Below are 72,089 nucleotides of genomic sequence, written 5' to 3' on the forward strand. Positions count from 1 at the left end.
TTGATTTTGCTTTAAGTTTAATATTATAATTATTTTGCTTTTTCTTTAGGTTTTGTTTGAAGTTATGTTAGAATTCTAGGTATTTTTCATAATAATTAGCCTTAAATTTTTCATAATATTGTGGAATTATAGCATAACTGTGTACTTATTTTAATTTTGATAGCTTGTCCACATTGAAGGAAGACGAGATAAATGGCACCGAAAAAGCAAAAGAAATCAGCAAAGGCAGGCTCAGAAAATAAAACAGAAAATGCATCAGAACCCGAGGTTAGAGCATCTGGTACTTGTGATAATCATGAACCCGAGGCATCAGAACCTCAACTGGAGGATTTCGAGCAACCCGCAATTACCTCAACTGGTGTTGTGGCAAAAAGTTCTGGAGGTACTCAAGGGGTATGCGCAATGCACAAAGTAATTGTGAAGAAAGTGCGTAGGAAAAAATTTAAAGTCATATGTGATCAGTGGGAAATTCCTAATGGGGAAACCAGGGCCCGACTGTAGTCCTATATCGGTATGTTGGTCAGGACTACAATTCCAATTGATATTGCTAATTGAACAAGTGTAGATCCTGAATTAAAATCAAAGATTTGGATAGATATTCAGGTACTCCACAACCCCTTCAATTTTTTTGCACTTGTTCTGTTAATTTCTTAATTTAAAATTGTTATTATTCCTTGTGTTTTTTGCCAGTCAACATTCTAAGTTGGTCCACACTGTGAGGATATTGTCCTAAAGTCTGCGGGCTCTAAATGGAGCCAATTTAAAACCGATTTGACGAGGAAGTTTGTGCTTCCGTTTGTTGGAGACAAGAAGAAACTGAATAAGCCACCTAAGAGATATGCTTTTTTCAGTAAGTCAACATGGAAGAATTTTGTGAAGCAAAGGACTGATCCTAGCTGGACGGTATATTTTATTTTATTGGACTTTTGTAATTCTCCAACTATTTTTCCCTTTCATGTTAATTTTGCACTTCAGTTTATGTAATTCTATAAATTTATTTGTAGGGAATTCATGAAGCGCAGAGTGACAGGGTTTCGCAGAGAAAGTATCACCATCGCTTGTCTAGAAAGGGCTATATTGGTCTAAAGGAAGACGAAGTAAGAACAAAGTCATTATTGTCTTATTAAAAAAATTGCATTTTTAATATTTTGCTGCACATTTTGAACAAATCAAAAAAAGAAAGTTGCAGCCGGAAGAAGAACCCGATAGAGCAATTTTTTGGCAAAAAACTCGGAAGCAGAAAAATGGCGAAGAGGTCGATGAAGACCTGGTTGATGTATGCGAAAAAATTGTAAGTGTTCATGTATGATTATGTTAATCCTGTTTGGTTTTTTTAATTATTTTTCATACTTAGTATTGTTTTTTAATTATCGGCATGGCTGTTTTATGATTATGTTAATCCTGTTGGATTTTTTTAATTATTTTCATACTTAGTATTGTTTTTTAATTATCGACATGGTTGTTTTTGCAATATCAATAGAATGTTATGTTGGGAAAAAAAAGAGAAGGGTGAAATAGAATTTTCTGGAGGTGAAGACGTTCTGACTACAGCTTTGGACAGTCGTGAACATTTAGGAAGGGTTCGGGCTGTTGGAGGGTACGTAACTCCAAAACAATACTTTAAGCTGCCTAGAGAGAAAAAGATTCGAATCACGAAGAAAGAGTTGATGGCTCATGATCGAAAGAGTTGCTGGCTCGTGATCGAGAAAGAGATGAAAAGGTAGATAAAAAGACGCAGGCTCTTGAGGCAGAGATTGCTGAGTTGAAGGCAATGATGGCTTCAGGGATCGCTCTTCACTCCCCAATCATGTCGGAAAAGGCAAGTCATCAGCCAGAAAAGACATTTGTAGTGGCCTGCAATGATGATGATGACGATGTTGATGAATGTGTTCCAACACCTGCACCTCCTGGAGTTTTGGTAATTTATCAATAACTTAGTATTTTTTTATTACTATTATGCAGTAGTGATTTCTTTTCAACTTGGTACTTTATATTTCGTATTTATGTTTGTTTTTTTTTTGTATGTATTAGGGGCAGAGATCGTGTGAGCTATCCATTAACATGATAGACAACAAGGTTGCTTTTGGTATGGTGTACCCTGGCAAGGATAAATAAAAAGTACATGGAATCGATATACCACTTGGCCATAAGTGTGTATCTGTCGATAGGCTACTCAAACCAGATGTGTTGCTTCTGGTGTCGGTACGTGGCGAAATGGTGATAGTCCGCGATGCACTTGGCTCCTTTTTAGCATGGCCTGAAGGACTAATCAGCTACACAACTCCAGCGGTATGAGGATATTTAAATTGTTATCTAGATTTTAAAATTAAAAAATGCTTTTTTCTGGATTTCAAATTTTGGTAGTTTAATTGTCTACAGATTAAGAAAAAAGAAAGGAAGCGGCCAGGTACAAAGCCAGGTCTAGATTTGAATAATTTGAAGTCGGATTTTTTGGAAGCAAAGCCAAGTGCAAAAGTGCCAAAAGGCTTTAACTTACTCTATAAGCATGCTGTTATATGGATGAAGACTACTGGGGTTTCGATACAAATTAAATGCGAAAAAGAAGTGTTTGGACATGAGAAAGTAATTTACTTTTTACATGAGAATGTTCAGGCGGTGTCGGAGTTTGAAATGCTATGGCAAGCTGTACTTGCATCTTACATGGCGTAAGTTTCTTTTTTTTCCTTTTTTCAATTTCAGTAATTTTGCGGTTCAGGTTTGTTTAATTATGTCTTTTGGTAGGTACTTGCATTTTGAGATAAGTGAACGACCAGAATTGGCGGAGACGTTTGCTTTCATTGATCCAGGATCCACTTATTACTTGAATACAGAATTTGAAACTTACATCGTAAACCGGTTGAAAGAGGGTAACCCGGATCGACTATTCTTCTTACCGCACAATCAGAAGTAAGTTCTTACTTTGTGATATTAAAAAGCTGAATAGTACGTAAACTAGTATATAATGTGTAAAATTTGACTTTGACATATTTTTATAAAAACAGTATGCATTGGATTATTGCCATTATTTGGGAAGGTGAAATATATTTTCTTAATCCTCTCCCTCACCCAGTACAGTTTCCAGATCTAGAAAAGGCATTATCGAGGTAATATTGTTTTTCCTGCAATATTTGATGAGAACTTTTGATAATCTGTGGTCTTATATCAGTTTATTTAAATGATGCATGGCATTGAAAAGTTTTAATTCTGAAACTGGTAGGGGCAATCACAAGCCATCCAAAGCAAAATTTCTAAGTGTAAGCGCTTTTTTGTGCTTTCGTAATTATGGTTAATAAGTAGTTTAGTTCAGTTGTATTTTTTGCTTTGGAACAGGGGTCTCCTAAGCAACCTGGTGGCACGGAATGCGCTTATGTAGTCATGCGCTACATGAAAGAAATCATCAACGACACTAGATTGACTTTTACTACAAAGGTGTGCATCCTTATTTTGGCATTGGGATTATACAAAGGTCCACTTTTCATTTTATAAAAATAAAGTTTGTTTGAATTTTTCAGTGGCTACAGAAGACTCGCATGTGTTACACCGAGGAGCGGCTTAATGAAGTACGTGTTGAAGCTCTCGGATATATCCAAGAGCACATCTGAACAGTTTCTAGTGCTACTTTGGTTTTGGACAGGTTATGTAGATCTGAACATTTGATATTATGGTTGTGGACTAGCTAGTGCATGTAGATATTTAGGAGTTGGTTTTGCGGATTGGTAGATATTTATTTTACGGATTGGTAGATGTTGGTTATCCGGATTGAGCGGATTGATATTTATTGGATGTATATTGTTAATGGTATTTATGGTCGGATTGCGGATATTGCAAATACGCGTGCAATTTTAAAATTTTGTGTTTGCGTATATAGACATTAGTTTTATTTATGATGCCTTGAAAATTAATGTCTATTAGTAACATCCACATCATATTTTTTGTAAAACTGATGTCTAAAACTTTTATTAACATCAATTTTTTCATTACAAAAGCGATGTCTACAAATATAATATACATCACTTCTATAAATAAAAATATGATGTTGAAAACAGGTATAGACATCAGGCAAAAATGATGTCTAAACAATACATATAAATCAGTTTTAAAATAATAAAATTGATGTCTTTATACACATAGACATCGTCCAAAACCGATGTCTAGCATTTTAATCAATATCACTTTTTTTATAAATAAAACCGATGTCTATATAGAAAAAGACATCGCCTAAAAGTGATGTCTACGATGCAATAACACATCGGTTTTGTTTTTAAAAAAACGATGTCTTTAAGTCAATAGACATCGCCCAAAACCGATGTCTAATATATCTTTGGACATCAGTTTTTTTTTTTTAAAAAACCAATGTCTAACAGCTTAAAGACATCGTTTTTAGGCCATGTTTAAGGTATTCTTAGACATCAAAACTAATGTCTAAACCTTTTTTTGTTGTGTTAGCAATTGTTCAATGGCTTATACTTGATGTAATTATCACATAAAAATAATATAATTTAACACATTTTGTAAAAAATAGGATCTCAGACATCAGAAAATTGCTAAAAACTGATGTTTATGTTAGTACTGACATCAGTTGCTGGCCGATGTCTAGAATAGACATCGGCGACTAAGACATCGGTCAAAAAACACAAAGACATCGGCCAAAAACCGATGTCTATTAGCTTTTTTCTTGTAGTGGGTGAAGCTCCAGTTTGGAAACATCTTCAATAGATGGCTCGAGACGCTCCTGAGAAATTTTCAGCTCTGCTAATCCAAGTCGAATGGCATATCCAACTTCCTCTTTCACGGAGGTGCATTCAAAACCTGCAGTTGCTCTGCTCCTTCCTTGTCATCAATAATTGATTTCCCCATTAAGGATCTCTCTAAGGTCTCTGACTTTGGCAATTGCTCAAGTTCCGAATTCACGACAGAGTCTACCCACTCTACTTTAAAGCACTCATCTTTAGTTGTGGGTAACTTTATTGCCTTGAACACATTAAAAGTGACCTTTTAATCATGAACCTTCATCGTAAGCTCTCTTTTTTGCACATTGATCATAGTTCGGCCAGTAGCTAAGAATGGTCTCCCCAAGATAATGGGAATCTTCTTATCCTCCTCAAAGTCAAGAATTATAAAGTCAGCAGGAAAGATAAGTTTGTCCACCTTGACCAAAACATCCTCCACTATACCTCTTGGATAAGCGATGGAACGATCAGCTAGTTACAATAACATGTATGTTGGTTTCAGATCAGGTAGACCAAGCTTCTTGAAGATAGATAAGGGCATCAGATTGATGCTAGCTCCCAAATCACATAAACACTTGTCGAAAGACAAGTTTCCAATAGTGCAAGGAATAGTGAAGCTTCCAGGATCTTTAAGTTTCGGAGGTAACTTCTGTTGCAGGATAGCACTGCATTCCTCCATAAGAGCAACGGTCTCTAAGTCATCAAGCTTCACTTTCCGAGAGAGAATACCTTTCATAAACCTTGCATAGCTAGGCATCTGTTCAAGAGCTTCAGCGAAAGGTATGTTGATATGAAGTTTCTTAAACACCTCCAGAAACTTAGCAAATTGCTTATCCAACTTCTGCAGCCTTTTAGGAAAATGGGGTGGAGGATGGATCTGTTTCTCCCCTGTATTACCCTCAGGAGGAGTGTGTTCCACAGTAGTCTTCCTTGGTTCCACCTCTTCTTCCTTCTGCACTTTTTCTTCAGCCATAATCTCATTTTGGCAAGGGTGCAGATGCACCTACATTCTGGACAGAATTTTCAGACTCTTCATCTTGCTGAATTTGGGGACTTGCGACCCTTCCAGACCTCAAGGTGATGGCGTTCACCTGTTCTTTAACTTCCCTATCGCCTGGATTGGCTTCTGTATCACTAGGAAGCGTTCCTGGTGGTCGATTCAATAAGGCGTTAGCAATTTTCCCTATTTGGTTCTCCAGATTCTGGATAGAAACAGTCTGGCTTTGGCATATAAGAGCCTGGTTTTTGCACATAAGTCGCAACTCCTCGAATTTAGATATTTAAGTCAAAGATAGACCTGCACATCCATGAGTTTGTTGTTTAAGTTGGAGTTGTTGTCTTGGTGCGAATTGTTGCTGAAAACCATGAAGATTGAATTGCTCATTTCCAAACTGCCGGAACGGCAGTTGCATCGCATTCTGATTGTTGCTCCATCTGAAGTTAGGATGATTCCAGTTGTCAGGATGATAAGTGTCTGGAACTGGTTGCTGCGATCTCTGAAAGTTGCTCACAAACTGAGCTGATTCACTAGATATAGCACATTGCTCTGTCGCATGTGAACGTGCACATAGCTCACAAACACTGGTTATCTGATTAACACCATAGTTAGCCAGAGAATCGATCTTGATAGACAACTCCTTTAGTTGAGCAGTGATAGTCGTAGTTGTATCCACTTGAAGAACTCCTGCTACCTTGCCCTGTGGCAATCTCTGAGTTGGATATTGATATTCATTAACAGCCATCAGTTCAATTAGATCATAGGCTTCCTTATAGCTCTTTGCCCATAATGCTCCACCTGATGCTGCATTGAGCATAGGTCTTGACTGTGCTCCCAACCCGTTATAAAAATAATTGATGATCATCCAATTAGGAATTCCATGATAAGGACACTTCTTAAGCATCTCCTTGTAGCGCTCCCAAACTTCATATAAAGATTCTTCCGATTGCTGCGCAAATTGAGTAATAGCGTTTCTGATTGCAGCTGTCCTTGCCATAGGGAAGAATTTAGTGAGAAAATTTTGAGCAAGATCTTCCCAAATAGTAATCGAACCAGCCGGTAGAGAGTGTAACCATCTTTTAGCCTTATCCCTCGGAGTGGGAACAGTCTCAGCTTCACAGCATCTTCAGAAACACCGTTGAACTTGAAGGTGTCGCAAATCTCAATGAAATCCCTAATATGCATATTGGGATCTTCCGTTGGAGAACCCCCAAACTGGATTGAATTATGCACCCATTGAATTATGCCAGGCTTGATCTCAAAGGTATTAGCTGTGATAGTTGTCCTGACAATGCAAGATTGAATGTCATTAATCTTGGGTTGAGAAAAATCCATCAAGGCTTTCATTCGTGCTGCTGGATCTCCCATTATAACGAGTACCTGAAACACAACAAGTAAACCGTGAAAGTAAAAGAGTCTGAGTCATTGAACTTTAACGACCACTGATGACAAGCAATAAACTAAATAATTAACAACACCGAGTCCCCGACAGGGGTGCCAAAAACTTGTTAGGACGAAAACACGCGCTAAAATTTATGCAAGTAAACGCGTTCACAAGTAGTATAAGATATAAATCAGATTCGTTCTCACAGAAACTGGTTTAGGTTAAGTTCAATTCATGCACCTATGCAACAATTTATGGTTATCGTTCAATGCTAATACAAGTAACAAATTGGGTTTTGATTAAACTAAGAGATTATACTAAATAACATTAACTAAGAGAATTGAGGTTGAATTACTTATATGAGACAAACATGAGATCCTAAATTCATTAAATACTTCATTCAATATCTTTTTTATTCTCAACCTTAGCATGCAATGGTGATGACACTAATCAGATAACACGAAACTAGTAAACGCCAACTTTCGTTATACGAATACCCTACTACCAAGCATCCACAAAAGAGATAGAAGTTGAATAGACACCAATTATGCTTAGTCCTTATATGTCTGTATGAATTGAAACATAACGGTTTAATGCATAAGTTATCTATCGTGATTATATAGGGCAAGTAAGATGGTTAAAATTACCTACGAATCATGCATAACAAATACATGAACCTATGCTAGCATGGCAAGTTCTAAATCTCTATATTCACTGTCGCTTCAATAGAGATTAACACGCTATCTTATATGTTAGCTACGCACATAAGACGAATAAGCACAACTAATACTAAAATATCAATCAATCACCACACACCAAGATATTAAAATAAATCAACTATAGAAATCCATAAGTAAATCCGTTAGAACCCCACGATAACGATTAGTTCATAATCGAACTCATCATCACCATGGGTTCTAATGAAAGCATGATAATAAACAATATAAGAGTACTAGGGTTCAAGAACAAATCAAAAACAAGCATCCAAGTATCAACTATATTGAAGAAAATAAGAGTCTTCTTCTTTGTAGCCTTCTCGTGCTCTCTAGGTCTTCTTATTGCTCTCCCAGGCCTCCTTGTTGTTAAAAACGTCTTTTTATGGGTATATATAGGCTCCAGGATGACTAGGACTCTCAAAATCTTCAATTTCGACTAAAATCAGGATTCTGGGGCAGAAATCGGGCGCGGCCGCGCTGACATTCTGGATTTTTTCTGGCAAATCTTTTTTTGGCCATATCTTGAGTTCTGCTCGTCAGAATTAGGCGATTCAACTGCCCCCGCGAAGCTAACGAGATTCTCTACAACTTGAGAATATCCTAGGCTTCCAATTATGATTTTTTTCAGGATAATTCTTTGAAAAGCTTATTTCTTCTTTTAATTGATGCCTGAAATGCAATAACATAAAAACACATCAAAAATGCCAACAACTTGAGTCCAAAACACCAACTTTACCCTGAAATGAAGCGTTCCAAGTAGATATAAAATCCACTTATCAGATTCTCGCAGTATTTTGTTGTGTCTGGATCTCCAAGAGCTGTCCAAATTTGATTGGGTGTTTGGTCGAATGGCTTGTTACGTATTTCTCATAAAATACTTTCCCGATGCATAATCAAGTTAATCCACTCTAGTTCAGGTCTTCTCGTTGGTCTCAGTGGAGGAGGAAGCGGTATTCTTGATTATCGAAGGCAGCCTTTTGCCTTAGGATAACAAGTCATGAGTGTTTTGCAGTTGTTGCTCAAAGTTAGTCTTCTATTATGGTGGAAAGTAAAACATTTCTTTGGAAATAAGGCTTTTGATGAGGAGGGTTCCTTGTTCGCTTCATTACCCACATTGCCTCTGTCTCCGTGATGAAATGTGAGGCTAATTCAAAATCCTTTACCAAAATGGTTGGCTTGTGTTCCATTAGTTTACATATGTTCCTTTCGCAATCATAGTGATCAAGGCCCCTTCTTAAATGCACTGGGACTTCTGTCTCAAGAACCGATCTTACCTTGGTTACTGATTCCTTAAAACTCGTCAAATAATTCTCAAGTGTTTCTCCACTTCTTTGAGTAATGGTTTCAAGAAAAACAGTGCGTACCTCATGTGTTTGGTTTACTTTGAATTTGCTTAGAAAATCTTTCTTGAAATTATTCCACGTGTCAATGGATCTAGGAGGAAGTCTACAAAACCACTTATATGCACCTCCTCTTAGGGTGGAGGCAAAGAATCTACAATATGTTAGGTCCCGATACCCATAAAAGAGCGAAAATTGGTCAAAGTAGCTTAGGCGTTCCTCCGAGTCTTCGCTGCCATTATATGAGTACAAGTTATGGTGTTTCAAATATGTTTGTCTTCTCTCGTCTTCAAGCTTCTTGCTAAAGGGCAATACACCCGGACTTGCAAAAAAAATTCCTTCAACCTTGCGTTTTAACTCCATCAAAGTTTGGAGTAACTCTTGTTGGGAAGTACCTCCACCGCCTACGATAGTTGGCTCGAGAGATCTTTCTATTTCCTTCCCTTTATAGTATTCGTCTCCCAGTCTTTTTTTTCGTATTTGACTTTCTTAGCGTCAAGTTCACACCTAAAATCCCGTTTCCTCCTATTTTCCTTCCACGTCTCAGGGCGATGATGAGGCTTTTCATAATGCTCATGTTGAGTTTCTTGTGATGAACCGAGGCGGGAGAAGACAGATTCGCGATCCTGGGTCTCTTGGTGCCATTGACAACACTATGTGCCATTAGCAGCAATATGATCCTCGATCATTTTGTTGATTTTGGATATTAGCAACGACGTTAAGGAGAAAGTTCACTTAATTAGGAGCGAAACTAGTTAGGTCCAGGTTGAGAGGAGGGTTCCGCCCTATCAATTTTTGAAGAGCAAGCACAGTATGAAGAGAGGTGCCAAGTATAACCTCGTGAAGGGTTTCATGAAATTGTTCTTCGTTTTGGTTCAGGTTATTTGTGTTTTGGTTGTTCCTTACTTGTAACCGTGTTAATTTTTATGGTCCCATTTGAGGTATCTTGTGACTGAAAATATCTTGATTGCTTGGACGTTGGTCAATTCGATGAAATCAACTTAATACCCAAACTCCAAAATTTACTTGTATTCTGGAAATGATGGATGATCTTTAAAATAAGTTTTTCCCTCCTTATAGCGGCAAATGATAATAATTCTTGTTCCACTATACCAAAATTACTCTCTTCCGTCGATGTTTTTGACGAAAATGTGGTGTGGTTGTTGTTGGGGAATCTACAAAATAATGCCCGATTCGGGTGGTGACCGTTCAACACCTCCAGCGTGAGAGTAAATAACTGGTGGTGGTGAATAAAAAGAAACAACAATTGAAAAATAAATGTTTGATGCCCGAGAGTTATTATGTCTGAGTGAAATGAATGATACAGTGATGAGAGTAAATGTGAGAATCATAATATGTGCATGTGCGTGAGTTATCTTGGTATTTATAATGCTTGGTGTTACCTCCTATTATCTCCTAATCCATATGTTTACTCCTTTCTTGATTACAGACATGACATGATGACATTTCTCTTTCTACCACTACTTACGTAGAAGCTTCCTCTTGTCCGGCAGTTAAAGGATATAATGATCTTAGTGCAAGAAATAAGAGCTTGCTGGAAAAAAAGTAATATTCTTGATCCGGAAGATGATATGCCTGATGAAAATGATATCATTGATCTGGAAGGTAAGACATTACCTCTTACATTTATTAGTCAATTTATAGATAAATAGATTGACCACGTGATACGTGGGGCCTATTTCGACATGAAGGGTAAAGAAACGAGCTTATCAACATATAACTTAATTTTTCATGCACGAGCAAATTTTCAATAACGAATAACTTTTTAAAATTATATTCTAATAAATCTTTACAAAAGAAAAATAATATATTTATTTGACGAACAAATAATTTCGATAAATAAAACAAATAAATAATAGAGGCCGCATGTGAGGCTCTTGAATCTTGAAGGTATGTTTTATGTAACTGATGACACAAGCTCTTTTGGACGGGATTAAAAAAATATCTGGAAAAAGATCACAACTTTTTTTTTAATTAGTCTAATCCTCATACTCGTAAGTCATATCCAAGAAAGACCCAGCTAATTTTCTCATTTTTAGGCAAAAGTCAAGAAGATGGATGGCCATCATCATGGTGGTGGCTATGGAAGTAGCAGAGTTCCTCTTTTGAACGGAGGAGTATGTCCTTTTTTATTCATTATTTTGTATTTCAAGTACTTTTGTTTATTTTTTAATCAAGAATGTGTGTCTGTGTGTATTCTGATTCTTGTGTAGACTATATAATAGTTTAGTATGTTAAGACTTTAGTTGATGGGTAATGATATGTTTTTGTTTCTTGAGTTTACCATTTAGTTAAAATTTAGTTTACCATTTAATCAAGAATGAGATGTTTAATTTAACTTGAAGAACAATAATATAGATTGTATGTTTTCTATTGTTATTACAAACTATATGCAAATGTTTATAACAAGACTGGAAGATGCAGAGTACCTTTGTTGATTAGAGTGATACTGATAAGTCTCTGATTCGTAATTATGAGGAGAATTATTGCAATTTTGAATTTTTTGGGTCAGTTTTTAGGATTTAGGATTATGTGTAATATTATAATAATAAAGCATAGAGAAATGTTACTTACAAATATGCAGAGTTTATTTTGTTGAACATAGTTGTAAGTCTCCATGCATGATTATGATTAAAAATTTAGCAAGTTTTCTTATTCTTTTGTTAGTAATTAGTACTTTGGATTGTGGGTACCGTGTTGCTACGGATTTGCTCGTGTTAATATTGTAGTTTTAGTTTTATTGTTTTGACTTTTCATTGTTGGCTCATCTTTAGTTTTTGAAATTGTTCTACATCAAGAAGGTTTAAGAGTTGCTTCAGCTTCTATTCAACATCATATACTTGTTGAATATTGTACCTAAGTTGGTTATTTCTACTGTATTTTGTAATTATGTACTGTATTTTGTATTTCTTAATTTCTACAGTTATGTAGTCATGTCTTGTGATTAACTAGATTTTTGATTATTCTTAGAGGGGAGGTAAGAGAAGCTATGCAGTTGAAAATGGGCAAGCGACAGACCTTGAATATGGAGATGCCGTTCCGGTGATTGTGGAATTTCGTAATTTTTAGGTTATGTCTTGGGAATTATATAATAGGTGCTGACTTCATTACTAAATATTGCAGGCTGCCAATGTCAGCTTCTTGAGAATACTGTCACTGGTTAGTTAAAATGTAGAAGTATGTTTTTTTTTCCATATCCATATTGTCAAGTTGTGAACACCAAATTCCTTTGCAGGCAAAGCCAGAGGCGAAAAACTTGGTTATCGGTACTGTTGCACTGCTGATTGCATCTACAACTGGCTTATTAATAGTTTGTTTTCTCACCCGCACTTGTTCATCTATTTAAATGCACCTGCTCTTTTGGTTGGCCAAAAATTGTAAGTTGGAAATATGGGTCATAGCAGAGTTTAAAGGACTTTATATTGTTCTCAATGCAGCCAAAGTTTGGTGGGAAGATAATTGATATTGTGTCCGGTGATATTCAAACACCTGAGCAGCAAAGTGAAGCGTGGAACGAAGTCAAGAACACTATATTTGAAATATTTCTGGTTGTCATTGTTGGGTATGATTATTACTAAATTCATTGATGGTACATTATAGGAATTTAAATACTTAGATACCCTTGGTTCTCTAAGGTTCGAAGCCTTGATCCTTTTGTTGCCTAGAGAAGAGAGGTATCTACTAGGCTACAATTCTCAGGATCACCGAGTTCATTGAGTTACCAATGAGAAACCAATACACTAAAAATGTGGCTTGCTTTAGCTGTTGCCTGTTAGTACCTTTTATTTAAAATTATATTTTTAACATCCTGTCCATCAATTTTGTGTTGAATCCATTTAAAGCTTGAAAAATATTTTTTGGTATGTATCTATGTCATATTAGTATATTACTGTGATTAAGTGTTTGGATAAACTAAAAATGTGGCTTGCTTTAGCTTTTAGTACCTTTTATTTAAAATTATAATTTCAACATCCTGTTTCTTTATCAAGGTTGTGTTGAATCCATTTTAAGTCTGTAAACTATTTTTGTTATGTGTCTACGTGATATTACTGTGATCCAGTATTTGGATACTAATAATTGCACATGCAAACTTTATGTGGATATCTATTGTCTTGAGAGCTCCAACATTTGGTCCTTGTAGTTCTGTTTGCGCGGCACTTCGAGCATGGCTGTTTTCTTCTTCCAGCGAAAGGGTTGTTGCCCGGTTGCGAAAGAATCTGTTCGGTCATCTTGTTAGCCAGGTAATTGTTGGCTGTCTTTGCTCGTATGAAATCTCTTTTATGAATTTCGTTCGTAGTGAAGGCATACATGTCTTATTAGCAAATAAAAGTTCTTTTGCATATTAAAATTTGAAAACCCAGTCCACAATTTATAATGTTGCAGGAGATAGCATTTTATGATGTCACAAGAACAGGCGAACTCCTAAGTAGGCTATCTGAAGATACCCAGATCATAAAAAATGCTGCAACGACCAATCTTTCTGAGGCCCTAAGAAACCTCTCTACTGCAGCAATTGGTCTCGCCTTTATGTTTTCAACATCTTGGAAGTTAACATGTAATCTTCTTCTTTTTTTTATCTGTGCAGCTTTTGAACAAATAGTTTTATCCACAAATTTGCAGCATAATCCAAACTTCTTTACCATTCTTCTGCTCAGTGCTGGCTCTAGTTGTTGTTCCGGTCATCTCTGTTGCGGTGCGTCAATTTGGCCGATATCTTCGCGAGCTCTCCCACAAGACTCAAGCTGCAGCTGCAGTAGCTGCTTCAATCGCTGAGGTTTGCCAGTGCCTGACTCTCATTTGGCCCAAATTCTTTAAATTAAAACAGTTCTCAAGTGTTAAAATGTTGTGTTATTGCATGACAGATTCCTAAAAAGTTAGATTAAAGAAACAACAAAAGTACCCTATCACAATATATACAAGGTGTGTGTACATGCATGTTTTATTTTTGCTATATGGGGTGAGATCGTGCTTCCTTCAGTATTTTAGATTGGAGATTAAATAGCCAAAATGATATTAGTTTATTAGCAAAAATATTTAACACTCAAATTTGTATAAATATTTTTACGGGAGATATATAAATGACTGTAATTGATTGAAATTTTAGTTAACTAAAGAACTTAATATTGAATAATGACTTTAGGTCTAAGGCGTACTTGACAGATGTTTTGGAGATGCTAGGTCAACTGTTATAGGGACGAAACTACTAAATTCGTTTATATTATACGACACTTCACAGAGTTTAGTCATTGATATTAATTTACTTTGAAGGCCTTGTTAGTGAATAATTAATTCTCACTATTGCTGATATTTATCCAAAAATGTTGCATTTGTTGATAAGGAAACATTCGGTGCCATACGCACAGTGAGATCTTTTGCCCAAGAAGGTTACGAGACATCGCGCTACGCAGAGAAAGTCAACGAGACCTTGAAGCTTGGACTTCAACAAGCTGTAAGTTCCCTGATCTTTCCTGCAGCATAAGCACAGTAGAAGCACACAACTGCAATAAAGGATCAATTGTGTTATTTCTTCTGTTTCAGAAAGTAGTTGGTTGTTTTTCTGGCGGTATGAATGCAGCGTCGACATTGTCAGTTATTGTAGTAGTGATATATGGAGCTAAATTGACAATATCTGGTTCTATGACCTCGGGTGCTCTTACATCCTTCATTCTCTACAGCCTCACTGGTACTTACACACTCATTTTGTTTTTTTTAAATGTTTTTTAAACTAAATTGTTGTGGTGAATAACATAATATTCCTATTAAAATCTGAATATTTGGCTTAAATGCTCGAGTCACCTTGATCAGTTACCATTTAGTTTGTCTTCTTACAAGTTACCAGGGGCGTAAATTTTATGTACAGAGTTTAAGGAAATAATAAAAATGCTGGGACTAATTTATTTAAAAAATAAACAAGTTGGTCTTAACTGGGTTCAACACTGAGAATAGCTTCATACAAATGTCGTGCTGGTTGAATCTTGTGTGTAATTATAAAATTAGGAAAAGAAACTGAAAATATCTGGTGACAGTACCAGTCCAATTCGGTTGGAGCCTCAATCTTGATGCAGGAAAAAGCACAATAATATTTATAATGCATAGCATATAAGTTCATTTCTAGTGCGATTTACTTGTGCTAAGAACATGTGAAACATGTGAAACATGTGATAAGCTTCTGATATGTCGAGTTTATACTATACTATTATATGCGGGGTAGGGTGTTTTTGGTTTGCTGATATATCTATCAATTCTTCGATATAAAGCCCCACGGCGTTATTTACCAGCCCAAAAATGATTATATGCACATAGCAATTAGAAATTGTAATACCAGTACTCTCTAGTTTCCTCCCAGTCACTACCATGAATGCATTATCTCTCCATCAAAATAGGGACCAGCTCTGTGGGATCTCATATGCAGGCCTCTAATTACAAGAAGAATCCAACCAAAACCTCACCCTAAGCCCATTTTTTTTGAATCCTAATAACCGAGCATAAGGTCTGATTCCACTTCATTAAGAGAATTAGAAATCAACCAAACTAAGCACTGTGAGGTCGATAAATATCAAATCATGCAACCTTTGGATAATATATTTTTTTCTTATTGCATTAGTTCTTGCCAGAAAGGTTAGTCTGTAACACAAACTTACCTTTTTGAATCATTCATTTGCAGTCGGGTCATCCGTATCAGGCCTGTCAGGATTATACACCGTCGTGATGAAAGCTGCTGGAGCAAGTAAGAGGGTGTTTCAGCTTCTGGATCGTGTTTCATCCATGCCAAAATCGGGAAATAAGTGTCCACTTGGGTTAGTTTTGCAAAGTGTTAGCTCTTGTTTGGTTTGAACAATCTTTGAATACAGCTGAAGAAAGCTAAAATAAATTAGATAGTGACTGCTCTTTTATGGACTTAAATATTTAAGGGATTATTTTAAAAAATTGAAAATGGCATCGATCGTGATTTAGCTTCCCTCTTTTGTCTGAAAGATTTGTATACACTATACACAGACTCTTTTTTTGGCACAAAGTTTGAGTACCATGTATTTCGTATTTCCGTAAGTTTACCCTTAAATTCCTAAATCTTGCATGATAGCCTCCTACGTTTTTGGTAAGGTCTCCATCACTAAATTCCACTGACAAATTGAAATTTATTCTGTCTGGTGCAAAACTAAGTGTTTCTACGTGTAGTTCATTTTCCAAAGTACCCCAAGGCTGTTTATTAGCTGCTGTGTAAAATATATACGTTCTATTGTCGCGGACTCTCTTACAGTTAAAACCTTTAGTATTATTTATCTTACAAAGCGAGATAGACTATTCATAAATTTAAAACGAGATTCTTAAGGTGTTCATGTAATAATTATATTACAGTGACGAAGATGCGGAAGTGGATCTGGATGATGTCTGGTTCGCATATCCTTCCCGTCCTAAGGACATGGTGCTCAAGGTAAACATGTTTCGTTCATTAGTTCTTTTTGTAGTTACCTTTGATTAGTGCGGGTTTCAGTGGAAATTGTACAACCCCTTTGATTAGATAGACTGATAACTATGTGAAAATATTGTTGTACATTTCAGGGCATAACACTTACACTGCAACCTGGGTCAAAGGTTGCGCTGGTTGGCCCAAGTGGTGGTGGAAAGGTAATAAATCCTTGACCCCCAACATTCACCTGCAAGTTAAACTTGTCCTTGTGCCTTGTATGACATGCTAGATTAATGAATGTTTGAGTACACCAAACTCTCTGCCAAAACACATTCTCCCTTTTGTGGCAGACAACAATAGCAAATTTGATCGAAAGGTTCTATGACCCTATCAAAGGAAATATTTTTCTTAATGGAGTTCCGCTTGTAGAAATATCACACGAGCATCTACACAGAAAGGTACCTTGGTTTCATTTCATCTCACTCTCAGCAGAGCTTTAATTATCTTGAAATTTAGCAGCCTTCTTTGGGACTTGGAATCGCCATAACTGACCATACATTATTCGAAATTTAGATTAGTATAGTGAGCCAAGAGCCGGTGCTTTTCAACTGCTCCATTCATGATAATATCGCCTATGGGTTTGATGGCAAAGCAAGCAGTGTTGATGTGGAAAATGCAGCTGTAAGCTTTTAAATAATCAGAGTCTTCACATAGCACTGTGCCAAAGAAGTAACTGGTTGTTGTTTTGTATGAATTGCAGAAAATGGCAAATGCTCATGAGTTCGTATCTAAATTCCCTGAAGGATACCAGACTTTTGTTGGAGAACGTGGTGTAAGGCTTTCAGGAGGTCAGAAACAAAGAGTAGCAATCGCAAGAGCTCTATTAATGAACCCCAGAATTCTTCTGTTGGACGAGGCTACTAGTGCTCTTGATGCTGAAAGTGAATACCTAGTTCAGGTATCAACACATTATCTCAAACACTACATGTCCTCCCTTTCAAATTTCTGAGGTATCTTCATATGATTTTGCGTTGTAGGATGCCATGGACTCTTTGATGAATGGAAGGACAGTTCTAGTTATTGCTCACAGGCTTTCAACAGTCAAAACTGCAAACACTGTGGCAGTTATTTCTGATGGTCAGATAGTTGAGAGTGGAACACATGACGAGCTCCTTGACAAGAATGGTATCTACACTTCACTAGTCAAGAGACAACTACAAGGGCCAAAAGCAGAAAATTAGTCGTAGATTTAGTGCTGGTGACACGCAGACTGAGATACTTAAGTCTTATCAAGGGAAAAGGAAACCTTTTTTTAACTTTCTGAATGGTCCTTAAACTTCTATGTTGTGTAGTTCTTGGGTAAAATACTTCTGTTGGATTCAAGGTCTCTGCACATAGCCACATACCATATGCTTAATAAATAGTTCTGAGTATATAACAGTTTGATTAAAGATTCACTGTTAAATTTACAAACTGAGATGCAACTCAGGTTATTATAGGCACAGCATTTGGTCTTGTGCTCATGAAACTTGTAACTGAATACCAAGTTCAACCTTTTCTTTTTTGGCGTATATTGATGTAATTTGTCAACTTGGGTAGAACAAATTATTGAACACATGCAGAGGCAGGCTATCCTCACATTTGAGTTGCAGCCTTGCAGGTATTGATTTGATGCTTATGAAACTGTAATACTGTATGAGAAATGAGTATCATTAGAAGTAAAATGTACATATATATTTTAGCCTTATTTTTTATTGTGAAATGCTAGTATTTTATGCACTTCTTAAAATTAATTAAGGGCCTGTTTGGGAATAAGCAGCTTATTGACTTATATACTTATCGACAACTGTTTGTCGATCTAACTTGTAAGTTGTAAATTTAACTTATAAATTTTAAAATATATGTTTTGAAATGTTTATCTAATTTAAAATTCACGAATTAAGATAAAAAAAATAAAAAAGATTTATTTTTGTTTATTTAAGTAAAAATTATTCTGACTTATAAGTAAAATTATTCAAATATTTATACAACTTATAAGTATTTATCAATTTACTACTTATAAGTCAATTATTCATTTTAAATCATAAATTTCTTATTTTAAGATTTTCCAAACGTGCATTAAATACGCATCATAAGGTGCAAACCAATTAGACTTCAGCCAAAAGAACAAGAAAACTAAAATAAAATTGACCCTCGGAAGTAGGGATGGGTGTCAGGTCACTTTTGGGCCGGGTAGTGCTATCCCCGCTCCCAGTCCCCTATTTTTACAGCCCGTATCCGTAAAAATTCCTGAATCTCCGTCCTGTTCAATGCAGGGATTCAAGTCGAGCGGGCCGTAATTAATGCCCATCCCTACTCAAAAGGCACAACCTGTTAATCAATATTTTGAAATTTTTCATGAGGAATAGTATGGGAAACAAAGAGCTAAAGCGTTTTGGCTGACAGAAGGAGATACAAATTCTAAATTTTTTCATGCAACATCGTTGAGAATGAAGAAGCTTAATCATATATCGCATCTCATTAGTAATGATAATGAGGTTATCAGTAGTCATGAGGCGATGTGTAGAGAGGCAGTGGAGTATTTCAAGGGTGCGTTTACAGGAGATAATATCAGTACTAGTAATGTTGTGAAAGAAGTTGACCGAATTATTAATGATGCTCAGAATGTAAAGCTTACGGCTGATATCAACTTCGCAGAATTCATATTACCTGTTAAGCAAATGCACCCAGAAAAAAGTGCTGGACCAAATGGGCTTAACCCAGCTTTTTTTCAGAATTTCTGGGAATTACTCGGTGAGGAGGTCTTTCAATGCTGTAAATTGTGGCTGGCTGAATGTTCTTTTCCGACAAGTTTGAACGACACGACCCTGATTCTGATACCAAAGAAAGATAATGCTGATCGAATGACAGACCTGCGACCAATAGCTCTGTGCAATGTTCTCTACAAGATCCTAGCAAAGGTTCTAGCCAATAGACTTAAAGCCATTCTTCCTGGTGTGATTTCTGAAAATCAGTCTGCATTTGTGCCAGGAAGAAACATTTCGGACAATGTGCTTGTGGCATTTGAAATTTTGTATTTTATGAAAAAGAAAAATAGAGGGAAAGAGGGTGATGTGGCATAGAAGTTACATATATCGAAAACGTATGATCGTGTTGATTCGTCTTATTTAAAACGGAGAATGCAAATGATGGGATTCAGTAATGTGTGGATTAAGTGGATTATGCTTTGTATTACGACAGTAAATTATTTTATAGCTTTCAATGGAAGTACAGTGGGATCTATTACTCCTAGTCATGGTTTGAGACAGGGCGACCCGTTGTCCCCTTATCTGTTTTTATTTTGTGTTGATGGTCTTTCTCAGTTACTCCCAAATGCAGCGAATGAAGGGACAATTAGTGGTTGTAAAATATGTCTGAACGCCCCTCAAGTTACTCATCTGCTTTTTGCAGATGATAGCTTCCTCTTCTTTAAAGCCACAGGAGATGAATCAAGGGCCATTAAAACTCTTCTGGAAGAATATGGAAGTGAAGTGAGTCAGGGCAAGTTGTTAATTATCAAAAAATGGTGTTTGGATTTGTTAAAGACAGAGTCTGGAGGAAAGTGCAGGACTGGAGTAACAAGATGCTATCTAAAGCTGAAAAAACAATAATGGTTAAAAATGTGGCTCAAACGATTCCTTCATATAGCATGTCATGTTTTTTATTGCCGAAATCGATTTGCTCTGAGATTGAAAGGTTAATGAATGGTTATTGGTGAAAGTCGAGTGGGAACAACAGTCGAGGATTAAGGTGGTTGGCTTAGAACAAGTTGGCGATTGCAAAAAGTAAAGGGGGTTTAGGTTTTCGGGACTTACATAGCTTCAACTTGGCTCTTCTTGGCAAGCATATATGGAATTTTACTCAAAAACCAAACTCGTTGGTAGCATGTATCTTCAAGTCTCATTACTTTCCAGAAAATCACAAATTGCAAGCAATTAAAGGGAATGATGGAAGTTTTATTTGGGCTGGAATTTGGGAGGAAAATTAGAGGTTAAAAGGGGGATTTCGATGGGGGGTTGGGAGATGGTAAGGAAATTAGAGCTTTTAAAGATCCGTGGTTGCAGGGGAAAATGGATTTTTATGTTGAGGATAGTCATACGTACATTGTCAGAGATGAAAAGGTTTGTTGCTACTTCCATCCAAATAGCAAAGTCTGGGATGTGCATAAAGTAGAGCAAAATTTTCATGTTGATGATAGCAGACTCATTCTTCAGTTAAAAATTTCACAGAATGAAGTCAAGGATAGACTAGCTTGGACTGGCTCGAGTAAAGGTATTTATACTGTTAAATCAGGGTATAGGTTTTGGGCAGAACGGAATATAAGTAGTGAAATTATGATTGATTCTCAAGAATGAGTTAGATTGTGGAATATGGAGCTGCCTCATGAGGTAAGATTATTTCTCTGGCATTTTTGCAGGAATAACATTCCTGTTAGAAATTTGTTAAGGTGTAGCGACTACGATAATATGCCCTACATGTGGAAATGATATAGAGCATTTAAGGCACCTATTTTGTGAATGCTCATATGCTTTGGAATGCTGGCAGAAATCAGGTCTAATGATTGATATGTAGGAAGTGGAATCAACTTCAACCTGGTTATTGGAGATGATCAATAAAGAAAGTCTAGATACAATTCAGAAAATGGCCATCGTTTTGTCTGATATCTGGTATGCAAGGAATAAAAAGGTTTGGGAGGAAGTGGTAGTACCGTCGACAGTCACTATGGAGCTCAGCAAAAAGATTGTTCAGGAATGGCAAGAAGCAAATAAAATTAAGGTTCCACATCATAACAAGCAGTTTGAGCAAGTGGTAAGAGAAGAGGTGAAGTGACAATTTTCTAAAGTAGGATTCAGTAAACTAAATGTGGATGCATCATTGGTTAGTGGTGATAATATGTTTTTCTTGGGATTGGTTTTACGAAATAATGTAGGTCAGTTTGTACAGGGGAAGACAATGAAGATTGCAGATTCAGTCTCATTCATGGAAGCCGAAACATGGGGTGTGTATGAAGCAATCAGGTGGATAGAGCAGAATGAGTTCCGGAATGTTGTCATTGAATGTGATTCGCAAGTAGTGGTGCAGACAATGAAGTCGATGGAGCAGTACCGGCTAGAAATTGGTCATATCCTTGATGAATGCAGTATGAAGTTGAAGAATAGAGGCAATCTATCTATTCGTCATTTTAAAAAACAAGCAAACAGGGCTGCGCATTTTATGGCTCGAGTTTCATATTTGTTAAATAGTTCTATTTGTTTTACATCTCCTCCAGACTTTGGCGGAAATGTTTCCTTCTGAATTTTCGGGTTAATGAAGTTTCATTTTCAAAAAAAAAATTGAAACTTTTCCCAATGTTACACTAGAAAGCGTATATTACATAAAAAGTCCATTATTTTTTTATTAATAAGTTTTTTTATATAAGTGCAAAAATAAATTAAACTTTTGTCAAAAGTACAAGAAACTGAAAAGCCGAAATAGATTTGAATCTCTTTAAAATAATATGGTTGAGTCCAAGAAAAAAAATATTATTTTAGCGAATTTATTACTTTATCGGGAGTAAATATACATATAATGTCCATTATATTGGTACTGGAAAAAAATATTTTTTTACCGAATCTATTACTTTAATCAATACTAAACTATAATAACCGAATAGGGGTATAATTTGTAGTTTGGTTAACCCTATTTTTTGTTATCCTTTCGATCACAACCGTCAGATCTCTTAACCAAATGATCATAACCGTTAGATCCGAATACTAAAAAAAAAAATACACCAACCAAGATTACAGGTTCCAATTCCGCCAACGACAAACATTTATATTATTATTTATAAAATTACAAATAAATTTCTAGATTCGAATCCTACTAATAACAAACATTTATATTAATATTTATAAAAAAAATACATTAACCAAAGTTCACATGTTCGAACCCCGCCAACATCAAACATTTAATTATTATTTATAAATAAGGTTAATGGTCATATACTATTTATACTATACTATTTGATTTAACTTAAAGTTATATACAATCAAATTATAATTATATTGTTATTAATTTACATATTTAACTATTTATATTAAAATTTTAATAAAATCATATAAAATAAAAATAAAAAATCTAAATATTAACTGAACCTGTACATTAAAAGGGTTTTAGCCTAGTATTATTAGTTCACGTAGATCCAACTGGACCACCTAAAAACTAAAAAACATAAATAAACCCTCAGATCAAATGACAACATAAAAATTAAAAACCCCTCTTTTGAAGATTCTTCACCATTTTTTTTCTTGATTCTTGATTATACATACAAGCAGTCGAGCATCACTTTTTCTTTCTATATATACACACCATTCCAAAACACCATTTTTTTATTAAAAAATTCAATCGATATGCAGAGATTATTGTCTCTGAGATTGCTTACAAAGAAGCAGCCCATCACTAATATGACATCAAAAACAAACCCAATTCATCCCCAACATGCTTATGGCAGTTTAGTCTCCCATTACTCTACTACTGCACTTTCAAATTCAGGGCTAAAACCCCAGAATATTTATGGGTTTTTCTCAAATTCAGTTCTTTTGAATCAGTTTTTGCAGAATTCAAGTACCCTTTTGAAGGGTCCAAGTAAAGGGCTTGTTGATTTCAAGTGGGTGTTTTCAAGAAGTTACTTTTTGCAAAAAAAATCTAGCTATAATGTGTCATCATTCAAGTCCTTTTCTCAGGGAAAGTAATGATCTCTCTCTCTCACCCTCTCTGTGTGTGTGTGTGTATTTTATATATTGTTTGTGATGACTAATTTTGAAATTTTATATTTTGTCACTAATTTTTTTTTGACGTTTGTAATTTTTAGAAGCCCAGGCTAGAGGGTTTTTTTGGTTGATTTTTTTATTTTGTCCAAAATCAAGATTGATGAGTTGTTTTTGTAGAAGATACAGTATAGCAATGTGAATAATTGTTTTAATGTACTTGGTATTTTTGTTATTTAAATGGAAAAATACAGCCTCTGTTATGGTTCTTATGGACCTTGGACCTCACGAGTTGTTGCAACACATTCCCTTCTTTTCTTGTGCTGAATGTAACAGCAATCTCAAACCGATAAGACTCTCTTTTTTGTTCATGTAATTGGTTTTAGATTCTGTTTGGTTGGATTTCTGATTAGAAGACTGTTGAATATATGGTTTTCTTGATCAAATATTACACAAGGTTTAGCTGTATTCAGTTTGAGATATCACATGAGTAGTTAACAAATGGTGACCAAAAGTTTCATTTTTGTAAATCGTAGGAAGTTCGTATTTGACAAACTTGGTTCTTTGCTCTGTTAACTTTTTTATGAATATTCACTGCGTGCTATATACTTGGTTATTATTATATCCAGTGAATTTTTACAACTTAATTTTCCGACTGAATGTGAATAAAATTCTCTTCTTAGAAATTGTTAGCCATGTTTTGACAGATAGAAAGAAAAATAGAATATGATGGAGATGTTTCTTACATAGAGTCGGGTGAAAAAAGATTTTATCGAAGAAAAATCCTAAGATATAATTATTGAGAACTTGCTTTTTGTATTTTAAATTCGGAATATAGTGAGTATGCTGAGATCTTTAAGCACTTTGCTTCAAACTATGAATGTAATGATTTATAAATCAATTCCTTGCTTTTGTTCGACAGATTGTCGAACAAGAGAGCTTTTACTTGATTCACATATCCATTTATTTGTGGTAACTGTACTCTGAAATTGAGTTCTTTGTATAATGTGCTAGTTGGTAGCATTGCTGCTTATTGACTATTCAAAAATGCACAGTATTGTGAGAAATAATATACACATGGATGTTCTCCTCCTCAATAATTTCAACTTATACTTCCACAAATGCTTACAAATGTCTAATACCAGACAAGCCATGTTTGCATTTTCAGGAGATGGATTCAAAGGCTTGATTCTGACAATGTGGTTCTGGGTTTGATTGTAGCCAATGTAGCTGTGTTTCTTCTGTGGCGGACAGCTGACTATCAATTCATGGCGAATAATTTCATGGTGAGTTCTAGATGCAGTGCTGTATTTTTTTATATATCCTATTTGTAAGAGAGTTTACCTAGATCTTAACTTCTTCCCTTTTTTGTACGCCTTGGATATTCGCTAAGCAGATTTCTTTGGACAATTTTAAGAGTGGACGTGTACACACAATGATAACTTCTGCATTCAGTCATATTGATGCTGGACATATAATTTCAAACATGATTGGTTTGTACTTCTTCGGAAATAGTGTAAGCTCACGTCCCAAAATTAAATTCTATTTCAAGGCTCTATTATATTCTGTGGTTAGATTCGAAGTGCAATTTTTTACTTATTACTATGTGCTACAGGAGCTACTCTCTGAGCAGGGAAAGTATTGGGCTTAGTCATCTACAGGCCTCTGTAGAAGGGCTATCCCTAAATGTATAAACGTATACTGGGAGGAATGCCAGGCTGTATCTTTCTTAGTTACATGTTAACAACTTTTCCAGTGACACGTCCCCTTAATTTAAAAAGACAAGTTTTGGCAATTAGAATACAGTTTCAATCATTTTTTCTTCTAGGAGTTTATGGCCTATGAGAATCAAGCAAATCTCTATTGCATTAAAGAAAAAATATATAAAGGTCATCAATGTGATGTAATTCTATAGGTAAAAAACTAGATTCAGTATATATAAGTGTTTAGAGCATCACAAGTGTGTAACAAGGTTGAGCAAAAATTCTTAGAGGCTGATATTATTACCTTATATTTAGAAACAGATGATTTTAAAAGATATGTGCATTTAATGAGTATTGAACGGGTAAGAATGTTACTTTAATTGGTCTAATGTGAATACAAATTTTAACTGGCTAGATTGGAAGCGCTTTTGGACCAGAATATCTTCTGAAGTTATATCTAGCCGGGGCTCTTGCTGGCTCAGTTTTTTGCTTGGTTTATGATGCCTTTTTAATCCCATCGAAGGTACTGTGTTTTTAATTATATGTTATCTTGCATTGCTATAAAAATGGGAGCTTTAAATTTTGTATGTGAGTGTATCACACTAAATTAACAGGGAAGATGGCTGAGCTTCTTTTTGGTTGAGTTTTTACCAATTCACGAATATTTAATTAATAATTAAACGATGGAAAGTTATCATTAATCATTTTTTATGAAGGTTGACTTTTTACTAATTCACGAATATTTAATTAATAATTAAAAATTGGAAAGTCATCATCAATTATTTATATATGAAGAGCAGCATTGCATTTTCTAAATATATGACATCAAGGTAGAGTTTGTAATAGTGATTTGGTTAATAGTTGTAATTATCTATATCGTATACTAAAGTGACATTCTTACCTCCATTTTTCCTCACAAAATTCCCTCTTCTCTCTCCTCCTTTCTTAATTTTTACTAACAATTTATATTCCCTCTCTTCTATATTCGTGGTTTTCTCCCACATATCTCTCTTATTTTCCCTCCTTTTCATTTCTCTCTCTTCCTTGTATCCTATTTTTTATATTCTAGATTATTCTTGTAATTTTTTCAGTTTTTATCGATCAACCTATTAGATATTGCTAACTTTCTATTAATGTTATCTCTTATTTCTGTCTTTTTTAACTATATTTATTGAAGGCTAGAAGTTTTTAAGTCTAGAATTTGAATATGCGTCCTATTAAGATGCGACAAGGGTAATTATATTACACATTTATTTTGTCGCGAAGGTTCAATGGGTTTCATGTTTAATATTTATTTATCTAGACAAGTTTTGAGCTAATTGAAAAAATTATATTATCTTCTTTAGAGTCACAAAGTGAGCTAGCCACACTCAAAATTTTAAAATCTAATAATTTATCAATATACAACATAATAAATAATATAAAAATGCAATATTTTGTGAATGTGCTATGTCCTAGCGAACTAATACGAACTACTCCCATTTATAATTATCTTCCATTGTTCTAGTTCAAATGGACATATAGGCGACAAATTATCTAAAAAATGTTCTTTTGGCACAAAGTTAACAAAATAATTTTCATAAAAGTTTGTTCATAAATTAATTCCTTCCGCATACATTATAATTTTTGTACCCAATATTTTTCATATTTTAAGCTATATTTATTATTTTAAACTAAATTTAATTAAAATTTGTAATTGTTCCAGTTATTATCGTGTGTCTTTATATATTAGCATATGCTCAGTTAAATTATTTCATTTTACCATGTTGAAAAATATTCACAAAAATGGAGCTAATCAACAATCATAACTTCTGAAATTATCTTGCTAGTAGGACTTATTTTTTGAATTTTATCAAAATATGTGAAATCAATTATTTATCAAAAGAATAAGAACTGAAATATAATATCTTTTTTGTTTCATTCACCTTGAATGACATTTTCTGCAACCAGTTTTCTTTAAAAAATTTAACTATTAAATTTTTATAAATACACATTTAGATAAACTGCGCATTTGCATGGTATTATCTAGTAGTCTTTCTATATCCATACTTATAATAATTATGTATCTTATATCTGGTTGAGTTCGTAATGACGATTTGATGCAAGCAATGAGATAATCAAGTTCAGTGCATATAACTTATCCAATTAAAGGTTGCCATATATAGTTTTATATAAAAGCAAAAGCTTGAGCCACCTTCTCGAAGTTGGGCTGAGTCAGCCACCTTCTCGAAGTTAGGCTGAGTCTGCCACCTTCTCGAAGTTGTGCTTTATATTTCTAAATTGATATCCCTTGTTTTTTCCACTATTACAGAGCAATCAGATGTGGGGCGGGAGTCCAAGTACTGCGGCATTGGTAAGTACACATTCATGTTTCCTTGACTTAATCGATCATTGATTGACAATAAATGAAAGAGTATTGTTTTTCTATCCTTTGTCCTTTTTCGAAGCATTGCTTGAATTTTACGACATTTTTGACATATGATTCCAATTGCATCATGTAGGGGGCAAGTGGAGCTGTGAATGCTATCATGCTACTTGATATATTCTTGAATCCCAAAAAGACTATACTATTTCAAATGTTCATACCAGTGCCTGCAATCTTAGTAGTAAGCTTGCTTTCGTATTGCCATCTGTGAAAATTCTAAAGGTCTTACAGGCTAGTTATGGATCATCTAACATGGTGTTTGTTAATGATTCAGGGAATATTTATAATAGGAAAAGATATGTTGAGGATCTTAGAGGTATGGGCTCCTTCGAATCTATTGTCATATTCACTAAATTATTATAATAAGTACTTGTATAACACTGAATAACCAATTACGTGTTGATTGAATTGTACATATGTGTGCTTTTTAACATATCCGGCTTTTCATGTTCTCCTTAAAAAACACCCGCCAAGTGTTCTATGTGATGAAGACTTGATGCTAGCGTCTGACATGGATATGTGTCAAATCTGGAGGTAGAAAATATTTAAAGATGTTGCATGTTTTTAGCCCAAAATGAATGTCTAGTGTCAATAGCCTAAAATGTTTAGGTTTGTTAGATTATATTTTGTTGTGCCCACCGTTTTCCTCTTTAACATCCTTGTCAAGCGGAGGCTTTCATATTCTTGAACCGGAGGCTTTTTTGTTCTTTTCCAATTTTCACCAATACTAGAACTGGTCCTTGTCAGCTGTACCCACAAAATGCCTATACTACGTAACAATACCATGCGTGTTCGCCTAGGTGATTTTTTTTGTGTGTAAATATTCTACAAAAAACCATCTCATATGGCCCAGCTTAATCATCTGAAGCTGTGTCTAATTTCTTTTTGATCGTGAAATTGGACTCAAGTTGAGGTGGCGCCCATGTTGCGAGTGTATTCATCAAATGGGAATCAGACTGACTACATTTCAAGTGGTGTTTCTTTGATGACAATATGTATCATGACATGATGTATGATTAGAACATTTTTATTTTGCAGGGTGATTCACAAGTATCTGGATCAGCTCATTTAGGAGGTGCTGCAGTTGCTGCCTTGGCATGGGCGCGCTTTAGGAAAGGTCGTTTTTACTGAGTTTCATGAAGTTCTAGCTTTAAGTCTTATGACGAATAGTATAAATCTGTGACTAAGCATTGCTTCTCTCATTCCATCAACGGCTACTATCTTCAAACTTAGCTTTCTATGATACTATTTGGCAATGTTGAAGAATATTAGGTAATGGATCAATGTAGGATGCTGACGAGTTGGTACCTGGGATGATTCGGAAATGGATTATGTAACTATATGTCCATTGACAACCAGTTTCTTAGAACAGGCATTATGTGCAGTCAAAAATTTAGCTAAAAGTACTCGTGCTATAAATATAATTATAGAGATTGTGCAAAAAAGAATTGTGCACTCGCATGCCTCTTAAATAAAAATTTAGCCGATCTTAGTCATATTTTACGAAAGACCTATAGCAAAATGTCATATCATTTTTTACGATAATAAAATAAAATATTTTATTTATAACAAGTTGAAATAATATTGGATGAAAAACACAAATAACCACTTTTAAATAACAATTGCCAGAAATAGCGCAAGAATTTTAAACTGCCTAAAATTAGGGCTGTCAAACGGATAATTCGGATACAGATATTTGTATCCGCAATCATCGGATTTTGCGGATTTGAATACGGATAATTTCCCCTTTATTTCGGATACAGATAATATCCGTTTTTACGGATACGAATGCGGATATTTCGGATGAATATCGGACTTTTTGATTTTTTTTGTTGCCCCTACTGTTTTGACGATGATTATAGAACATTTTTTACGGTTAAATACACATAATATATTTATATATGTATAAATTATGTGTACAATTATATAAAATTTGTATAAACGTATTATTTAATACATTTACACACACTATAAAGTAAAAAAATAAATTTTAAATTATATACAATTATATATTTATATAACTTAAATATCATATATGTATTTAGTTTCGGATTCCTATATCTCGAATTTGGATAATATCCGCTTTTTCTCGGATACGGATGCAGATTTTTCGGACGAATATCGGATTTTTCGAATTTTTTTAACAGACCTACCTAAAATACCCAACAAATACTCCATTTTCAGTAAAGTATCATGTTTGATACTCTTTGTGAGTGGAGTATCGACCTATATACTCTTTTCTTTTTTTCAGTGGAATAACATGTGAGGAACTCTTTTGTCAGTGGAGGATCATTTAAAATTTTAAAATTATTAAATTTTACTTTTATTCATTTTTTAAATATTTATAAACCCCAGAAGAAAAATTGTTAAACCATAAATTTTTAAAATATGGTACATGGTTAAATAATAAAAAATTGAATAAATATTTAAATTTTAAAAAAAATATAATGCTCCAATGACGAAGTATCAGGACTGATACTCCACTGACAAAGGATTATCAACCATAATACTGTACTGAGAGTATCATCATGATACTCCGCTGAAAGTGGCGTATCATCTTGATACTCCATTACTAGTGGAGTATATGGTGGGTAACTGGAGTATCTCGTGGTTATTTAGTGCACCTTATTTCAGAATGAGTATTTTGGGTAAAAGAACATATAAAAAGAGGTATTTTGGTCATTTTTTCAATAATATTAACATATTATTTTTAAAACAAAATTAATCATAATATCCAGCTCACGATTTTTTTAACAAATTTAGTAAATTTTATATGATAAATATTTTATATTAATTTAGTCAAAGCTCTAATGACTCTATAGGTATGGGAGAATGGGTATTTTGAGCAAAAGGAAATCCAAAAAGAGGTATTTTAATATTTTTTCAATAATATTAACATATTATTTTTAAAATAAAATCAATTATAATATCTAGCTCACAATTTTTTTTACAAATTTAGTAAATTTTATATAATCAATATTTTATATTTATTTAATAACATGGTTTTAACTGAAGATGCTCTAATGACTCTCTAGTTATTGGCCGAAACATTTGCAATCTTCTATTAGGATAATCATGAAGTTATAGCTAGATAATGACATTGATATGGATAGAAAATACATCCTAAAAACACATTAAATGTCACATTAATTACTCTTGGGTTTCTTGTCTGAAGTCCAGTACAGACATGTCTTGTCCGAACTCGTCGCAGACTCAATATGACCCAAGTAGACAAGGCCCACCAGCAGAGGTCGTCGAGGTCCACGAACACAGGTTGTTCACGGACTAGGCCCAATACACAGAAGGTTGTGGAGTTCCTTTCCTTAACAGGCTCCTAATCGCTATCTAAGTTGGAGACTTGTCCACAAAGTCTCCCAACACAAGTATAACCCTAGACTCACCTCTATAAAGAGAGCTCTACGGCTCAACTCAGAACTACGTTTTTGGCTTGATTCTCTACCATACAGAGATACGTAGGCATCTTGCAAGGACCGATAGTCCCGAACGCGAGAGCAGCCATTAAAGCTCGAAGCTCACAAAACCTAGCATTAATTATTAACGCACTCTAGTTTTTTCCACAATATTTGGCGCTGTCTGTAGGAAGACTATAACAACCATGATGAACAAACGGAGCAGAAACAATAGTGAAGCAAACACTCCTGCTTCGTAGCGAACAATCGCATCAGCGGTGGAAGTACCACCGCACCGCACTCAACCTATGCCTTCACCCAAGGAGGAACCTCGGTAGGGGCAACTAAGGCTCATCCACAAGGGACGAATCCCCCGGCTCCTCAGGGGACGAATCCCCAATCTCAGCAGCTACATGCACCTGTGAACCCTCAACCCGTCGGGTATGAGTACTCGACGATCGTGACCACTAACCCCAGTGTGCCACTATACCCCGAGACTGGAGGAAGTTGACACTCTAATCGGAGTGAAGCACAAGGGAGGACGCCCCAATACATACGTGGCTTGGCTCCTATTCCGGAGGATCAAGAATTGTATGGACCCTATTCTGATAGAGACTCCGAATTATCGGATGACGAGGTTGCTCCAAGAAGGAGGCATGCTGGTAAAGAGCTGATGCCTAGTACCAACCAGCGGCCGATGAGCACTCAAGGGACGAATTCCCAAGATGTCCAGGAGAGGATCAAGGCTGATGAAGCTGAGATCCAAAGGCTGAAGCGCGACCTGGAGACGCACCTGACCCCAAGACCCCTACTTGCTCCGAGGAGGAGAGATCTTCCTCCAATCATAGACCTGGATGGTCCACTACCAAGAAGGGTTGTTGCCCCAAGGGCCGATCCAAGTGATCTTATGCCCCTAGGAGATCCTGATGATCCAAACCCACCATTCACTGACGAGATAATGAACGCCCGCATCTCAAGGAAGTTCAAGATGCCCACCATCAAAGCATACAATGATACTAGCGAGCTGCTAATCATGTCAAGACGTTCTCTAACGCCCTGTTGCTACAGCACGTGAACGACGCTATTAAGTGTCGGGGCTTTCCTCAAACCCTATCGGGTATGGCTTAAAGGTGGTACAGCCGTCTGCCCCCAAACTTTATTGGATCATTTAAGGACTTAGCCAAACTTTTATCAAGCAATTTACTAGGGGCAGAGTACACGAGAAGAGTTCGGCTTCCCTCATGGGCATAGTCTAAGGAACAAAGGAGTCCCTGAGAGACTACTCGAACCGATTCACGAAGAAGGCTTTGAAGGTCCTTGATCTTGACAATAAGGTAGCTATGATAGCCCTACAACAAGGAACTAGAGACGAGTTCTTTAAGATGTCCCTGACTAAACGCCCTCCTGAAAGCATGCTGCAGCTCCAGGATACGGCCGGAAAGTATATCAAGGTGGAGGAAAGTATGAAGAAGACGGTTGTGAGTAATGAACCTACTGGAAACAAGAAACGGAAGACGGATCAATAGTATGATACCAAGGACAATTATCCATGAATTGGAAAAAGCTCTGACTCCTCCACTTCTAAGAAGAATCAGCAACTAAGGTTCACTGAGTATGCGAGGTTGAACGCTCCAAGGGGACAAACCATTATAGATATTGATAAGGAAATGAGTTTAAATGGCCGGAGCCACTAAGGGGAGACCCCGAGAAAAGAGACAAGAGCTGATACTGCAAGTTCCACAAAGATGTTGGTCATGATACTGATGATTGTAGATAACTCAAGGATGAGATTGAGTATTTGATCCGAAGGGGAAAATTTGAACGTTTCACCAAGGGTGAAGAGGCTGGAGGCCAAAAAAGAGACAATGACCGAAGAGATGACGATCGAAGGGGTAACGGCAGAGATTGCAACCCAAATCCCCGATGGACAATAATCAATATGATCTCAGGAGGTCCTACAGCAGCTGGTAATACAAGGAACTCTCAAAAGCTTATGCGAGAGAGGTAATGAGCATAGTTGGAGAACCATCTAAGCATTCTAAGTCAGAGATGACACTTGAATTTGGTGACCCAGACCTTGAAGGTTTGAAATTTCCTCAGGATGCTCCTCTGGTTATCACTCCGGTAATTGGAAATTGTCCTGTTATGAGGGTCCTAGTGGATAATGGAGCTTTCGTGGATATTCTTTTCCATGACACATTTATAAGGATGAACTACAATGATTCTCAACTAACTCCATCTAACGCACCCATCTATCGGTTTAACCATGTGGAATGCAAAGTCGAAGGAGCAATACAACTTCCCGTAACTATCGGGGAAGAGCTCAGGGAAGCCACACAGATGTTAAACTTTCAGGTTGTTAAGGCAGCCTCTACTTACAATGCCATCATGGGTAGAACATAGATTCATGCGTTTAAGGCCGTGCCCTCAAACTACCATATGGTACTGAAGTTCCCGACTAGGAACGGTGTTGGAGAGGCAAAATGAGATCTGAAAATGGCTCGCAATTGCTATGTTGCAACACTTAGGCCCAATGGAACAGAAGGGCATGTCCTCCCCATAGAAGGCATGGATGTCCGTGAGAATGACGAATTACGAGGGAAGCCAGCCGAGGACTTGGTCCCAATTCCCCTAGATCCCTTAGACCTGGAAAAGGTCACGTATATTGGGGCATCTCTGGACAAGCCCTTGAAGGGCCAATCAACAATTTTCCTACAAGAGAACAGTGATGTGTTTGCTTGGACAGCAGCTGATATGTCCGAGATTGACCCGAACCTTATAACTCATTGGTTGAATGTTGACCCAACTCGAAAGGTTGTGAAGCAGAAGAAGAGAACTTATGCCCCTGATAGGCTGGAAGCCATTAAACAGGAGGTCGAGAAGCTTTTAGAAGCTGGATTCATTGAGGAAGTATAGTTCCTTGAGTGGTTGGCCAACCCCGTAACGGTTAAGAAAGCCAATGGGAAGTGGTGGATGTGCATCGACTTCACTGACTTGAATGATGCTTGTCCCAAGGACTGCTACCCCCTACTAAGGATTGATACCCTGATCGATGCCACCGCTGGACACGAGATACTAAATTTCATGGATGGCTTCACCGGTTACAATCAGATTAAAATGCACAAGGATGATACCTCCAAGGCATCTTTCATAACTAACGTTGGTGTCTTTTGTTATCTTGTTATGGCTTTTGGACTTAAGAATGTAGGAGCTACTTACCAAAGGTTGGTAAATAATATATTTTCCCATCTAATTGGGAAGACCATAAAAGTCTATATTGATGACATGTTAGTCAAAATCCTAAGCAAGGCCGACCATATTAGTCACCTCGGAGAGGCATTTGAAGTGTCGAGGCACCACAAGATGATGTCAAACCCCACCAGGTGTGCTTTTGGTGTTGAGTCTGGAAAATTTTTGGGTCACATGGTCTCTAAGAGGGGAATAAAGGCCAACCCCGACAAGATCAAAGCCATCTTGGACATGGAACCACCACGCTCCATCAAGGACGTTCAGAAGCTGACAAGAAGAATTGCATTTCTAGGGAGGTTCATCTCCAAGTCTGGAGACAAATGCCTGCCCTTTTTCAGAATCCGCAAGAAGGTTAAGAATTTTGAATGGACGATTGAGAGCCAAGAGGCCTTTGAACAGCTAAAGAAGTACATGACTGAAGCCCCGTTGCTGGCTAAACCAAGTTCCGAGGATACTCTTTATTTGTACCTAGCGGTATCTGAACAAGCCGTGAGTGCAATCCTCGTGAAGATAACACAGAAATTCCAGAATCCTGTATACTATGTAAACAAGGTGCTCCATGGAGAAGAGTTGAATTACTCCACCATAGAGAAGTTCGCGCTTGCTCTCATTGTTAGTGTTTGTGCCCTAGAGACAACACTATGATGTTTTAGTTTAAGACATTAGGATTATTAATGTTTATTTTCTATCGATTATTCCCTTTATAATTTATTAATTCTTAATTTACTGCGATATAAATGTTAGATTAATAAATGTCCTTGGAATATGATATGCAATTCTATATCTCTAAGTACATGACTTAGAAATGAGATTATGAGAATGGTATCAATACTCCTAAAGGTCCCTAGTCGAGTATTATTATTAAGGGACAATAATAATACATTAAGACTGGTGTATCTGTTGTCTGATGATCACATCTCATTGATCATAGGTATAGTGATACTAAATTCAAAAACACAGGCAGATATATATGTACATGGTGCTAGACAGACCCGATATAAGATTCTACATGTCTGTTGTGTTTTAAGTAATTCTCACAGTGATAATGATATAATGGTCCTTAGACCTGAAGTCATTATATTTCTATAGGAGAATTAATATACATTGATTCCATTAAAAGTTATCCTTTACCATGTAATGATAAAAGTGGACATTGGGTATATTATGAATCGTATGAAAAATATGAATGATCTAGATAAGATTTAACCCTTCTATTATAGGAGTGATATTATTGGCCTCTTGTGTGAGCTAGACTATGAAATGTATGGCCATGCTCAAATGTTGATTTGATATAATAGTCTACTCATTGATTAAGGAAACCTGGATTAAATATTGATGAGGATGACACATTACATGCCTCTAGTTTAATTTATAATATGTGGTTAAAGGGATTATATTACATTGTACATTATTCACGAAAGGTTTAATCGATCACCGATTCAATTATTATTACTTGGGTAGCAATGATGTATTACTAGATGCCGCTCATCGTTTATAATTTTAAATTAGATTTAAAATTCATTGCCAATGTAATAATAACCTATAGGGTCACACACAAAGAATGTTTGAAGGATTATTTAATTTAAATGGGATTTAAATTATATTAAAGTAATTTGAATTATTTATAATATCAATTAAGTATGAATTAATTAATTAGATAAATAATTGTATTCGAATTTACTAATATTAATTATGAAATTCAGTTGTTAAATAATTAAGTGTGACGTAATTATTATACAAATAGGAATTTCAAATTAATAATAACTCCTAATTAGTTAAGAGTTATAATTCTTTATCTACTCTCTATATAATATCTCTTGTATGGCTGATTTGAAGAGCAATACTTTTACTAAAACCCTAGCCACCAAGAGAGAAGATGGAGAGATCAAAAAGAAAGTTTGTGCTAGTACACATCTAATCCTTGAGTTCAAGCATTCGTGAGGATACCGATAGAGCGTAGATCATGAGAGCGGGATGCGTGGTGATTGAAAAAGATTTGAATCTCCATTAGTCAACCAATTTGTAAAGATTCTTAAGGTAACCAATTTGATTTACGAATTAAATATCTATTTTTCACATGGATCCTGCGGTGGGTTTGAAAAATTCTGATTTTTCACATTTTTAATTACTGTTTCCGTTACATTTATGTGCTCGAAACCCTTCAATGACATCAGAGCTACTTGCAAAAAGTGTTTAATTCGTTTATGTGTTTACTGGTTTTATGATGATAACATGTATACAATATTCCATGACTGTTATGTATGCGCTTTTGTATGTTTTACATGTTGTTATATTTATATATGCGTATGTATATATATGTTTTGAATATATGATATTCATGAGAGTTGTATAATCATATGATGATTGTATAATCTGTATATATACCGATATATATATGTTTTGTATTTGTTCTTGTTATAAGAATCGTATTTGATACGATTCTGAATCGGATGCAGCGGATTTGATGAAATCTGTGTCGGATGTCCGATTTTGGCGAACGAATACGCTATTTTATATGGACTCGAGCGTCTGAACGTAACTGATAGATATATCTATCAACGACTGATCTGTAAGGCGTTTGACGTGGTTTAGGCCCTGCGATTTAATGTTATGAGATTTAATTTTGAATTTTCTGATTTTTTCAATATCTGATTTTTATGATTAGATCATGATGGGTATGATATGTTAAGATTATATATTGTGTTTTAACATGTTCTTATGTGTTAATTGAGCATGGTGGATGGTTATGGCTTATGACCTTAAGTTATGGTTTTGGTTTTTTTAAATACGGCTTGCATGTTGTTTAATCTTGTAATTTTTAAATCTCGAATGTAACCCGAGTTCTTCTTGTAAGTTCATTAGATTAGTTTTTGTATTTCATTCTTGTAATGTACATGAAGACATGAAGATTTGAAGATAAAGGGTAATCTCACATGGAGGCCATCCAAGGAAGTAATACAAGAAAGAAGACATTTAATAGTTAGCTTGTATTTATTTTTCACCTTAGATTGACCTAGATCTTTGTCATTAGATTGATGAAGATCACATAGGATGAAGCCATAACCAATCAAGTTTATTTATTGTACTTTACATATATATGCGCATATGATGAATGTTTGTGTAGAGTAGTTTATAAAGATGCATGCTTAATTAGATTAAGGATGTATGTATTAGATACGACACCCATGCCATGCTTGCTAAATAAGATAAAATCTGTAATGACTCAAGATTTTAAAAAGAACAAACGATTATGAGTTTCTCATGTTTATGAAACATGGAATAAAATACAAATTTTCTTTATTCCTGACATGGGGAGCTTTTGTCAAAAGCGAGTTCATTGAACTTATAAGGTTGTGGGTTTTAAGCGAGACCGTTGTGACTCCCTCACTACCTGGAAATCAAACCATGGACGAATATTGATTTGAAGTATTTTATTCAAGGAAAAATTGTGAATCTCTTTATGATGGGATCATGATCGTCTTAAAATTAACAAAACCCTAAAGTTAATATTAAGTTGATCAGATGCCTTTCAATGAGTCCAATACGTTAACCCCTAGATCGATAAGGAGTGAGTTCGCCAAAGAGAAGTACTCCCATCTATCGTGGGAGATGTGTTGGAGTATATTGATACTTTTTGACTATTGGGTTTGACTTAACTAAGTTACCACAATAGGATTGCGAACTTAGAGGCATAGAGTTTGGCGAGATTTATTAGATAAATATGAACAAATGTTGTTCCACCAAGCTATCCAAGAGTTATATAGTTGATATAATTGACAAATGTTGTCTACCTAAATAATCATGTTTTAGGAGAAAAGCCAAAGCTGACCTAACGCATGGTAAATTATGGATCTTGGCTCACTAGAAAGGATATAGAAGATATTCTTTCCCAATTAATAGTTAGGGCTATTGATTTGATAAAAATAGTGGGAGATATATATTGTGTGTATATATATATATGAATAATCACTTGAACATAATTTAATGATCATTCAGTAGACTAAGTCATTTTATGCACTTTAATATTGTAGATATCAAATGACGAATAACACAAATAACTTCTCTATGTAATAGTCCTTGAGAAGGACAAGCTGACATGAAATAATTTCCTCAATTGACATGGGAACTTGAAGATTGTCCTCGGGTTCAAGGATGTCACTCAAACCCCTCCCTCATTTCTTCTAGATGAGAATGAAACATATGCTGAACAAAATGCTTACAAGAAGCAAATTGATTATGCAATTGATGTTTCATGTCTCATGCTTGTAATTATGAGTGCTGAGCTTTAGAAGCAACAAGAGCATAATAATGCCTATGATATGATTGAGCACCTTCAAAGGATGTTTGAAGGATAGTCTCGTCAGAAATATTTGACAATAAAAAAGCACCATACTTTTGCATTAATGGGAGAATGATATCCGGTTGGACCACATGTTATAAAGATGATAGGTATATATACCTTGATATTTTGGGTTTCAAGAATAGTCTAGAGACTCAGCTTGATCTGATCAAATAATCTTTGAACAACTTCTATACTTAGTTTGTTAAAAAACAAAACGAATAAGATAGAAAGAACATTCACTGAGTTGTTAAGCATGTTTAGAATTGCTGAAAATAACACGGTAAAGGAATGAATTACATCCATATTGATGATGTACACATGGAATGCAAATGGGAAAGGAAAGTGGACAGACAAGGTGAAGATTTGATCTTATTCGTGCCAAACCAAAGTCTAATCCCAAAAGGCTTTTGAAGCCTGATAGTGGTGTTGCTAAATGAGATGATTGTCATTTCTGTGGAGATAACCGGATGATTGGAAGTTAAATTGTTGAGCTTATTTGGAAGATCTAAAGAAGAAGACTAGCAATAGTCAAGCTTCAGGTATCGGGTTAGAATTGGAGCAAAAGTTGTTGCTCTAGTTGAAGGAACTCGATACCTAATTTTTCCCATATAGGCGAGATTGAGAATTTGATAAATTGTTATTACGTGCCTGCCTTTAGGGGATACATTAAATCAATTTTTTGTCAGGACAAGAAAGGTTTTCATTTTAATTAAATAAATAATTGTTGTTTAATCTATTTTAATGATAAGGTTTATAATATTGCACAATTAGTTGATAATTTATATGTTCTAAGATGACTCAAATCAAACATTACCTCTAGCATTGTCGTGAAGCCATATTAATGAGAAACGCATTTTTGAGTTACATATAGATGGATACTTGGATAAGTTTGACTTTGAATCATACGGAAGATGCGAACTTTGTCTCATTGGAAAAATGACTAAAGCTTCTTTTACCTGATCAGGTAAAAGGGCCATCGAACGATTATAACTTATACATAATGATGTATGTGGTCGAATGCATATGATGGCAAGGGGTGGCTTATACTACTTTATAACATTTACTGATGATTTCAGTAGATATGGATATGTGGTTCTTATGAAGAACAAATCCGATTCTTTTGAAATTTTCAAAGAATATAAGGCTGAAGTAGAAAAGCAAACAAGGGAAAAGTATAAAAGTTTTACAATCAGATCGTGGAGGAGAATACTTAAACTTCAATTTCAAGAGTTTCTTGAAGGAGTGTGATAGTGTATCATAACTTACTCCTTCTGGAACACCTCAATGGAATAGAGATTCTGAGAGAAGAAATTATACCTTGTTGGACATAGTGCGATCGATGATGAATCAAGTGGATCTTCCATTCAGTTTCTAGGGTTATGCTTTAGAAACGGCTGCATATACACCTAACCAAGTTCCGACTAAAGCGGTTCAAAATACTCCGTATGAGATATAGAGTGATAAATGTCATAGCATGTCATTTATGAAAATTTGGGGATGTGAAGCGTTTGTAAAACGTTTAGCCTCTGACAAGCTTGGACCAAAATTAGATAGATGTTATTTTGTGGGATACCCAAGTGATACTAGTTATAGTTTTTATAATCCTTCCAAGAACAATGTGTTTGTTGCTCGGGCCGCTGTATTTCTTGAGGGGGAACTAGTTTCTAAGAAAATCAGTGGGGGGTAATACATCTCGATGAAGATCGAGAACCACATGATAACATTGAACCAGAGTTGGAATAAGATCAGGATGTACATCAAAATATTAAAAGTAATCATGTCCAAGAAACACAAGTTATTCGTAGATCTAGTAGGATTTACCATGAGTCCGGGAGAAATTATGAATTTCTTTTGACTCAAGATGGTGATGTGATGCTTACGGATAATGATAAGCCTCTCACCTACCAAGATGATATGAACAGTTCAGACTCCTAGAGATGGCTAGAGGCCATGAAATCTGAGATGGAATCCATGTATCAAAATAAAGTACTGACGTTAGTTGATCCACCCGAAGGGGTAAAACCTATAGGGTGCAAGTGGGTTTTCAAGAAGAAAACTGACATGGATGGTAAAGTACAGACTATAAGACGCGACTAGTGGCAAAAAGTTTCAAACAAATTCATGGTATAGACTATGATGAGACTATTTCATTGGTTACTATGGTCAAGTCCATTAGGATTTTGTTAGAAATAGTTGCTTACTTTGACTATGAGATTTGGAAAATGGATGTCAAAACTGCTTTCTTATATGGGAGCCTTGAACATGATGTATATATGATATAACCTGAGGATTTTGTCGATCCAAAGTTTGCTAAGATAGTTTGTAAGTTGCTTCTATCTATTTATAGATTGAAGCAAGTCTCAAGGAGAATAAATATTTATTTTGATGAAACGATCAAAGAGTTTGGCTATATTCAAAATGAAGATGAACCATGTGTTCACAAGAAGGTTAGTGGGAGACATGTGACATTCCTAGTATTATATGTAGATGACATATAACAAATAAGGAATGTCATACCTTCTCTACAGGCTGTTAAGACTTGGTTGAGAAATAGTTTCTCGGTGAAAGACTTAGGCAATGCTACCTATATATTAGGGATCAAGATCTATAAAGATAGATTGAAAAGATAAATCGACCTAGTCGGAGTACATACATTGATAAAATATTGCATCATTTTGGGATGCAGGAGATAAAGAAAGGATATGTTTCGATGTCTCATGGGATAGTGATCTCAAAAGATAATTACCCCCTAAATCATTAGATGATAAGGGCCATTTGAGAAAGCTCCATATGCTTTAGCAATTGGATCTATAATATGTACAATGATTTGTATTTATCCTGATGTTTCATATGCTTTGAGCATGACGAGCAGATACCAGTCTAATCCATGTGAGGGTCACTGGATAAGTTTTAAGAATATTTTTTAAGTACTTAAAGAGGACTAAAGATTTATTTTTGGTGTATGGAGAAGATAGGAAACTGGTTGTAAAGGGTTACGCTGTTGCTAGTTTCTGAACCTAATTTTTTGGACAGATAAGGATGATTACGTGTTTATTTTTGTTTTGGGTTTTGTCTAAATATAAGCCATATTAGATGGAATAGTTCACAACAAGAACAATGATGATTCTATAATGGAAGCCGAATATATTGATATTTTGAAACAACCAATGAGACTGTTTAGGCATGTTCTTAAGAGAAATCACCTTATTAATGAGATTAATGATCAAGAAGATATAAATGTAAAGTGCATAGTAATGATAGTATTGCAGACCCACTGACTAAGGCTTTGTCGCAGCAAAATCACGATGGTCATACTAGTTCCATGAGTATTAGATACACGGGTGATTGGCTCTAGTGCAAGTGAGAGATTGTTAGTGTTTGTGCCCTAGAGACAACACTATGATGTTTTAGTTTAAGACATTAGGATTATTAATGTTTATGTTCTATCGATTATTCCCTTTATAATTTATTAATTCTTAATTTACTGTGATATAAATGTTAGATTAATAAATGTCCTTGAAATATAATATGCAATTCTATATCTCTAAGTACGTGACTTAGAAATGAGATTACGAGAATAATATCAATATTCCTAAAGGTCCCTAGTCGAGTATTATTATTAAGGGACAATAATAATACATTAAGACCGGTTTGTTTGTTGATTGATGATCACATCTCATTGATCATAGGTATAGTGATACTAAAGTCAAAATCATAGGCAGATGTATATGTACATGGTGCTGGACATACCCAATGTGAGATTCTACATGTCTGTTGTGTCATAAGTAATTCTCACAGTGATAATGATGTAATGGTCCTTAGACCTGAAGTCATTATATTTCTATAGGAGAATTAATATACATTGATTCCATTGAAAGTTATCATTGATTGGGTAACAGTGAAATATGAATGATTAAGATGGGATTTAATCCTCCTATTTTAGGAGTGATATTATTGGCCTCTTGTGTGAGCTAGACTATGAAATGCGTGGTCACGCTCAAATGTTGATTTGATATGATAATCTACTCATTGATCAAGGAAACCTGGATTAAATGTTGACGAGGATGACACATTACATGCCTCTAGTTTAATCTATAATATGTGGTTAAAGGGATTATATTATTGTACATTATTCACGAAAGGTTTAATCGATCACCGATTCAATTATTATTACTCGGGTAGCAATGATGTGTCACTAGATGCCGCTCATTGTTTATAATTTTAAATTAGATTTAAAATTCATTGCCAATGTAATAATAACCTATAGGGTCACACACAAATAATGGTTGAAGGATTATTTAATTTAAATGGGTTTTAAATTATATTAAGGTAATTCAAAATATTTATAATATTAATTAAGTATTACTTAATTAACTAGATAAATAATGATATTTGAATTTACTAATATTAATTATGAAATTCAATTGTTAAATATACAAACAAGAATTTTGAATTAATAATAACTCCTAATTAGTTAAGAGTTATAATTTTTTATCTCTTGTATGGCTGATTCGAAGAGCAAGACTTTTACTAAAACCCTAGCCACCAAGAGAGAAGATGGAGAGATCAAGAAGAAACGAGTTTGTGCTAGTACACATCCAATCCTTGAGTTCAAGCATTCATGTGGATACCGATAGAGCGTAGATTGCGAGAGCGGGATGCGTGGTGATTGAAAAAGATTTGGATATCCATTAGTCAACCAATTTGTAAAGCTTCTTAAGGTAAACAATCTGATTTATGATATAAATATCTATTTTTCGCATAGATCCTGCGGTGGGTTTCAAAAATTTTGATTTTTCACGTTTTTAATTACTGTTTCCGTTGCTTTATGTGCTCGAAATCCAACACTTATTATAGCCTCGAGGAAGTTGAGACCATACTTCCAAGCTCACAAGATCGAAGTCCTAACAGACCAACCCTTGAGAAATATCGTGCAATTATTTTTATCAATAAATAATTATTATGAGATTATTATGTGAATTTTGGTGAATTATCTGATGATTGCTATTGATAATTGGGTGTTTATATGTGATGAAGTGTAAGTATTTTGATTTTTAATATGTCCGGAATTAAGTATAGATAAATATGGCAGTTTTCTGGTAATTTTTGGATTGTGATATGATTTTATAAGGATTTATAAATTTAATAATTATTTTATTTTTCTATTTTCAAAAATCTAAATTTGATTTAATTATTTATAATTTATTTTATTTGATTAGTTATGGACTTAAATAATTGATTAATTTATTAAATTATTGATTAACTCTATAAATAGTTAAATAAAATGAATTTATTTATAATTAAGCCAAATAATGATTTAAAAATTATTTTTAGGTTTTAAAAATCATATAAAGGTATTTAAAATTCAATTAATGTTATTATTAATTGAATTATCCTTATTTTATTCATAATAAATAGACCATTCGTCCGTTTAATACGAAATGAACGCCCCTAGACTCAGTTAAATATTCCGCTTTCAATCAAAATACTTTCGAGTCCTAAATTTATTTGTATCAAAAGATAGTTTGTTGTACAAGTCGTTCTGAGTCGATTTTTGATTGATAAATACAAATTTTGACCCGGCTTCAGTCCTAGAAATTTCGAGTCCTACCTTTTAATGATTGGACTTAAGTGTTATATGAATTATGTGACTACGTGTCTTTTAAACTTTATCTGATCAAAATGCGATCCTTATCTGACATTATCGGGTGGGTAGACGATAAGAATAAACATATGATAGACAATTATACGTTGTCAGTTAATTGAAATGGTATCTTTTATGATAGATACACATAGTTCGGGATGTTCAAAGCCATACAGTGATAATAGAAGTTAATCTTGATTGTGTGGGGTATTGAGACGAGTGAATACAGAATATAGATAAACAGGGAATGGAGATTAACAAGAAGGGTCAGATAGCCTATCACTGGAAATACAGATATACCTGAACTAAGTTATATGGAAGATAATTAAATATCAGGGGATTATCAATTGAGGCAAGTATTCCTAAAATTTCTTCTGATATACTGCAAATATATTTTTTCTATTCTAAGTTCAGAATAGTTAACTGTTTTATATTTCGCTGCAATTACTCTTAATTATGCACGTACCTATCATTATTGTTCCTTTACTATCAATTGATCTCTTAAGCAAATACCTATTATTCCGGGTTATTTACGAACCCTGAATTGGGATGTTTTAAAATCAAAATGTTTTGATATCAAAATTCTCTACGTATTGTGTGGCGCCCTCTAATCCCGGGTCAGAAGTTTGGGGTCAACACACACACACAAATTTTATTTATAACCTGCTTATCACAATAATAAAGATAAAAATAATAATATGCAGTGATCCTACTTACCAACTACCACGAACCGCAACAGATTAAAGTATGTACACAAGCCAAACACACCCTTATATTACAAACCGTCCAAATCCCAACTATTCAAACTCAGAACTGAGTATTAAGCATTATTATAAACTTTTACAAACTTAAATTATCTCAAAAGATGCCTACTAGCTTAACTCGATCAACCTGAATCCCTAGCTCTCGCGCTGGACTGGGGATCCTCGCTACCAACTAGTTCCTTCTTAACTGGAAAAGAACATAAACAACATCGCACAAATGAGCTAACTAGCTCAGCAAGTCGCAATGACAAAACTGATAATAATGATCATCAAATGGAAAGGGTTATGATATCAAGTGAACAATGAATTATGATTTAGAATTGGATACTATATTTTTATTTTAAAAAACGAAGGTTAGGCTGCTGATCAGTCACGCACTAACCCCGTGCAAAGCACACAACACTGCTCTAACTACTGGATCCAAGGCACACATTGGCCTAACTTGACCATTAATATGGTCTGACCACGAATCTGGTCCACAATTTTATAAAAACAATCCAATTCTAACATAAGAACAAAATAAACAATGTAAAGCAATAAACAAAATCATAAATAACATTGGATGTTCGATAATGACATGGTTTCAATTTTCACAAGGATCAATATGGAAATTTCAAAGCTTGGCCGTTAGGTAATGAAAGAATTGGATAACAAAAGAATCAACGTTTCAAGGTTTCAAGGATTTGGTCTTTCAAAGCATAAGGTCAATGGTTTGAATATGTAAGTAATTCGGTTCAGTGTTTGGTATTTAGTTAATATGTATTTGTGGAGTAGTATTGTATATTTATGGTTCGTATTTAGGTATAGAACAATCAATGGTTTAGAAATAATAAGGTTTACGACTCAAGATCAATAACTGGAATCTGGGTTTAGGATTCAGTGCTTCAAAGCACTTGCAATATAAAACAGGACTATCAATCAACAACAATATATCTCGAGAAAGTTCAGAACACTTGCCTGGTACTAGCTTGCTATACTGCACTAACTTCCAGTCACAACCGTCTACTCCTTGACTATCTGATTCCCTTTCCTACGCCTTGCCTCTTATGCTCACATATCATAAGCATCTATCAATACTCAACATATATGATTCTATTCGATACACACTTCTATCTACCCTTCGTTTTACCCAAATTCAATTAACGGATTGAAAGTTACGCAATAAACAAGTAAACACCAAACATATAAACTGATAATCAATCAACAAGTCACATATAATACGTAACACGTCAAACAATCAATGATATATCATTTATAAAGGAGTCTCGGATCATAAACAGGGTTTTGGGTATTTAAAATGATTTTTAAAATATTTTTTGGAATTAAAACGGGTCGTTGGATCAATTTCAAAGTAATAAACAAGGTTCGGTTGGCCAAATCTGGCTTCAAAACAATTTTTATAATAATTATCGAGCCTTGGAAACAATTTAAAATAATATTTTAAAGCTCGAAACTATTTTTCAGAATTTTAAAATCATTTTTAAATAATTAAATCTAATTAAATAATTAATTAAAATCAATTAATAATTAACTAAATCAATTAATCAATTAATTTTTGAATTAATTGACCAATTAATCAATTAATTATTAACTAAAATTAATTAACTAATTAGTTCAGATTTATTTTTGAATTAAAAATAATTTTTGGAATTAAAATAATCATTTTCGGATTTTTTTGAAATTAAAAACAATTTTGAAAATAGTTTATAAAAAGAAATCCGAAATTTGAAAGAATTCAAAATAGGAATCCAGAATTTGTAAAGTTCTGGAAACTTCAGGGGGTTAAAATGCAAGAACAGGATTTTAGAAGATTTTTAGGATAAAAATGGATTGAAACCGGGTCAAACCGGGTCAGGAATTCGGGTCACCAAGAACAGAATCGGGTCGCGAAAAACCCAGTTTCCTGTGACCGGAAAACAACTCCGGCGAGCCCTGAACTGAGCAAAAACAGCACGGTCCTGTGTGATTCAGATGGGGTTTGCATTCCAAATCGTTCCCAGAGTTCAAATCAAGCATCAATCGAACCAAACAATGACTGGAAATAGAAATCCGATCAAAACTCAACAGAATTCCGGTTAACTCAATTAAAAACCGACGAAAACTTTAAATCACAACTCCGTACTTATCAAAGCACCTATCAAGATCGACTGAAAACCCCTAACAAAGATTCCCCCAAATCGAATTGAAAATATTCAAAGTAATATAAACCCTAATTTCTAAATTCCGAGAATAAAACCCAAAATTAAACATGTTATTGAACTCCAAATCAAGAGTATAATATACCAAAATGATCAGGAAAACAAGCTCTACCACATATAATCATCAAATCATACAAACAATCTCTCGAACAAAAATTCATAATTTAAATACCAAGAAATTCGTATATAAATATTTAAATAGGAAATCACCTGATGTTTCTAGGTTGAAATTGATGAAAGATTTGGATTCTAGATTTCAGTAGATTCGTTTTGAGTATATGTACGCCAAAATCGGATATCGATAACGCCTCCGAATTTGTGTTTGATTACGAAGAACAAAATATAATTATAGTATTTTCTCTGTAAAAACTCTGTAAATACTGTTTGCAAATGATTTCTGGTACAAAATAAAATACGGTAGAGGCTATTTTATAATTACGGAAAATTAGTATCCCGTTGGATCATTCCAGATACAAAATGGTACGTTTATTTATAAAAACTAATCCAAACGATACCGGTTTTCGGGATAATTATCCTAATCAGTACAATTTGTACTGCGGTCTCGGTCTCAGCACCTGGTTACACGTATTACGAGGTGATACTTGTGATAGTTTAATAAAAAGATCCCGTTTATCGAAAATACGAGTTTTGTTGATTTACCGAAACGAATAATGTATCGCGAATGTTGCGCCGGGACCCGCGCAGGACAAACCATACGCCGGATCGAAAAAGTCGAAACATGGAAAATGCTCGGAATATTGCAATTAGGTTAGGAAGGAGTTCTCAGAAAATTTCGGGTTATAAAAACGTAAAAACGGATGACATCGGTTGGTTCCCGATTGTATAAAATAGTTTTTAAATACTCGAAAAAAGATTTTATAAAATCCATATATTTCCTATAAAATCATAAATCAACATAAAAATAAATAGGAAGATATGACAATTATTTATATTTTATTCTGGACATATAAAAAATTGAAATACTCAATTAATATTATTTTTAAACATCCAAACACATTTAACACTTAACAAATAATTCACAGAATAAATACTGAACATACATAATAATTATTTATTAGCAAAATAATTATACGGTATACCCCAGATATTACATCCTTCCCCCCTTAAAAGGATTCTGCCCTTAGAATCTCCTAAGAAAACAAATGAGGGTACTTTTCTTTCATATCACTTTCTAATTCCCAGGTTGACTCTTCAACCTTTGGGTTTCTCCACAATACTTTTACTAACTTTACTACTTTATTTCTTAATACTTTCTCTCTTTCCTCTAGAATTTCTATCGGACTCTCTACATAGGACAAATCTGCATGGAGCTCTATTGGCTCATATTCTATTATATGCCTGGAGTCTGGATTATACTTTTTAAGTATCGATACGTGAAAAACATTGTAAATGTGCTCCATGTGTGGAGGTAACGCCAACTCGTAAGCTACTTTGCCAACGCGCTTTAAAATCTCAAAAGGTCCAACATATCTTGGGCTCAGTTTTCCTTTCTTTCCAAATCTCGTTAATCCCTTCCACGGTGATACCTTCAGTAATACCAAACTTCCTTCTTCGAATTCCATATCTTTCCTTGATTGATCTGCATACTTCCTTTGACGGTCTTGTGCTGCTATCAATCTCTTCTAGATAACTTCAACAACTTCCTTTATCTGCTGTACTAATTCAGGTCCAAGTATTTTGCGTTCTCCTACTTCATCCTAATACACTGGAGATCTACATTTGCGTCCATAAAGAGCTTCATAGGGTGGCATCCCAATACTGGCATGATAACTGTTGTTGTATGCAAATTCTACCAGGGGTAAATGCTCGTCCCAACTTCCTTTGAAATCAATAGCACAAACACGTAACTTGTCTTCGATTGTCTGGATCGTTCTTTCACTCCGGCCGTCCGTCTGTGCATGGTAAGCTGTACTCATATTCAGTCTCGTTCCCAAACATTCTTGAAAACTTTTCCAAAATCTTGAATTAAATCTTGGATCTCGATCAGATGCGATGGACACAGGAACTCCATGACGAACTACGATTTCCTTTAAGTACATATGGACTAACTTGTCTAGTGAAAATCTTTCATTTATAGGCAGAAAATGAGCTGACTTGGTAAGTCTATCCACTATAACCCAGATGGCATCATGATTAGCCTTTGTCCTTGGTAATCCAACTATGAAATCCATGGCAATATGCTCCCACTTCCACTCTGGAATCTTCAATGGCTGTAGTAATTCACTTGGTCTCTGATGCTCTGCTTTAACTCTCTGACATGTATAACATCTTCTAACCCATTCCGCAATTTTCCTCTTCATATTTGGCCACCAATAATTTTCCTTTAAATCTCTGTACATCTTGGTACTCCCTGGATGGATTGAATATCTTGAATTATGAGCTTCTTGTAAAATTTCATTCTTCAACTCCGTCACTGGTGGAATCCAAATTCTAGAAGAAAACCTAAGAATACCTTGATCATCCTTTTGCGTACACAATTCTTCACCTACCAAACGATTTATATCCTGATCCATTACCTCTTCTTGACACTTCCTTATCTTCTCTAACAATTCCGGTTGGAAAGTCATACTATACACTTTCGCTTCATCAGGCTTGCAAACTCTAATTTCCAATTCTAATTTTTGAAATTCCTTGTATATTTCTTCGGGTACTGATAATACATTTAACTTTTCTTTCCGACTCAACGCGTCTGCTACAATGTTTTCTTTACCGGGATGATAGTTAATTGTGCAGTCGTAATCCTTGATCAATTCTAACCATCTCCTCTATCTCATATTAAGCTCCTTCTGTGTGAATATGTACTTCAAGCTTTTATGATCCGTGTAAATCTCGCATTTTTCTCCATATAGATAATGTCTCCAAATTTTCAAATTGAAAACTATGGCTGCTAGCTCCAAATCATGAGTAGGATATTTCTGTTCATGTGGTTTCAGTTGCCTTAACGCATACGCAATCACCTTATCGTGCAGCATCAGAACACATCCGAGTCCTTTATGAGAAGCATCGCTATAGATTACGAAATTTCCTTGATCGTCTGGAAGTGACAAAACAGGTGCCGTGATTAATCTTTACTTCAATTCCTGAAAACTTTCTTCACATTTATCGTTCGATATAAACTTTTCATTCTTCTGTGTAAGCTTTGTCAATGGTGTTGCAATCCTTGAAAATTTTTGAACGAATCGATGATAATATCCCGCTAATCCCAAGAAACTTCTTACCTCTATTGGTGTTCTCGGTCTTTCCCAATTTGTAATTGCTTCAATCTTCGCTGGGTCCACTTTGATCCCTTCATTACTGACTATGTGTCCTAAGAACTGAACTTCCTGTAGCCAAAACTCACACTTTGAGAATTTAGCATATAATTTCTTTTTCCTTAAAATCTCCAAAGATGTTCTTAAATGTGCTGCATGATCCTCTTATATCTTTGAGTAAATCAAAATATCATCTATAAATACAATAACGAACTTATCCAAGTATTCCTTAAAAATTATGTTCATCAGGTCCATACACGTTGCCGGGGCATTGGTCAATCCAAAAGACATTACTAAAAATTTATAATGTCCATACCTCATCCTGAAAGTTGTCTTTGGTATATCTTCTGGATTAATCTTTAGTTGATGATATCCCGATCTTAAGTGGATCTTGGAGAAGTACTTGGCTCCCTTCAATTGGTCAAACAAATCATCAATTCTGGGTAACGGATACTCTTTCTTGATTGTAAGCTTGTTGAGCTCCCGATAGTCGATGCACAGTCTCATGCTTCCATTCTTCTTCTTGACAAATAATACCGGTGCACCCCACGGGGATACACAAGGTCTGATTACTCCTTTCTCTAACAATTCTTGTAATTGCTTTGCTAGTTCCTTCATCTCAATGGGCGCCATTTTGTACGGGGCCTCGGATACTGGTTCCGTTCCAGGTGCTAAGTCGATTACAAATTCAATTTCTCTATCTAGAGGAAGTCCTGGTAACTCATCGGGAAACACGTCTGGAAATTCATTAACTACTGGAATATCTCCAAGTTTTACCGGCTCCTGACTTCTATCAATCACATATGCCACGAAATGCTCGCATCCTTGTCGTAGTAACTTCTTGGCTTGAATCATCATTAAGAATTTCTTTACTTGCTTCTGGCCCTTGAACGTTACTATCCTCTCATCTGCCATCTTCACCATTACCTTCTTATTTCGACAATCTATCTGGGCATCATGCTTAGATAACCAATCCATTCCTAAGATAACGTCAAATTCTCCTAATTTAAATGGTATCAAATCTACACAAAACTTACTACCAGAAATCTCAATTCTCACATTTCCCACAAACTTAATTAACAGATACACGTTCTTGATTTGTTAATTCTACAGTCATTATTTCATTTAAATACTCAACTGGACAATTTAACTTACTAACAAAATCTTGTGAAACAAACGATCGAGTTGCTCCCGAATCTATTAACACTTTGGTACATAAAGAATTCACATTAAGCATACCTGCCACGACATCAGTATCCTGGATAGCGTCCTTCACAGACATATCAAAAACTCTAGCCCTTGGAGTCTCATTCACTGCTAGGGTAGAGCCCATAATTCTCAATGCATTACTAACTGCGGCTGGTGTCTTGCAATCCCCGGCTATATGTCCTGGCTTTCCACATTTGAAGCACGTAAATCCAATAGCTGGAACCTTACCTACTGGATTCCGGATAGGCTGATCCTTGTTTACTGGCTCTCTTACTGGCTGATTTCGGCACTCCCTCGAATAGTGCCCTTTCTGGTTACACTTGAAATAAACTACATTCAACTTATTACAAAATCCTCCATGTTTCTTCCCACATACCTGACAATCTGGAAAAGTTAACCTCAACTGATTCGACTGATTCACATTGACTGGACGGTTGCCCTGGCCTCCGTCGCCTGCATTTTGCCTTCTGAAGTTAAAATTTCTCCCTGGCTGAAACTTGCCCTTCTTAAAGTTTGGAAACTTCCCTGGTTGTGACTGACCTTCATTCCCTTTGGACTTTCTTTTCTTAATTTCTTTTTCCTTCTGTGACATCTCACTCTCTGTCTCTGCAATCATGGCCTTCTATACAACTCCTGCATAGGTATCCAACTCAAAAATGGCTACCTTCCCTCTGATCCATGGCTTCAGACCTTGCTGAAATCTCTTAGCCTTCTTCCTGTCAGTATCCACATATGACGACACATACCTTGACAACTCTTCAAACTTACTTTCATAATCCGCCACCGACATATTTCCTTGCTTTAATTCTAAAAACTTCAGCTCCATCTGATCCTGAACAAACTGGGGAAAATACTTTTCTAAAAACAATTCCTTAAACCTCTCCCAAGTAATAACATCTGTACCTTCCAATGTCTTCACAGTCTCCCACCAATAGGTGGCCTCATTCTTTAAATAGTAACTCGCAAACTCAACCTTCTGTTCTTCCTTCACTTTCACTAAAGCAAACGACTTCTCTATTTCCTTTAACCAAACATTTGCTTCAATCGGATCTAAGGAACCCTTGAATTCTAGTGGGTTTACTACCTGAAAAGTTTTGAAAGTTACCTGGGGATTAGTCTATCGTTGTTGTTGTTGTGCCAGGTGAACTGTTTGTTGGGCCAAGATTTGAAGAATCTGGGCTATTGCTGGGTCTATGGGTCTTGGGTTTACATTCTGGTTTGTATCATCTTGGTTGTTATTGTTGTTGTTGTTGTTGTTGGTTTCTTCATTCTGGGTGTTGGTGCGGGTATTTCTTCTGGGAGGCATTTTTCTGTAAAGAATCAAACAACTTATTTAGCTTTTAAATCAAATCCTTTGCATAAAATAAAAGTTTTGTAAAACAGAAATATCTCTTTTTTGAAAACAGTTGTAATAGTTGAACTAAGTAAATTGCATGCTTCTTTACAGAATAAAAATAGTTAAGGGAACAGGGTACATGGTATCACAGGGGTATAACTGATGCAATAAATAAGATAAAGTAAAACAGGTGCAGTAAAGTAAATGACAATGCTGGAAAGGAAAAGGTACTGATATATATATATATATATATATAGATCAAAAGTTTTAGGTAGTAAAAGCGTAAAGACGCTTCGAAAGTAAAAGCAAAAAGAGTACAACAAACCTACTCACTAGTCAGTAGATCTAGTCTATAAATACAACCCAAAAGTCTACTGATACATACTACATAATTCTGTACATACTATACAACCATAACAGCTCTGATCAACATCTCCACCTATGGATCTCTGGCTCATGGCAAGTCTGGACCTCCAATCTCCTCAAGCTCCTCTAGAACCCACTTAGCCCACTCCACTAGAAAATCAGGGGTAATGTCCTCATGAGTAGCCTCAGCAATCCTCACAGCAGCTGCTCTACAAAACACCTGGAGCCTCTCTCTAAGTCGCCTCTCACCACTCCCAACCTCTCTGGTACGCATAATATGTAATAACTCCTGAATCTGACCCTGTAGAAATCGCTGCTCCATAAGGCAAGCCTCGAACTGATGATAGGGGACAGGGTAGGAAGAGAACTGGAAAGGTACACCTGTAACTGAGTGACCGGTAAATCCTGAATCAGCAGGTGGGGGTCCTCTGATAGGTGGCCTCATGCCTGGGGGTGGAATAACCTGTAGTGGTACGGGCTGCAACACTGGTGGAACAACAAGACGTGGATCTGAGGATGGTACTCCAACTGAGGGCTCTGAGTGATCAGCTGATACAGGGATGAAAGAGTCGGCCATCGCTGCTATCTGAAATCATATCACAATATAAGAATCTCGAACCACGACGCGAATCATACTAATACCTATTATGCCGTATCACTCAACCTCTCGGCGTTCTATTATTCTATTTCTTACTTCTAATCCTAACCCTCTACCCATTCCCGTCAACCTAGGCTTGAGTCAGTGACTTATAACCTGTAGCTCTGATACCAAACCTGTGGCGCCCTCTAAACCCGGGTCAGAAGTTTGGGGTCCACACACACACACACATTTTATTTATAACCTGCTTATCATAATAATAAAGATAAAAATAATAATATGCAGTGACCCTACTTACCAACTACCACGGACCGCAACAGGTTAAAGTATGTACACAAGCCAAACACGCCCTTATATTATAAACCGTCCAAATCCCAACTATTCAAACTCAGAACTGAGTATTAAGCATTATTACAAACTTTTACAATTTTAAATTATCTTAAAAGATGCCTACTAGCTTAACTCGATCAACCTGAACCCCTAGCTCTCGCGCTGGACTGGGGATCCTCGCTACCAACTGGTTCCTTCTTAACTGGAAAAGAACATAAACAACATCGCACAAATGAGCTAACTAGCTCAGCAAGTCGCAATGACAAAACTGAGAATAATGATCATCAAGTGGAAAGGGTTATGATATCAAGTGAACAATGAATTATGATTTAAAATTGGATATTATATTTTTATTTTAAAAAAACAAGGTTAGGCTGCTAATCAGTCACGCACTAACCTCGAGAAAAGCACACAACACTGCTCTAACTACTGGATCCAAGGCACACATTGGCCTAACTTGACCATTAATATGGTCTGACCACGAATCTGGTCCATAATTTTATAAAAACTATCCAATTCTAACATAAAAACATAATAAACAATGTAAAACAATAAACAAAATCATAAATAACATTGGATGTTCGATAATGACATGGTTTCAATTTTCACAAGGATCAATATGGCAATTTCAAAGCTTGGCCGTTAGGTAATGAAAGAATTGGATAATAAAGGAATCAACGTTTCAAGGTTTCAAGGATTTGGTCTTTCAAAGCATAAGGTACAATGGTTTGAATATGTAAGTAATTCGGTTCAGTGTTTGGTATTTAGTTTGTATGTATTTGTAGAGTAGTATTGTATATTTATGGTTCGTATTTGGGTATACAACAATCAATGGTTTAGAAAGAATAAGGTTTACGGGTCAAGATCAATAACTGGAATCCGGGTTTAGGATTCAGTGCTTCAAAGCACTTGTAATATAAAAGAGGACTATCAATCAACTACAATATATCTCGAGAAAGTTCAGAACACTTACATGGTACTAGCTTGCTATACTGCACTAACTTTCAGTCACTACCGTCTACTCCTCGACTATCTGTTTTCCTTTCCTACGCCTTGCCTCTTCTGCTGACATATCATAAGCATCTATCAATACTCAACTTATATGATTCTATTCGATACACACTTTTATCTACCCTTCGTTTTACCCAAATCCGATTAACGGATTGAAAGTTACGCAATAAATAAGTAAACACTGAACATATAGACCGATAATCAATCAACAAGTCACATATAATACGTAACACGTCAAATAATCAATGATATATCATTTATAAAGGAGTCTCGGGTCATAAACAGGCTTTCGGGTATTTAAATTGATTTTTAAAACATTTTTCGGAATTAAAACGGGTCGTTGGATCAATTTCAAAGTAATAAACAGGGTTCAGTTGGGTAAATCTGGCTTCAAAATAATTTTATAATAATTATCGAGCCTTGGAAACAATTTAAAATAATATTTTAAAACTCAAAACTATTTTTCGGAATTTTTAAATCATTTTTAAATAATTAAATCTAATTAAATAATTAATTAAAATTAATTCATAATAAACTAAATCAATTAATCAATTAATTTTCGAATTAATTGACCAATTAATTAATTAATTATTAACTAAAATTAATTAACTATTTAGTTCAGATTTATTTTTGAATTAAAAATAATTTTTGGAATTAAAATAATGATTTTTGGAATTAAAATAATCATTTTCGGATTTTTTTGAAATTAAAAACAATTTTGAAAATAGTTTATAAAAAGAAATCCGAAATTTGAAAGAATTCAAAACAGGAATCCAGAATTTGTAAAGTTCTGGAAACTTCAGGGGTTAAAATGCAAGAACAGGATTTTAGAAGATTTTTAGGATAAAAATGGATTGAAACCAGGTCAAACCGGGTCACGAATCCGGGTCACCAAGAACAGAAACGGGTCGCGAAGAACCCATTTTCCGGTGACCGGAAAATAACTCCGGCAAGCCCTGAGCTGAGCAAAAACAGCACGGTCCCATGTGATTCAGACGGGGTTTGCATTCCAAATCGTTCCCAGAGTTCAAATCAAACATCAATCGAACCAAACAACGACTGGAAATAGAAATCCGATCAAAACTCAACAGAATTCCGGTTAACTCGATTAAAAACCGGCGCAAACTTTAAATCACAACTCCGTACTTATCATGAATCGTTTGTGATATGTAAATACATGGTTTGATTGCAAATTCGATATGGAACACAAAGCACCCATCAAGATCGATTGAAAACCCCTAACAAAGATTCCCCCAAATCGAATTGAAAATATTCAAAGTAATATAAACCCTAGTTTCTAAATTCCGAGAATCAAACCCAAAATTAAACATGTTATTGAACTCCAAATCAAGAGTATAATATACCAAAATGATCAGGAAAATAAGCTCTACCACATACAATCATCAAATCATACAAACAATCTCTCGAACAAAAAATCATAATTTATATACCAAGAAATTCGAATATAAATAATTAAATAGGAAATCACCTGATGTTTCTGGGTTGAAATTGATGAAAGATTTGGATTCTAGATTTCAGTAGCTTCGTTTTGAGTATATGTACGCCAAAATCGTATATCGATAACGCCTCCGAATTTGTGTTTGATTACGAAGAACAAAATATAATTATAGTATTTTCTCTGTAAAAACTCTGTAAATATTGTTTGCAAATGATTTCTGGTACAAAATAAAATACGGTAGAGGCTATTTATAATTACGGAAAATTAGTATCCCGTTGGATCATTTCAGATATAAAATGGTACGTTTATTTATAAAAACTGATGCGGTCTTGGTCTCAGCGCCTGGTTACACTTATTACGAGGTGATAATTGTGATAGTTTAATAAAAAGATCCTGTTTATCGAAAATACGAGTTTTATTAATTTACCGAAACGAATAATGTATCGAAAATGTTGCGTCAGGACCTGCGCAGGACAAACCGTACGCCGGATCGAAAAAGTCGAAACATGGAAAATGCTCGGAATATTGCTATTAGGTTAGGAAGGAGTTCTCGAAAAAGTTTCGGGTTATAAAAACGTAAAAATGGATGACGTCGGTTGGTTCCCGATTGTATAAAGTAGTTTTTAAATACTCGGAAAAAGATTTTACAAAATCCATATATTTCCTATAAAATCATAAATCAACATAAAAATAAATAGGAAGATATGACAATTATTATATTTTATTTTGGACATATAAAAAATTAAAATACCCAATTAATATTATTTTTAAACATCCAAACACATTTAACACTTAACAAATAATTCACAGAATAAATACTGAACATACATAATAATTATTTATTAGCAAAATAATTACACGGTATACCTCAGATATTACATATTGGATGGTTAGGATAGGGCCATTAATGAACTGGACCCTAAGGGTCAGGGATAGACCGAACCCCTGATATTGGGCCATAGTGCCTGGGTACCTGAATGGATATATACAGGTAGGTTTAGATCTACACTATATCCTGACTGATCAGCAGGGTATGAGTGTGAACGTTGAACTAGTGTCTAGTCTAATTTATTGTTGATCGCCATTAACGACATCCCTTCTTGAAAAGTTCTATGACTACAAAACCAGACAAAACCCTGGTTCAGGTGATGAATCCGGGAATTGCTCGTCACTTTTGATTTATGACTGGAGGCTAATAAAGGCCAATGTTTTATTCGCTCAACAACTTCAAATAAATAAAAATGTTTGTAAATTATTTAAAGATTACGTCCAAAAATTTCTTTTGATATTGATACATGGAAATCAGACATGATACTTGCTGGGCATTTTTGGCTCACTCTTACTTTGTGAATTCTTATTTCTTTCAGTTTCAAATGGGGAGTAAAGTGAGTAGCTCTTTGTAGACAACAAAGTTGGAGAAATCCCAGTTGTGAGAAGTTGGAGATGCCGGAGTAAATAATATAAGGAAATTAGTAAAGAGGTAATGAAATTGAAATTAGTTGATATACATTTTTATAAAGTTAGATCCTTGTTTCATATCATAACCTGTAAACGATCTGGAAATTGAGGGGTCATCTGTATATTATTTCAATATACAGGTTTATATTATGTAAAGATTATTTAGTGACACCCAATCCTGACCCCGGATTTGGGAATGTTACAAGTTGGTATCAGAGCAACAGGTTATTGGTCCCTGAAATAAGAATAGGCGGAAGTAAGATAGGAGTGATAGGCCATATAAGATAGGAAATACCTTAAGTTTACTTATTTTGAGTTCAAATTGAGTACGAACTGGGATTAGTAGATCCAATATGAATTAGTAAGAGAGGATATAATTAAGATAAGTGGAAGGCGGATATTTTGATGCTATAGATATATTAAGTTCCCAGACCCTATAGTTGTGAAGAGTCGATAGTTCGATGAAGACTGGGTAAATTACCCTGCTTTTCATATGGTTTTAAAGGAAAATGCGATTGATTCTTATGAGGACTTCGTATAAGGAAAGATAGATGAGTTGCAGTATGATCAAATTTAGAATTATGTAGTAGGACAAGCCCCCGACTAGAGGTAACGAGTTGATTGAAGCTGACGGAGAGCCAACATTGCAAATTTTAAAGGCACCATCGATGTGAAAAGTTTCTTACCATTTTTCAGGCGCTGTGTAAGGAATGACATCTATCCTATTAGGTATAATTAAGGCTAGCAAAAAGATACGACCTTATCTACGGACATCACATCAAATGACATCAATTGGTTGTAACTATGGCATCAAGGGCGATGATGAGAATATCAAAGATAATACCAGATGCCAGCATTGGAGTTAGAATCACGAATAAAATGGTATGCAACGGTAAATGAACTTTTCGTCGACTAGTGAATGCGAAATGAACTTGAAGAGGAGTAAAAGACATATCAAGGTGAATGAACTCTTATTTGGTCGGTTCTTTAATTAAGTACCCTATTAGTAAATTATGAGAATAACAAACAACTTATATAGTAATAATGACTAGATATGTGATTTTCAAAATTTTAAAACGAGTTTTTGAAAAATGTTTTCTTAATGAACTTTCAAAAGATCTTTACACAAAATGTTTAAAAATTTGGTTGTCAAGTTACTACTTGAGTTCTTGTTATTATAAGTAGAAAACTATCTGGAAGAATAATGGATCTAGATTCAGTATTGATAGTCAGAGGGTCAAGTAGACCCACTATTATAAGACGAATGCAAATATTGTTTAATAGTATCAACAATTGAATCAACGTGAGGAAACATTATTTACCCAATTCATGGAATTATTAAAGTTTAACAAGGGTTCGTGAATCCAAAAGAAGTCAAGGATGATTGAAGGAAATGAAGGAATCTTCCAGGTTATTAAAGAAGAATAATATTCCTATCAACAAAATTGAGGTGTCGCATGATCGATGGTTATTCTACGAGGCATAGACAAAGTTAGAAGCAATGACTATAAATTTTGTAAGAATGCGATTATGGTCGAACTATTAAAGTGATGAACGTGGATGGTGAGCAAGAATATCATTCTTTTCTATAAATGACAGCGTATACTCTTCTTGATTCATAAATACGCATGAGCTTTTCTCAATAATAAATTATGTGAGGAAAGAAAGAAAGAAAACATATTGTATCCCTTTCAAGTCAGTATTTCTTCAAAATATTTCTTTCTAATTGAGACAAGCAGTGTTATGATGTGATACTTTATCGAAACGATGAATAGTCTGGTGGGACGCCACCAAATTCATGTGTTGTATGCCATATAGTGCGAAAGACTGGCCATCTTGAGTACAAATATGGTTTTCTCATTCATATCCAAATCATCACTTATTCTTCCTTCTTCAATTATAATTTGTTGACTTATGGATCCTTCTAATTGTTTCGTTGCATTATTGTTCTTTACAAAACTTTCCAATCAAAATTAAATACACAAATTATCTACTCATGTAAGATCTATTTTTTGAAGATATTAAAAGAAGTGGAATAGTCTCGTGTAGCAAATAGAATTATGTGTTGAATATAGATATGATTACAAGCCGATAAATGATGGACATTTACGTGCAAGAAAGAATTGATAGACAGATAATGTGGTTGTTACAAGGACATCAAATCAGAAGGTTGTTCTTGTTACGAGGTTTTCATCAGTACGTTAGATTGTATTAACGCGATACACTTCAAGTTGGAAGATTTTGACGTGAAATGGATTGGTTAGCAAATCGGATCATGTAAATTGACCATAAAAATAAGAAAATTAATGTTGCATACACCATATAAGGCAAATGGACAACAGAAGAAGACTAAGGAATTCTTAATAATAACTCAGACAAACAATTAATACGTGAAGCACCCTTCAGTCACGGGATGATACTTGTCATGAAGGCTTAAGATCGAAGAAATTCTAAATATGAATAAATTTTGAACGTGTTAAGTTTTCTAACTCAAGTAAGTGAGATATGGTAAATTTGACATTCATAGTTGAGCCAGCGACGAAGGTTTTGTACGGGAACATAAGTGGAGATAAGGAATGGAGATTGAACTGCAAAATCTGTTAAGAAGTAATGTTTTAAAACCAATTGAATTTCCACTAGATTATGACAGTGTTGGTTGAGACCATGTGTTAGTTATCAAAAGCTAAACAAATTAACAAATAAAAATAAGTGTATATCGTCAAGGAAAACGGATTTGTGTGCTTAGTTAAAAGATGCAATATAATTCTAAAAAATAACCATATACAAATATTAATGGTGAGAAATAAGATTATAAGATATCCTTAAGACGGATCTATGAACAAGCATAAGTGATATGAACCAGTAATTAGAGAGCTTGGATCTAAAGATAAGTCAGAAGAATCGTGTAATGGAGTTTTTGAGAAACAACAAGGTAATTTTAAGTTTATTAATAATATTCTGTGATTTTCTAAAAGAAAGTAAGGTATGGCTATAATAATAAATTGTTGTTCATGACTTTAGTTCGATTTAAAAGATGTATGCTATATCAGTTAATAGTATACATGGTTATCAACCTAATATTTTTTGAAGTATGATGAAATGATGATATTTGGAGGATGATGGTGGATTGATATGGTTATTGATTTTTTGGTTGATTGTTGGTGTCGGTTTGAGTCCGACTGGTAGTCCATAATCTAGGAGAGATGTTGGCCACATTTTCAGAAAATACCCTACTTTTAAAGGTGGAAGGTATACTTCCGTGTGTTAATGATATTCCTGTTATTACTCCAAATGATTGCGATCTCGATTCTTGAAAAAGGTTGTTATGACCACAGTGACTTTATATAATTGGTTTTGATTTTATTTAGCTAGTCATCACTTGGTTCAATTGATCAATTAAAAGAGTTAATTGGTTAATTTTACCAACTTATGGTCAGTTAGACGGAGATCGATCCCAATTAGATTAAGTCAAATTCCGACATGATTTTCAGATCCGCAATCAAAGTAATTAGAAATTTGGAGAAAGTAAGGACACCCATGGAATTTAGAAATTTAGTGGAATGAGCGCGATGTTACTGCAAGCGTCTGAGACCTTATCCAGATGGATATGCCTTTTTCAATTGACAAAAGAATTAAAAAGTTATTGTACATGCAAGTGAGAAGAATGTTTTCAAAAACTAAAGGATCAAGATATGAGCAAAGGGGAGGAAAGAAGAGAATGAAGAAGCGAAGTTGAATAAAAAAAAGAGAAGATATTAGTAACTATGACAATATGGATATTATGAGATGATTAAAGAGATTTTATCATATACAATAGAGTTTTGTTAAAAGGACTTGAAGGTGTACCAATATAGAACAATGATGTAATAAGAATTATACCAAAATACCAAAGAACTCGTGAATACAAGTGTTTGATGTATGTTAAAAGCTGACAATGTTAGCATGTGAACTAAAGAGAGAGATGTCAGGAAAGAAGACATATAGCTGGCACTGGCCTCAATAATCTGAAACATATCTTCAATGCGAAGAAGCCAAATATGTGACAGAGGATAATTGGAGTTGATCAGATTTAGAAGTAAGCGATTAGTGATTATTTAAATAAGGCTAAGAAAGTGGTTGTTAATGGTTTCTGATAGTGCTATTCTCAAGAATAATAACAGAGTTCAAATATTTATGAATTAAAAGCTTTCATGCTAGTGTTAGCCATAGAAATGGCTTATCTAATGATGAATAAATCAGTACTATTAGGAAGAAGAGGTCAATTATGTTAAGAAAAGACAGTGAGTAATGAGAATGGAAAACCTAACTAGGAAAAGAAGTGGAATCAAAAGGATGATAAATAAATTTTATAAGATGGTCCAGGATATAAGTAAGTTCTGAATGTCATGTGTGCCAGAACTAAAGTAAGGACGAAGTGAACGCCGATAACTGGAAATAGGAAATTCATTCTGAGAATGCGAATAATATGGAAAGTTAAAAAAGATATTGATTATCATGGTATAAGAATAGAAATGAATGGACATGCAAGTAAATGTCATTTCTACCGAAGAACTAAAGCCAACATCAACGGTTGAGCTTACTATTGTAATTATTTCAAAAATGAATATAGTTCGTTAAGGGGCGATATAGTGGAATCACTTGAAAATCAGGGACGGAGTAAGCGTTATTTGAATTACTAGGGATAGGTTAACCAAACCTAATCATTCTTTTACTACTAAATACTTTACCTGAGAAATAAGTTCAAGGAGATGGTGATATGTTATCAGATTCAAGTATAGATTGTAATTGATCGATATTATTATTTAATTTAATATTTTGGCAGAAGTAAGGGAAACACTATGGACTATGATGAACCGGAATAAAGTATATTGTTCATAAATAAACGGAAACTAGGTAAGGAAGATTAAGATATAGGAGTTGGCTAAACATCGGTAACTTAAGAGATTCAGGTCACCCCAAGAATATGATACGAGACATAGATGTAAAAATGAGACTTTCTGATAATATGGCGTGAAGACGAGAATGAACGTTATAAGTGGCAGAACGTTAGAGAAGAGCCTTGTAATAGATTTTATAACGGGACTTCCTAGAACCGAAATAAATGACAATATGGGTTTAGAAATATCTCCAGATTAGTATGTTTCTTCTAAATAGTAAAGGATTTTCGCTCGACGAATATATTCGATTATGATTCAAAGGGCTTTACGGGACACCAACAAATTCGTAAGTCAATCATATTCCATCTAGATTTTCTCTTAAATTCTCAATTCTGGAGTTAATTTCGAGAACGTTAAGAAATCGAATACGCTATGGTCTCAGTATATAACAGTCGCAGACGAACGAAAAGAGTAAGGGAACAATTAACGAGTTTCGAATGCAATCGAAAGCGATTACAACTAGGCTGGTTGAACAAAGAAATATGTGGAAAATGAAGTGAAAGAACCAGTAAAATAGAAAGCGTTCACAAGCACAAATTAGTAGAATTAGAAAGAAAAGAAGACTAATATATATTATGTTGATCCTTTGAGACACTGAGATAGATAGAAAGATTATGAATTAGTTAGATTTATCGTCATAGATATAGCGAGTTCATAAGATGTTTGTATGTGTATAACCAGAAAGAGTAATTTAGCTCCATTATGTATAAAATAGAGGCTTGGGTAGGTTGTATGAACCATTGATAGAATATGATATCAACAAGAGATCGTTAAGTAATGATTAATGTTATGAATTAAAGTATATGAAAGAAGTGTAAGGTGGAGAGGTCAACCTGAGAAATTGAAAGTGAAATACTTGGAAGGAGTCATTATTTGTTCCTTAGTATGATTCTGAGGACAAAATCTTTTTAATGGGGGAATGATGTAATATCCAGGAAATATCGTGCAATTATTTTTATCAATAAATAATTATTATGTGATTATTATGTGAATTTTGTTGAATTATCTGATGATTGCTATTGATAATTGGATGTTTATATGTGATAAAATGTAAGTATTTTGATTTTTAATATGTCCGGAATTAAGTATAGATAATTATGGTATTTTTCTGATAATTTTTGGATTGTTATATGATTTTATAAGGATTTATAGATTTAATAATTATGTTCTTTTATTATTTTCAAAAATCTAAATTTGATTTAATTATTTATAATTTATTTTAGTTGATTAGTTATGGATTTAATTAATTGATTAATTTATTTAATTAATTGATTAATTCTATAAATAGTTTAATAAAATAAATTTATTTATAATTAAGACAAATAATGATTTAAAAATCATTTTGAGGTTTTAAAAATTATATAAAGGTATTTAAAATTTAATTAATATTATTATTAATTGAATTATTCTTATTTTATTCATAATAAATAGACCATTCGTCCGTTTAATACGAAACGAACGCCCCTAGACTCAGAAAAATATTACAATTTCAATCAAAATACTTTCGACTCCTAAATTCATTTGTATCAAAAGATAGTTTGTTGTACAAGTCGTTCTGAGTCGGTTTTTGATCGATAAATACTATTTTTTGACCTGGTTTCAGTTCTAGAAATTTCGAGTCCTACCTTTTAACGATTGGACTTATGTGTTATATAAATTATGTGACTACGTGTCTTTTAAACATTTTCTGATCAGAATACGATCCTTATCTGATATTATCAGGTGGGTAGATGATAATAATAAACGTATGATAGACAATTATACATTGTCGGTTAATTGAAATGGTATCTTTTATGATAGATACAAATAGTTCGGGACGTTCAAAGCCAGACATAATAATGGAAGTAAATCTTGATTGTGTGGGGGTATTGAGACGAGTGAATACAGAATATAGATAAACAAAGAATGGCGATTAACAAGAAGGGTTAGATAACCTATCACTGGAAATACAGATATACCAGAACTGAGTTATATGGCAGATAATTAAATATTAGGGGATTATCAATTGAGGCAAGTATTCCTAAACTTTCTTATGTTATACTGCAAATATATCTTTCCTATTCTAAGTTCAGAATAGTTAACTGTTTTATATTTCACTGCAATTACTCTTAATTATGCACGTACCTTTCATTATTGTTCCTTTATTATCGATTGATCACTTGAGCAAATACCTATTATTCCGGGTTATTTGCGAACACTGAATCATGATGTTTTGAAATCAAAATAATTTGATATCAGAATACTCTACGGACTGGATGGTTACGATAGGGCTAGTATGAACTGGAACCTAAGGATCGGGGATGGACCGAACCCCTGATATTGGGCCATAGTGCCTGGGTACCCGAATGGATCTATACAGGTAGGTATAGATCTACACTATATCCTGACTGATCAACAAGGTATGAGTGTGAACGTTGAACTAGTGTCCAGTCTAATTTATTGTTGATCGCCATTAACGACATCCTTCTTGAAAAGTTCTAAGATTACAAAACCAGACAAAACCTTAGTTCAGGTAATGAATCCGGGAATTGCTCGTCACTTTTGATTTGTGACTGAAGGCTAATAAAGGCCAATGTTTTATTCACTCAACCACTTCAAATAAACAAAAATGTTTGTAAATTATTTAAAGATTATGTCCGGAAATTGTTTTTGATATTGATACTTGGAAATCAGACATGATACTTGCTGGACATTTTTGGCTCACTCTTGCTTTGTAAATTCTCATTTCTTTCAGTTTCAAATGAGGAGTAAAGTCAGTAGCTCTTAGTAGACAACAAAGTTGGTGAAATCCCAGTTATGAGAAGTTGGAGATGTCAGAGTAAATAAGACAAGGAAATTAGTAAAGAGGGAATGAAATTATAATTAGTTGATATAAATTTTTAGAAGGTTAGATTCTTGTTTTATACCATAACCTGTAAACGATCCAGAAATTGAGGGGTCATCTGTATATTATTTCAAATACAGGTTTATAATATGTAAAGATTGTTTAGTGACACCCAATCCTGACCCCAGATTTAGGAATGTTACATCCAACTACGAATAACGAAGTAGAATATGAAGCATTGATAGTTGGCTTAGGCTTGGCTCGAGCTATGAGGGCTAAAAACCTGAAGGTCTGTGGAGACTCAAGACTTGTAGTTGCTCAAGTTAATGGAGAGTTTGAGGCCAAAGATGATACTATGGCCATGTACCTGAGAGTCGTAAAGGGAATACTGACTCAGTTTGAAGAATGGTACGCAGAACATGTTTCGAGAGAGGAGAAAACTACGGCGAATGCCTTTTCCCAGTTCGTCTCATCTGAAATCGAGAATTATCCGAGAAGTATCTACTTCCAGGTCCTGAAGACCCCTACTATTCATGTTATAAACTGATAGCACTGGTTGGTATGGAAAGTTGTTGGATAGACCCGATTAAAACCCACCTAAAGACTGGGTGGCTCCCCGATGATGCCCAGGAGGCATGCAAGCTGTCGGTGAGAGCATTGAGACATTCATTGATTGAAGGACTTCTCTAAAAAAGGTCCTTAGTTATTTTATACCTGAAGTACTTAAGACCTCTTGAAGCAGATGAGGCGTTTAAAGAAGCCCATGAAGGGATTTGTGGGCAACACTTGGGGGGTAGAGCCCTAGCTCACAAAATAACTCGATTGGGAATCTACTGGACAATTATGCTAGCCGATGCAAAGGCTTATATGAAGAAATATGACAGGTGCTAGAGGCACGCTCCAATAGTACGACAGCCCCCAAAGAGGCTTACATCTATCAGGACACCCATCCCTTTTGCGATGTGGGGAATTGATATACTTGGACCATTTCCTGCAGTATCGGGACAGAGGAAGTTCATTGTGGTAGCCATAGACTATTTCAAAAAGTGGATTAAGGCTAAGGCACTAGCCAAGATAACTACCAAGCAAATTGCCCAATTCTTTTGGGAGAATATGATATGCCGATTTGGGATCCCAAACATCCTTATAACGGATAATGGGCGAAAATTTGATAATGCAAAATTCATAGAGTACTGTGATGATAACAACATAAAGCTTTGCTTCACCTCGGTTGCTCACCCACAAGCTAACGGGCAAGCAGAAGTTGCTAACATAATCATCCTTGTTGGGCTTAAGAAAAGGGTTAAACGCTCATGTAACACTTGGGCAGATTAGTTGCTGCCTATACTATGGGCATATCGTACCACCTACAAAGTGATTAATGAAGCTACCCCATTTATGATGGCTTACGGAGCCGTGGTGCCCCTCGAGATCACTCATGGATCCCCTATGATCGAAGCTTATGAACTAGAGACAATAAAGAAGGCATGAGGCTCTCCCTTGATCTCATTGACGAGGTTAGAGATGAGGCCAATGCCCGCAATACAGAGTATCAACGAAGAGCCTCCCTCTATTACAATAGAAGGGTTAACGAAAGGTTCTTTCAGCAAGGTAATTTGGTTCTAAGGAAGGTTGAGTTGTCGGGGGTCGGGGAGAGAGGAAAGCTATCCCCTAACTAGGAAGGACCTTATAAGGTCAGAAAGACATTAGAACGAGGATCCTACAAGTTGGAGACCCTGAACCGTGATGAAGTGCCCCGCACTTGGCACGCTTCAAACTTGAAGGTATATTATGTTTAGGAAATTTATGATGTGTTCCTAGTACTTAGTATTAAGTTTATAAATAAGGCCGACGAAACCATCTTATGTAAGGGTTGAACCCATTTCTCAGAGATATTATCTATTTATGCAAGTTTATTTTTATCATCTTATCTACCAATTTACTTAAGTACGAGCATCTAAAGAATGCAAGTCCCGAAGGACTAAGTGCCGATACTAAATAACAAGTAAGAAATAAAATCAAATGAAATGCATAAATAAAGATCACAAAGGATCAGAAGTTAAGTCCTAAAAGACTAATAGGTTACAAATGAATATAGTTCGAAAAAACAAGTTCTAAAAACTAAAACCACATGTGGCAATCGAAGCAACGCAAGGCCATATCAGTCACTCATCAGAAGAACCCTCCTCTTCCTCACTATTCCTTGCTCTCTGGCCATCTTCCTTCTCCCCCTCCTCTTCCTCGTCCGAACTAGCCTCGGAGGAGGAGTTGTTGCTCCTTGCAAACGGCTCCCTGATCTTCCTATAAAGGGATGCTGAGGCCTTACCCTTAGAACCGGAAACCCCCACGACTGGAACTAGACTGAGACCGCATATGGGGAGTTTCGGACACCGACCCGGAGGCCTTCCCGGAAGGGTCCTATAACAGGTAGTGACCAAGGGCAAGATAGGAGACTCGGGTCGATGACATCCGGGTACATGCCATAAGCATCATTCACTCCCCTCTTTCAACCTATGGCCAGGTTACCGGGGTGCATCTCATCATCATGCTCATCCATCATCTTAGTGAACGATGATGATCTGTGGTATGAGTCCACGAGGTATCTCCATTCCTTCTTCCTCTTCTCCTCCACCTTAGCGTACTTCCTCTCCAAGGATGCAATCTTACCATCTACTTCATGACCTTTGAACTCCCACTCCTCCGATGAGATCTTTATTTTGTTCATTGAGATCTGTAGTGCTGCATAGTCACTCCTCATCTTTATGCTTTGAGTGGAGGACGCAGTGAAGTAAGCATTGGCCTGAAAAGGAGAACATCAAAAGGAGTTATTAAAAGTCAGAAGGGCTGAATCCCCAGACACAAGGCCTAGGACGACCAGCCTTGGTCGACCAACATAAAATAAGGCCCTTTTGGCCGACCAGGACCCCCTGTGAGGGTGATTCCTATGAAATTTCTTGAGGTTCTAAAAGAAGTACACTTAAACGAAAAGTTTATACAAGTTGAAGTGTACCTGATACAAGGCATGAGCCCCCAACATCTCGGGCTCAAGAAGTTTCTCTCCAGAAGAGACATGAAGAAGTTCGGGAGGAGTAACACAGTTCCTGGACCACTCGAGGGCTAATTCCGGTCTGCCGAACACTGAGTCATTGTTTAAGATGCCCCAAGAAGGTTCCCAGGGGGACCTTGTACTCCCATCAAAGTCTTTGGTCCTTTTCTGGCCAGATCCAGACGCTTCAAGGAAAGCAGGAACTTTGGGGACGTGGTTGGCCTGCTTGGTTGCGTCCCGGACCATCCTTCCCATGACCACATCGCTCTTGTTGGCCTTGGCGTCAAGAGCTTCAGTAGCTGAAACAAGAGGAACATAAGACAAATATAAGAACAAACTTGTACAAAGTTGAAGTAGAATAAAAATAAATATCCTCTATAGAAAGGCTGCTAATGCCAGCTTCGATGAGCTTGGTTTCTGTTACGAACTCTCAATAGGGGGTTCTCTCGTCATCATCAAATGGACTGATGAAGTCAAATATGATGTATGCTCCCCAGTCTCCACCCATCTATTTTAAGACCATAAACTTCTTATTCCATTTATGGTTTGAGTCATGAATAGAACCGGTGTTCACCATGTGAGGAAAATGAGCTCTGTGTTGTATCACAACCCAACCAGGTCTGTTTAGTGAAGAAACTTTAATCATGAAAATACTTTAAAACATCATTACACTCAAAGAGATACCCAAGCCATGGCACCTCACTATGAAGAGAATGATAAAGGCCCACCCATTGGGGTAAAGCTGGAAGGGGTGAATCTTGAACTCAGCCAGAAGCCTCGGAATGAAGGGGTGCAGGGGAAACCTTAGCCCGGACTTCAGAGCTGCCTTGTACACAAACAGTCTTCGGGGGTAGAGATTGCAAGCCCTCTCACTAGGCCTAGCCTTACGAATCTCTAAACAATCGGGCCAAGAATAAGTCGACTGAATCTCTTCGATATCCTTTTCATGGAGCATACTCCTGTTATAAAACACATCAAAATGGACGGTACTTGGGTATTCGTCCTCCCTCTCATCCAGCATGCTCTTCAGGCTGTTAAAACAACGGTTTATAGATAAAGGAGAAACGAGAGCTATACCTTATAGAGAGAGGAAAGTAGCGCTCTTGTGCATAGCTTCCTTCTTGGCGAAAGAGGACTTGTTAGGGCCTTGACCTTGAGACATCTCTGAAAATCTTGAGAAGAATTGGGAACTTGTGAAAAGTTGGAGAGTTTGAGAAGTTGAGAAGTTGAGAAACGAAAGTGTGAATGAAAATTAACACTTCTCATCTTATTTTATAGAAAAAGAGCTACCTGCTGCAACAAGTCGTAACTCTGCCTGGTCCGTGCTAGCAGGTACATTTTGAAAAAACATCGGAAATGGCGGATGAAAATGATCAAAAAGTGGGAAAGGACGACATAACAAACGAAGAAAGTGATGTAGAACACCGCTTATCGTATCAGTCTTCCTAAAATAGCCTGACTGAGACTAAACATAAGTCATTAGTCTTAGCTAAGAGTTGATTACGTTAATCACCATGATTAGCAGAGCTTATAAAGGTTAAAAAGATTAGCTTTTCAGCTAAATAAGTTCAGTGAAGGCAAGAGTGATCACGAGTACTAGAACAAATTCTCCTCATGACGGATCAGACTACCCTGCAGGGGACTCCCAAGGTCCATTAAGAGCAGACCTGGACGATCAGGCTATAAAAGGAGGCCTCGTGGTCGACCAGGAGCCTCTATAAGAGAGCCCGAAGGGACCAAAGGCCCATTAAGACTAGCCCTATCCGACCATCCAACAAAATGAGGCCTTATGACCGATTAGGATCCTTTGTAGGACACCCCGGAGGCCTCAATGTCCATTAAGACTAGCCCTCACTGACCAGCCAACAAAATGAGGCCTTATGGCCGACCAGGAGCTTCTGTAGGACTTCACGGAGGGCCTCAAACTCCATTAAGAATAGTCCTGGCCGACCAGGAGCCTCTATAGGATAGCCTTGAGGCCTTCCAAATTTGTTCTGGTGGCTCCTTAGAGAAATTTTGTCCGAATTCGTAAGAAGAGGGTTCACAGAAACAAGTTTTATAAAGAATAGGACGTCCATGAGAACAAATTCCATAAATATCAGAACGTTAGAGAGAACAAGTTCCGTGAAGACCAGAGGGTTCACGGAAATAAGTTTCGTGAGAAGTAAAGCGTTCACCGTAATAAATTCAGAGAACTTTTCCTCCCGGCTGACCATACCACCCTGAGGTGGCCGACCAGGAGGTGGCTGACCTCATGAGGCCAAGTAGCCCACAAGTGAGGCCATGTGGCCAAGCAGGGCTTCCTGCAGCAGGAGGTCTTGCAGAGCCCTGACGGCCCCTCTGCGATTTTTCTTGATTTTTTTTGCAAAAATAGGGAAAATAGAAAAAAATCGATTTTTTTTAAATTTTCAGGATTTTGAGATTAGGGTCGATTAGTGAAATTTAGTCCCGGTTAGGGCCAATTAGTAAATATTACATGCAATTAACCCGAATCATGAGGAAGTGTCTCGTATAGTGAAATTAGCCCCGATTAGGGCCGTTTAACCTATTCACTCACGTGATTAGTGTAAATGAGCGATAATTAGTGTCTTATGCATATTGATTAGTCCTTATTAAGATAAATTAGCCTCGATTAGGGAAGATTATCCTCGATTAAGGCAAGTTAGTGCATTCTAGCTAAAAGTTTGGCTCTTCTAAGCCTAGTTAGCAGCTTGTACATGGAAATTAGTCCTGATTAGGGCCGATTAGCCCCGAATATGGTCTGTTAGCGACTTTCACCCTATAATTAACCTTAAGGAAGGTCAAGGGGTGATAAATGCTCATTTTTTAGTCCCGATTACGACCGTTTAGTGTTAAACACTATCCAAATAGCCTGTGCAAATGCCTTAAGTTTGTATACTCACACTAATAAATCGTTGTAAACGTGTAGGTTGCTCCATACTTTACGAAAAGAAGGAAATACCCATGAAGGGCGGACACCAATGAAGGGCCGATACTCATGAAGGGCCGATACCCAAGAAGGGCAAAAAATACTCTGAGTCGCGGAAAGACCATTATAACTTCCACGAAAACTCGAGCAGTATTCCCGGAAGTTGGGGGGTAAATGATATGGATAGAAAATACATCC

The 72,089-nt window shown here is 35.5% G+C and overlaps 2 protein-coding genes and 1 non-coding gene across 3 annotated transcripts; all 3 read left to right on the forward strand.

Annotated features, from left to right (window-relative positions):
- The first annotated feature begins 6,602 nt into the window (after positions 1-6,602).
- Positions 6,603-6,709, forward strand: LOC141716275 (small nucleolar RNA R71). The gene has a single exon (XR_012572990.1). It is a non-coding gene; the product is annotated as a small nucleolar RNA R71 (small nucleolar RNA).
- Positions 6,710-11,108: 4,399 nt separating this feature from the next.
- On the forward strand, positions 11,109-18,167 carry LOC141713125 (ABC transporter B family member 25). Its single transcript, XM_074516397.1, has 17 exons — positions 11,109-11,305; positions 12,159-12,230; positions 12,312-12,347; positions 12,424-12,498; positions 12,626-12,750; positions 13,330-13,429; positions 13,572-13,743; positions 13,844-13,962; positions 14,527-14,637; positions 14,727-14,871; positions 15,853-15,985; positions 16,545-16,620; positions 16,749-16,814; positions 16,947-17,054; positions 17,170-17,277; positions 17,357-17,554; positions 17,634-18,167. Exons 1-17 carry the CDS (start codon positions 11,243-11,245, stop codon positions 17,835-17,837), a joined length of 1,911 nt encoding a protein of 636 aa, XP_074372498.1. The 5' UTR covers positions 11,109-11,242; the 3' UTR covers positions 17,838-18,167.
- A 4,690-nt stretch (positions 18,168-22,857) lies between these two features.
- LOC141713126 (RHOMBOID-like protein 12, mitochondrial) lies at positions 22,858-28,912 on the forward strand. Its single transcript, XM_074516398.1, has 8 exons — positions 22,858-23,362; positions 24,550-24,667; positions 24,778-24,897; positions 25,500-25,607; positions 27,396-27,437; positions 27,586-27,690; positions 27,784-27,825; positions 28,548-28,912. Exons 1-8 carry the CDS (start codon positions 23,025-23,027, stop codon positions 28,638-28,640), a joined length of 966 nt encoding a protein of 321 aa, XP_074372499.1. The 5' UTR covers positions 22,858-23,024; the 3' UTR covers positions 28,641-28,912.
- Positions 28,913-72,089: the final 43,177 nt, after the last annotated feature.

The sequence above is a fragment of the Apium graveolens genome, chromosome 3 (assembly GCF_009905375.1).
Source record: "Apium graveolens cultivar Ventura chromosome 3, ASM990537v1, whole genome shotgun sequence".
NCBI lineage: Eukaryota > Viridiplantae > Streptophyta > Magnoliopsida > Apiales > Apiaceae > Apium > Apium graveolens.

What these genes read in the sequence shown, in the direction of transcription:
- LOC141713125 (XM_074516397.1), top strand. Translation starts at nt 11,243, where the DNA reads ATGGATGGCCATCATCATGGTGGTGGCTATGGAAGTAGCAGAGTTCCT. An exon ending in TTGATGTGGAAAATGCAGCT is followed by an intron (nt 17,278 to 17,356) that starts GTAAGCTTTTAA and finishes TATGAATTGCAG; the next exon opens with AAAATGGCAAATGCTCATGA. An exon ending in AAAGTGAATACCTAGTTCAG is followed by an intron (nt 17,555 to 17,633) that starts GTATCAACACAT and finishes TTTGCGTTGTAG; the next exon opens with GATGCCATGGACTCTTTGAT.
- LOC141713126 (XM_074516398.1), top strand. Translation starts at nt 23,025, where the DNA reads ATGCAGAGATTATTGTCTCTGAGATTGCTTACAAAGAAGCAGCCCATC. An exon ending in GTCCAAGTACTGCGGCATTG is followed by an intron (nt 27,438 to 27,585) that starts GTAAGTACACAT and finishes TGCATCATGTAG; the next exon opens with GGGGCAAGTGGAGCTGTGAA. An exon ending in ATATGTTGAGGATCTTAGAG is followed by an intron (nt 27,826 to 28,547) that starts GTATGGGCTCCT and finishes TTTATTTTGCAG; the next exon opens with GGTGATTCACAAGTATCTGG.